The sequence below is a fragment of the Chenopodium album genome, chromosome 9 (genome assembly GCF_948465745.1).
Source record: "Chenopodium album chromosome 9, dcCheAlbu1.1, whole genome shotgun sequence".
Lineage (NCBI taxonomy): Eukaryota > Viridiplantae > Streptophyta > Magnoliopsida > Caryophyllales > Amaranthaceae > Chenopodium > Chenopodium album.
The window spans coordinates 48,397,377-48,466,517 of NC_137842.1; the positions used below are offsets into that span (position 1 = coordinate 48,397,377).

The 69,141-nt window shown below is 36.5% G+C and overlaps 4 protein-coding genes across 6 annotated transcripts; 3 read left to right on the forward strand and 1 right to left on the reverse strand.

Moving 5' to 3' along the window:
* Window positions 1-26,610: 26,610 nt before the first annotated feature.
* LOC145557685 (uncharacterized) lies at window positions 26,611-30,469 on the forward strand. Its single transcript, XM_081618862.1, has 2 exons — window positions 26,611-29,784; window positions 30,362-30,469. Exons 1-2 carry the CDS (start codon window positions 26,611-26,613, stop codon window positions 30,467-30,469), a joined length of 3,282 nt encoding a protein of 1,093 aa, XP_081474988.1.
* A 16-nt stretch (window positions 30,470-30,485) lies between these two features.
* LOC145559821 (uncharacterized) lies at window positions 30,486-35,015 on the forward strand. 2 transcript variants are annotated; one of them, XR_014092976.1, is made up of 11 exons: window positions 30,486-30,652; window positions 30,781-30,826; window positions 31,056-31,148; window positions 31,428-31,556; window positions 31,736-32,089; window positions 32,243-32,503; window positions 32,600-32,662; window positions 32,787-32,870; window positions 33,023-33,339; window positions 33,665-34,253; window positions 34,557-35,015. XR_014092976.1 is itself a non-coding variant. In XM_081621115.1 (10 exons), exons 3-10 carry the CDS (start codon window positions 31,146-31,148, stop codon window positions 33,942-33,944), a joined length of 1,491 nt encoding a protein of 496 aa, XP_081477241.1. In that variant the 5' UTR covers window positions 30,486-30,652; window positions 30,781-30,826; window positions 31,056-31,145; the 3' UTR covers window positions 33,945-35,015. The 2 variants fall into 2 exon arrangements, 1 of the variants encoding a protein (XP_081477241.1); XM_081621115.1 differs by having other exon boundaries at window positions 33,665-35,015.
* A 4,540-nt stretch (window positions 35,016-39,555) lies between these two features.
* On the forward strand, window positions 39,556-48,735 carry LOC145558543 (aspartic proteinase A1-like). Of its 2 annotated transcripts, none has more exons than XM_081619817.1 (14): window positions 39,556-39,701; window positions 40,603-40,957; window positions 41,068-41,128; window positions 41,835-41,929; window positions 42,017-42,129; window positions 42,388-42,556; window positions 42,650-42,689; window positions 42,781-42,845; window positions 46,458-46,571; window positions 46,671-46,735; window positions 46,888-47,044; window positions 47,123-47,242; window positions 47,670-47,758; window positions 48,335-48,735. In XM_081619817.1, the coding sequence occupies exons 2-14, from the start codon at window positions 40,604-40,606 to the stop codon at window positions 48,417-48,419; spliced, it is 1,527 nt and encodes a 508-aa protein (XP_081475943.1). In that variant the 5' UTR covers window positions 39,556-39,701; window position 40,603; the 3' UTR covers window positions 48,420-48,735. The 2 variants fall into 2 exon arrangements, with proteins under 2 accessions (XP_081475943.1, XP_081475942.1); XM_081619816.1 differs by having other exon boundaries at window positions 39,585-39,752.
* Window positions 48,736-50,790: 2,055 nt separating this feature from the next.
* On the reverse strand, window positions 50,791-53,570 carry LOC145557686 (F-box/LRR-repeat protein At3g03360-like). The gene is made up of 3 exons (XM_081618863.1): window positions 52,629-53,570; window positions 51,224-51,412; window positions 50,791-51,129 (listed from the first exon to the last, which is right to left on the reverse strand). The coding sequence occupies exons 1-3, from the start codon at window positions 53,568-53,570 to the stop codon at window positions 50,791-50,793; spliced, it is 1,470 nt and encodes a 489-aa protein (XP_081474989.1).
* Between the last annotated feature and the right edge of the window lie 15,571 nt (window positions 53,571-69,141).

Genomic DNA, 69,141 nt, shown 5'->3' on the forward strand with positions numbered 1-69,141 from the left:
TTTCCCATTTCAATTCTCTTCTAATTGGGTTTTTTTTAATCGATTTTCATTTTTGATTTTGGATCTCTTGGTTTATTTTATTTTCGATTTCGTTTTTGTTTTTCGATCTCTGGGTTTATTTATTTATTTTTTCAGATTTCAATTTTTTTTCGATTTTATTTTTTTTGTTTTCTGGGTTTTTTTCGAATACACTGGGTTTTTTTTAATTTATTTTCTGGATTTTATTTTTTTTATATTTATTTTCTGGGGTTTTTTTAATCGAGTTTAATTTTATTTATTTTCTGTGTTTTTTTTTTATGATTTTCTATTTTGATTTTTATTTTATTCGATTTTTTTTTCTGGGTTTTATTTTTATATTTTTATTTTTTGATTTTATTTTTCGATTTTTCGCAGCTTAATTAAATCATTTTAATCAATTTATTTTGGTTGTTTTAATTGGTGCAGGTGCTTAGATCTTAAATTGAAGAATCAAGATGCAAGTATATTGATTTAGATGTTGTATGGGTTTTTTTTTATTGTAAAGTTGTAAATTTTTATTTTGATTTATATTGTATTTTTTTTTGATTCATATGTTGTAATTTTTTTATTTTTATTTATATGTTGTAATTTTTTTTATTGATCTATACTGTAAATTTTTTTTGATTATATATATATTGAACAGATTTGATTTATATGTTGTGATGTTTGATTTATATTTTGTATTCTCATTTCATTTTAGTTTGTTTAATTTTTAAGAAAAAAAAAATTAATTTTTTTGGCAGTGTTGGCACCGGTTAACCGGTGCCAAAAGTTGTGAATTAAAATTTTTTGGTACTTTTTGGCACTGGTTAACCGGTGCCTATTTCAAGTTTTGGCACCGGTTTGAACCGGTGCCTTTTTAAACCCCTTTTTGGCACCCCCCACATTGGCACCGGTTCAAACCGGGCCCTTAGGCCGGGTTTGAACCGGTGCCAAATTCATTTTTTCACGTAGTGTTAGACAAAGGATATCCAAGACCAGATTCCGGAGGTCCTTTGGGGCTTGCCTCGGGCTCTTTAAGGCTTCAACACTAAGCTTGCTATCTGTTCTAATTTTCAGTTGGTTGAAATACTGGGTCGCATTGATGATTCCTTCCCCTATGGCCAACAACTCACATTGGAGTGCCGAAGTGCCTACCACTCGCCTGACCCCTTCCTAAATTACCATCTCCTCTTTCGTAAGGACCCATCCTATTGCTGCTGAGTCCAGACCGCCGCTCGTTTTCTTCCATACCCCATCCACCGTTATAATCGCTACCTCCTCCGACGCATGTACACCTCTATGCCAGAAGTTAGAACCCTGTCTTTCCTGCTCTAATTTAAACTGTTTTCCTAATTAAATACGAATGAAAATTTAATTCTTAACAACTATGCTTGTCATGTGATATATGCTTGTGATGTGATGTATGACTTGTCAAGCTCTTTTGCTAGTTGGTGAATTTTGCACCCTTGTACAAACTAAGATGGATCGTTTGCTAAAGTAGTAAAATTTTAAGATTAATTAATCCCTACCCTATGAAAAGTAGAAAATTACTTTTAGGATTAGTGTGTTACCAAGTATACTCTCAAAAATATATACATAAATGTGTACAAAAATGTGTATATATTTTTTTACCCTAATTAATATGTGTATTCTCATTAATATATTCATTTTTTGTAATCATTAAACATATCATCAATTAATTTATAGTTTTTTTTGGCAAAAAACTTGTACAATAATTTTTTTTTTTTAATAAAAAAATTCTAATGCTTTACTCTTCACATGTTATTATATTATTATTTAAAAAAAAAAAAAAAAAAAAGTCTTTATGTACAAAGAGACTGTTTATTTTTACTCCTTCGTAGTTGCTCTTCTTATTTACAATCTTGCCGTCCTTTAATTACAATTATTGTTAAGCCTTATTAGTTTTTGAAATTTACATTATTTGATGGTGCTCATAACCAATGTTATAGAATTTGAATGGGATTCATATTAAAAACTGATATTTGAGCAAATGTTATCGAGAAGTATAAAGAACTTAAAAATCCTAAAATCAAGGGAAGTCGATAAAAAATAAAAAAAACTGCACTAGGTGAAAATAGTTCTTTGGTAGCGGTTCAAACCCGGTCTAAGGCACCTGTTTGAACCGCTGCCTATGTGGGGGGTGCCAAAAACCCCCCTTTTAGCACCGGTTCAAAACCGGTGCCATATACACAATTGGGCACCGGTTAATTGATGCCTTTGACTGCTCTCCCGCCATTTTTTTTGGGTGGTAGCTATTTTAGGCACCGGTTAACCGGTGCCTATTCATCCAATAAATTTTTTTTTCCAATTTTCGTGCAATAATATTTTAAAAAAAAACCTGTTTCCAGCAATAATAATAACCTGTAATTCCAGCAATTATATTAAATAAAATAATTAATAATATTATTATTATAATTACTAATAATAATATTATTATTAATTATTACAATAAGATACAAAAATAATATTAAAAACAAGAATTCAATTATATATATAGATATAAATATTCCCAAACGCAATACAATAAAAAAAAATTTGCTTACATATACAAATAATAGTAAGTAAATATATAATGAATAATAAGTTATATAGTTCAAAAGTTAACATAAATAATTTACAATTACAATGCCATTTACATGTTGAAGGTGATAAAAGACGCCAACATGTCACGAACTTCATTAAGCTCCTTGATTGTCAACGGACCATCCTTTTGGACCTTGCAAAACTTGAAATACAAAAACATTATGTTAAAATTAATTAATTAGGCAAAACAATATGTATTTTGTCAAATATTACCTATATGACTTTTATGTAGCCCATTTCCTACATTACTTATCAAATGAACTATTTCTTTCTCATAACATGTCAATTTTGGGAAGTTGTATGTGTGTAAGCCCTAAAATTGTATAGGAGAGCATTTTATTAAGGTTTATGACGCTTTTTACTCAAAATGGCCCGAATATGGCCTATATGACTTTACTTTGCCCATTTCCTACATTTCTTATTAAATGAACTTTATTTATCTCATAACATGTCAATATTATCTAGTTATATGTGTATAAGAAAAGAAATCACATCAAAAGAGCATATTAACACAAAATGGCCCTAATATGGCCCATATGACTTCTATTCAGCCCATTTTCTACCTTTCTTGTCAAATGGCCTTTTTGTTTCTCATAACATGTCATTATTGGGTAATAATAGGTGTCTAAGGCTAGAAATCACATCAATATAGCATTTCAATAAGTTTAACAACGCATTTTACTCAACATGGCCCAAATAGGGCCTATATGACTTCTATGTAGCCCATTTCCTACATTACTTATCAAATGAACTATTTCTTTCTCATAACATGTCAATGTTGGGTAGTTGTATGTATGTAAGCCCTAAAATTGTATAGGAGAGCATTTTATTAAGGTTTATGACGCTTTTTACTGAAAATGGCTCGAATATGGCCTATATGACTTTACTTTGCCCATTTCCTACATTTCTTATTAAATGAACTTTATTTATCTCATAACATGTCAATATTATCTAGTTATAGGTGTATAAGGAAAGAAATCACATCAAAAGAGCATATTAACACAAAATGGCCCTAATATGGCCCATATGACTTCTATTCAGCCCATTTTCTACCTTTCTTGTCAAATCACCTTTTTAATTCTCATAACATGTCAGTGTTGGGTAATATTAGGTGTCTAAGGCTAAAAATCACATTAATATAGAATTTCATTAAGTTTTAGGACTTACCTCATCAAGCTGCTGAGTGTCCATACAATGAGTCACAATGTCAAGCATGAATCTCATCACATACAAAGCACAATCAAGTCCATTCTCTTGTTGTGCGCACTAGCATATGACAAACAAATCACATCAGTGAAACATGCAAAGGAAATGAGCAAATATTTACTAACATAGATTTTTAAGATAATCACAATATCATGTAAATTACCAACGATGACTTCCATGTTGGACCCTTTGGAGCACGACAATGTAGCTTCTTCATAACACTGTAGTAAAAAAAGTACATTCAAATTTGATTAGTCGTATGACTACTAAATTAGTTATTATTAGCAATAATCATCACTAGGTAGCTATATATATTTACTTTTGCAATATAGACTTCACGAGCCACTTCTCCGATGATCGAGCTGAATCAAGGTGATAAATTGTGTTATTGGAATTACAAATCACCATGAGGCTCCAATGCTCCCTACATAAGTTCACAATAGACAAGCAAATTAATATTTAGGAGTCAACATATAATGAGGCCAAATCGATTGAATTTGACATGGTTAGACTTACTCTCTATAACATGGGGCGAATATGAACTTGTCTCCCGCATGCACTGATTCCCTGATACTCTGTTCAACATAGTACAACACGTCATGAGGGTTGCCTATGATTCTAGTAGTGGATAACTGCTCGGGGCATAACCACCCAACTTTACAAGGAGAATCAGTTTCAGTTAAGTGCTCCTGTAGTGCTCTGCGTGCATGAACATTGAATAATTAATCAGATGTAGGATAATCACCATCAATTTGAATAACTTGGAAAAAAGTGTAGATTATGTGGGCATTGAAGTACCTCATGAATTTTTGAATGAGGGAAATGTTAAGCTTTGCACCACGTAGAAATTCCTTCACATCTTCTTTGCTGATCCATGCAACTGCATCCTCATCATAGTGGAACATTGCCTTAGGAAGTGCAACTTCCATGGGATTGACCAAATGACAAGCACGGTTGTGAAGAAAGGTCATGTCAGCAGAGAGCGATTGAAGAACAATGTCTTCAACAAGTGGAGTAGGTTGCATGGGTGAACCTTTCGAAGAGTTCAACTTCGACGTTTGTTCACTCTTGGACAGTTGTTCACTTAGCTTCTTCTTATGTTGATCAATTCTTTTAGGCTTCTCCACCCTGATGAGTGACATTTATGTCACTCTTAGGGAGTAGTTTTAGAGTCATTTTCGTATTTATTTTATCTTATTTTCATTTCTTTCTCTTGTTTTCTCTTTAATAAAGTTTCTTGTTTATTTTGGTAATTTTGTCGTGTTTTAGTTCTTTTCGTAGTTTTTATTAGAATTAGTTTATTTTCGTATTTTATTTGCTTTTGATTTGTTATATTTCGTTCTTTATTTTTCCCTTGAAAGTATTCTAATTTACTTTCATTTATTTTAATTAGTTTTGAGTCTATTTTATTTCACTTTCTTTACTTGTATAGTTTTATTTAATTTTTATTAGTTTAGTGTTATTTATCTTATTTTATTTTACTTTATTTTACCTTTAATTTATTTTATTTTATTTTATCTCTTAGTAATCCCCTCGTGTTTTTGGTTATAGGTGTTTCGGGTTTTATGTCAAGTGGGTTCGGGTTCCAAGTTGAGTCAAACGCCAAACAAAGCTGCTGCCCAACCTTATCCATCACCGCACCCTTCATTATCCTACACCACACCAAAACACAACACTCTTCCCCTGCTCCCTCACGCAACCACGCACATCACCATCATCCACCTTTCCCCTGCTCACTCACCCTCACCACCAAAATCACCTCTCACGCAACCACAGCAGCCCCACAGCCGTACTCACCTGCCACCAACACCACCACACAGCAACAACCAAACACCGTAACACCACCGCGCAACAACCAGAACCACCTGACCACCAATTTAACCCCTGAACGCAACTCCCCTGCTGCCTCCATAATACACCTCCACTGCCGCAACCAATACACCACCATTCAACCAACCTAACCAACCCGCAACCCCAACTGCAGCAGCAACAACAGCCGCACCTCAACCACGACGCCTACCACCACCGCAATAAACCTCTTTTAGCCACCCAAAACGGCAGCCCTTCACCACACCTGACCCGCAACTACTCAAACCACCAATCAAGCATTTCGGCCCTCAATTAAGCAAAAATCAGGTTAAAATTTGATTTTAATCAAGTTCGAGCATACCGTTTGTGGTTCGGTCGAAGTTCGAGTCAGAGACTTTGTGGGTTTCGTTAATCGAAGAGGAGTGGTCGAACATACCCATGGTTCGACCGAACCAACCCCATAGTTCGACCGAACCAACCCATGGTTCGACCGAACCGCTTCACGAGCTATGCACGCGAGTTTTAAAGAAAATTGGACGGCCACGATCTTAGATGCTTGATGAAGATGATGATGATAAGCGGTGATGATTGATTACTTTGATGCGTGGTGATGGTGATCAATGGAGATAGAGCAGCCAAGAAGAAGAAGGAAATCGTGGCTGATTGTTTTGGGTGGGGAATTGATGGGTTTTGGTTTTCTTTTTCTTTTTCTTTTATTTTTATTTCCTTTCCTTTTCCTTTTCTTATTTCTTTTCTCTTTTATTTCTTTTCTATTTTATTTTTCTTTTTATTTTCCTTTTCTTTCTCTATTTTATTTTTCCTTCTTTTATTTTTCTTACTTTGGCTAGCTTAGTATAAATACCCAATTTTTAGGGTAATTAAAAGAACATTCAATAACTATCTATTCCTCTCTCTAGTTAGTTTTAGTTTTAGGTTAGGTTAGGATTAGTTTTCTTTGGTAGAGAGAGAAAGTGAGGTTTTCTTCATTAATGAACTTGGATTTTGAAGAAGGAGCTTGTTCAATCCTTTGTAGACCTTTATCTTCAATTAATGAGCAATTTCTTACTCTCTCTCCTCTATTTTTATTTGTTTATTTTGATTATTATTTTAGTTGTTGGTATTGCTTGTTGATCATGTTGATTCTTGATTATTTGTTAATTAATCTTGTTATTATCATGATTAGTGAGTAATTTCCCCATTAAGGGGATGGTTGTGGTGTAGTTGGACCTTGAGCATGTTCTAGGGTTTAGAATTGATTTATTTGTGATTAAAGTCTTTATATGCTTGATATTCTTTAATCTTCTTGCAAGTGCACATTGTTGGTTGATTAAAGGTGAATCTTTGCTAACAAGAAACGGAAGTTGACTTAGTTAAGGTTCATTAGTATCGATTGTTATTTAATAGTACCTCCTAGTATATGGTTCTAATGTGGAAGCATAGAGGCTATGTTAGGAGAAGCCAATTGACCCCGGAAGGCGGCTAGATTGGATTCTTAATTTCGATATTCGAGCATGTTTAGTTCATAATTAATTCAATTTCTATGCCTTTGTTTATGTTCAAGTGAATGCTATACCTAAACCATTTCCCTTAACGTTTTATTTCTTGTTTTAGCATTTTTAGACTTTAGTTCATTTATAGGGTAAAGAAGAAAGATCTTCATATGGTCTTTATTGATTTAGAGAAGGCATATGACAAGGTGCCAAGAGAGATACTTTGGTGGGCAATGTTGAAGAAAGGTATCCCACGAAGGTATGTAGACCTAGTTAAGGATATGTATCGGGATGTGTCAACAAATGTGAGGACATGCGGAGGGTTGACAAAAGATTTCCCTATTACAATCGGATTGCATCAAGGGTCTGCATTAAGCCCTTTTCTTTTTGCAACGGTTCTAGACGAATTAACTAGACCAATTCAAGATGAGGTTCCATGGTGTATGCTGTTCGCAGATGATATCGTTTTGGTGGATGAGACTAAGGATGGGGTTAATGTCAAGTTGGAGCAATGGAGGCAAAGGTTGGAATCTAGAGGGTTTAAGCTAAGTCGGAGTAAGACTGAATATTTGGTATGTCGTTTTGGCACTCAGAGGGGGACAAGCAATGAAGTGGTGAGTTTGGATGGAAAGGATTTGACCATGAGTGAATGTTTTAAGTACCTAGGGTCGATCATCCAGAAGAATGGTGACATTGATCAAGACGTGACCCACAGGATTAAGTCAGGGTGGCTTAAATGGAGAGCGGCCACGGGAGTGCTATGCGACCGCAGCATTCCCTTAAAGTTGAAGGGAAAATTCTACAGGACTGCCATAAGACCAGTGTTGCTCTATGGTACAGAATGTTGGGCTTCTAAGAAAGAGCATATTAAAAAGATAGAGGTTACGGAAATGCGCATGTTAAGGTGGATGTGTGGAAACACTTTAAGAGATAGAATCAGAAATGAGGTTATTCGCAAGAAAGTAGGTGTGGCGGGCATTGTAGATAAATTAAGGGAAAATCGTCTGCGTTGGTTTGGACATGTAAGACGGAGACCCGAGGGTGCACCGGTGCGAAGAGTGGAAGAGTGGGACCATGGAGGGATTAAACGAGGAAGAGGGAGACCAAAGATGACTTGGTTGGAAGGAGTGAGGAAGGATATGAAGTGCATGGATTTACGTGAGGATGAAGTTTTGGATCGTAAGGGATGGAGGAGAAAGATTTATGTTGATGACTACACGGAATAATCAAATTTGGTTCATGTTAGCCGACCCCACTTTTGGGATTAAGGCTTTGATTGATTGATTGAGTTCATTTATCCCCTATTTCGGACTAGCTTAATTGTTGATAACATTTGGTGGTGTTTACCGTTCTCTGTGGTTCGACCCCTATGCTTGCCTTATACTCGTATTAGGTTTGTTTAGGTTGTATAAATTGTATTTGATCTAGGGATAGACAATTGACGACGCGTTTATTCCCCTGTCAAATTGGCGCCGTTGCCGGGGAACGGCTTCCATTACCGTCATGTTATCTTATTGAGACTAGTCCGTTGTTTATATTTTCTTTTGATTTGTTTTTGTTCTCTTTGTTTTGTTTGAGAAAAAAATGGCTTATATTTCTATTCATGGTTAGCTAGGGATAATTATGATTGGGAGAGGGCCAATCATGAGACTTATGTTCGGGATTCTCATGCTTTTAATGTTGATGCTAATTGTCATGATTTGTCTAATATGAATTCCCATGATGTGCTTGATGCTCCCCATAGTGACCATGTAATGCATGATTTCAACTCCCCTCTCTCTATAGCTCAATGTAATGAGGTACATTCTAATGATGATGAAGTGCATGCTCTTTCTCATTTTGCATCCGATTTTTGCATGAATTCTAAAGGTGTGCCCCATAGTCCCCTAGATGATTCCAATGAGCAAGCTTTTGACTCGTCTATCCATGATGATTTGGACTCATTTGAGATTATGGCCCAAATATTTCTTGAGTTTCAAACGGTAGCCCATAACCTTATGAGTGAGTTCATTGATAAGGCTTCATTAGAAAGAGATGAGTTTGAGAGAAATTTGCCCCCATTCACTCTTGATTTTGAGATAGTAGAAGGAAAGGATGTTTATTGTGTTGAAAAGGAGGATAAGGTTGATTACCTTGGAGTTTTTGAGCTTGAGGGAGATGTAGAACATGAGGGTTCTTCATTTGAGGATTCCATGATTGATTTTCATTCCCTCATTAGTGATGTGAAATCTTGTGATGAGGGATTAGCTACCCCTTTTTGCCTTTCTCATACACCTTTTTCCCAAAGGTTTAACCATATCTCCTACTATCCTATGTTCCTCCCTTCTTTTCTCAAAGAACCTCTTAGGGATCCTCTTCCTTTTCATGCTTCCGAAGCCCCAAACTCTTTCATTGTTGATGAGGAAAAGAGTTATAATGCCAACCAAAAAGATTTTTGTGAGGATTTTTCTTTTTCTTCTTCTACTTTTTCTTCTTATTTTCTTGTTTTTTCTTTTGATTCTTTTACTTTTTCTTTTCTCCCTTCTCTCAAGCATAAAGTCCCCTTGTACTTTATGCTTGCTTGTCATATGAGCATCGCGTATGCTCTATTTCTTGATATGTTTGCCGGTGCATATGACAAGCTATTGCGTTCTTTGTCGGGTTATTTACTAGATTGGTCATGCTTGGACGTTAAGCAAGCCTTTGCGGGAAGTAACCCGTGTTTTATTGCTTTCTTTTTCTTTCTTTTGTGTTTCTCATTCTTGTTTACTCTCTTGTCTATGTGTATAGGTACTCGATGCATATACTCATGTGCAAGGATTTTGGATTGAGCTCCTTGAGAAGAAGCACACCAATGATTGCTTGCATTTGGAAAAGCAACAAAGACGAGGAATTAGATGAAATTGTGGACAATGTGCTCAATTGCGGGTTTCAACACCCACCTCACATTTGGTTTACTCTTTCCTTCTTCCCTCATCTTGGATTCGCTTTCTTAATTGCATTTGGATTGAATGATTATGAATTGTTGTGTGAATGAGTTTTCTTCCTTCCCCTCCCACCCACCCTTTGTGCCTTTATTTTGAGCATTGAGGACAATGCTCCATTCTAGCTTGGGGGAGTAGCTATTCGCTAGCTTGGGGGGGTTATCTATATCTCTTGGTGGTTTCTTAATCCATAGTCTCATGATTGCTTGATTTATTTCTCTCATACTTGCCAAAGTCTATTATTGAGATTGGTTTTCTATGTTTGGATGGCCATGAGCGCCTTATTGAGTTGACTTTTGGTATATGTAGTTTTGATTGATCATGCTTTCATATTGCACTATTGTATATGCATTCTTGAGTATTGTTGGTTTTGTGAATATTTGTGTGTATAGTGTCTTTCCATGGCATTCAAGGCAAGTTTCAAAATGTTTTGTTTTAAACTTGGACATAATTGGGCTTTAGCACCTAGAATACCCTCTTTGCTAGTTGTTAGAGGTTTTTGTGCACTTGAATGTCGAGGTTGGTTCACCCATATAACATTGCCAAGGTAGTAGAACTTAAGGGCTATGAGACCTTAGCTCACTTGGTTTGTGGTAAGATGGTTGTCGCTCTCTAGCTAGTTGAAGCTTTAAAGGTGATTTTTGCTACTCCACTACCGTCATTTTTGTGAGGATGTGTCTATTTTGTTCTAGCCTTCTACATTTCTTGCATGTGTGGCGTTTGGATCCTTGGCATTTCTAGCTTATATCGAGAATTTGGCTTAATCTACCCAAGATCGAGACCGAACCAACCTAGGGGAAGACGAAGGCAATTAGGATTTTTGTTTTGTTTTATTATTTTCTATTCTTTTATTTTTCTTTTGCATTTGCTCATTTAGTAACCCAATTTGAGCCATTTTCCCTTCTTTGGCATAACCACATTACAAACCAATGGACCTTTGCTTTATTTTCACCTTTATTAGTTTTTGTGAAGCATTCTTGGGACTTGATTTGTATTTTTGGTTAATGAAAGTGAGAAAAAGAATGAAAAAGAAGTGAAAAACTCAAATTTTGGTACTTGAGATTATTTTTGTTATGTTGAATGGTTTGAGTAAATGAAAAGAAAATAAAGGAAATGAAAGAAAAAGCCGCTCAAAGTAAAAGAGGCGAGAGCAAAGAATAAAAAGAAATGAAAAAAAAAGAAGAAAATATTGAGAAAATACAAAAATATTTGTTGTTTGGTTGAAAAAGAATAAGCTTGGGGGAGGAGTTGCTAGAATTTTTTATTTGAAAGTTGGTAGTTTATTGAGTTTGAATTGAGGAATGATCAACCTTGCTTCACTTCTAAGTTTACCACCAATTTCCAAATTTATTTCCACACCCTTTACCCTAGCCTAAACGTTTTAACCCTTTTAAGACCTTTGGACCTTAGTAAGGTTTAGTTACTACCGATGGAGGGTAATCAAGCCAAGCCTATTGAGCGAGCTATCAATGCCAAGATGTCGGGTAGCCTAAATGTTTTTCATTGATTATTTCTTCCGATTCCTTCGAGGAATCTCGAGATATCACCTTAAAAGTGGATGCAAAACTAGTGAGGATGCGGAAGTTCGGTTGGAGATAAGGAGGAGTGTAAGTCCCTCTAAGTTCTCTACCCTTTGCATGCTTTATGTGTGCATCAACCTTAGCTATTCTTTTGCTTGGCTACCTTTAATGTCTAGAAAGGATTGTATTCTTGTGCATTTAGCCCATTGTTTGTGTTTGGTTTGAAATATCAAAACTTGAGTTTTCTTGACTTCACCTTTGCCTTGAATGTTATGTTTTGTCGAGAGTTGTGGGTTAAACCTCTTAGGAAACCCTCACGAGACCTCACTCGTCCTCATAGGCGACTTTGGGGTTTTAAGGGCTTGTTGTAGCTAAAAACAACCGTGATTCCTACGACAGTGAGTTAGTGTACATTCTTTCTCTTTGTTTCTATTTTGTTTTTTGCTTTCAATAATTCCATCTTGTTCTCTTTTGCCTTAGCTTTGCTCGAGGACGAGCAAAGGTTTAGCTTGGGGGAATTTGATGAGTGACATTTATGTCACTCTTAGGGAGGAGTTTTAGAGTCATTTTCGTATTTATTTTATCTTATTTTCATTTCTTTCTCTTGTTTTCTCTTTAATAAAGTTTCTTGTTTATTTTGGTAATTTTGTCGTGTTTTAGTTCTTTTCGTAGTTTTTATTAGAATTAGTTTATTTTCGTATTTTATTTGCTTTTGATTTGTTATATTTTGTTCTTTATTTTTCCCTTGAAAGTATTCTAATTTACTTTCATTTATTTTAATTAGTTTTGAGTCTATTTTATTTCACTTTCTTTACTTGTATAGTTTTATTTAATTTTTATTAGTTTAGTGTTATTTATCTTATTTTATTTTACTTTATTTTACCTTTATTTTATTTTATTTTATTTTATCTCTTAGTAATCCCCTCATGTTTTTGGTTATAGGTGTTTCGGGTTTTATGTCAAGTGGGTTCGGGTTCCAAGTTGAGTCAAACGCCAAACAAAGCTGCTGCCCAACCTTATCCATCACCGCACCCTTCATTATCCTACACCACACCAAAACACACCACTCTTCCCCTGCTCCCTCACGCAACCACGCACATCACCATCATCCACCTTTCCCCTGCTCACTCACCCTCACCACCAAAATCACCTCTCACGCAACCACAGCAGCCCCACAGCCGTACTCACCTGCCACCAACACCACCACACAGCAACAACCAAACACCGCAACACCACCGCGCAACAACCAGAACCACCTGACCACCAATTTAACCCCTGAACGCAACTCCCCTGCTGCCTCCATAATACACCTCCACTGCCGCAACCAATACACCACCATTCAACCAACCTAACCAACCCGCAACCCCAACTGCAGCAGCAACAGCAGCCGCACCTCAACCACGACGCCTACCACCACCGCAATAAACCTCTTTTAGCCACCCAAAACGGCAGCCCTTCACCACACCTGACCCGCAACTACTCAAGCCACCAATCAAGCATTTCGGCCCTCAATTAAGCAAAAATCAGGTTAAAATTTGATTTTAATCAAGTTCGAGCATACCGTTTGTGGTTCGGTCGAAGTTCGAGTCAGAGACTTTGTGGGTTTCGTTAATCGAAGAGGAGTGGTCGAACATACCCATGGTTCGACCGAACCAACCCCGTAGTTCGACCGAACCAACCCATGGTTCGACCGAACCGCTTCACGAGCTATGCACGCGAGTTTTAAAGAAAATTGGACGGCCACGATCTTAGATGCTTGATGAAGATGATGATGATAAGCGGTGATGATTGATTACTTTGATGCGTGGTGATGGTGATCAATGGAGATAGAGCAGCCAAGAAGAAGAAGGAAATCGTGGCTGATTGTTTTGGGTGGGGAATTGATGGGTTTTGGTTTTCTTTTTCTTTTTCTTTTATTTTTATTTCCTTTCCTTTTCCTTTTCTTATTTCTTTTCTCTTTTATTTCTTTTCTATTTTATTTTTCTTTTTATTTTCCTTTTCTTTCTCTATTTTATTTTTCCTTCTTTTATTTTTCTTACTTTGGCTAGCTTAGTATAAATACCCAATTTTTAGGGTAATTAAAAGAACATTCAATAACTATCTATTCCTCTCTCTAGTTAGTTTTAGTTTTAGGTTAGGTTAGGATTAGTCTTCTTTGGTAGAGAGAGAAAGTGAGGTTTTCTTCATTAATGAACTTGGATTTTGAAGAAGGAGCTTGTTCAATCCTTTGTAGACCTTCATCTTCAATTAATGAGCAATTTCTTACTCTCTCTCCTCTATTTTTATTTGTTTATTTTGATTATTATTTTAGTTGTTGGTATTGCTTGTTGATCATGTTGATTCTTGATTATTTGTTGACTAATCTTGTTATTATCATGATTAGTGAGTAATTTCCCCATTAAGGGGATGGTTGTGGTGTAGTTGGACCTTGAGCATGTTCTAGGGTTTAGAATTGATTTATTTGTGATTAAAGTCTTTATATGCTTGATATTCTTTAATCTTCTTGCAAGTGCACATTGTTGGTTGATTAAAGGTGAATCTTTGCTAACAAGAAACGGAAGTTGACTTAGTTAAGGTTCATTAGTATCGATTGTTATTTAATAGTACCTCCTAGTATATGGTTCTAATGTGGAAGCATAGAGTCTATGTTAGGAGAAGCCAATTGACCCCGGAAGGCGGCTAGATTGGATTCTTAATTTCGATATTCGAGCATGTTTAGTTCATAATTAATTCAATTTCTATGCCTTTGTTTATGTTCAAGTGAATGCTATACCTAAACCATTTCCCTTAACGTTTTATTTCTTGCTTGAGCATTTTTAGACTTTAGTTCATTTATCCCCTATTCCGGACTAGCTTAATTGTTGATAACATTTGGTGGTGTTTACCGTTCTCTGTGGTTCGACCCCTATGCTTGCCTTATACTCGTATTAGGTTTGTTTAGGTTGTATAAATTGTATTTGATCTAGGGATAGACAATTGACGACGCGTTTATTCCCCTGTCACACCCTCTTTCTCTTTGAATTTTTTCTTCCATGCGAAATCTGAAATAGTTTGAGAAAGAATAAGTTTATAAGTTGAGAAATGAAGAAAATGGCTTTATTTTGATGAAATACGCCCAAAAACTTTAGAACTTTGCTTCTTTTATGTAATTTCAACACACAATCACTTATAAATATGTAATTATGATATGGTTTGAGAATGTATAAGTTTATAAGTTGAGAAATGAAGAAAATAGGCAAGTGAGTAGCCATTTCGACTCAAAATGGTTTTATTTTGATGAAATGCGCCAAAAAACTTAGAACTTTGCTTCTTTTATTCAATTTCAACACACACTCACTTATACATATGTAATTATGAGATGTTTTGTTATGCAAGGAGTTTATAAGTTCAGAACTGAAGAAAATAGGCATGCGAAAAGCCATTCCGCAGAGTTTATTTTTTTTAAAAAAAATAATATTGCTCAATTTTTTTTTAAAAAAAATATGCAAGTTCCGCCAAACGGAACACCCGAGGGAGCCGCCCCCGCTGCCGGAACAGCGAAGGCAGCCCGCGCTAAGGCCACAGCAGCCCCGGCAGCCGCATGCCAAGGCTGTAGTAGCCTCGGCAGGCTACTGCCGAGGCTGCAGCAGCCATGGCAGCCGCCTGCCGAGGCTGCAGCAGCCCAGACATGGGCTGCCGGGGCTGTTGCAGCCTAGGCAGCCGGCTGTCGGGGCTGCTTCAGCCACTACATCCGCTCCCGGGGCTGCGTGATTCCAATGCCGGAGCAGCCCCGGCAGCGGCTCCCGAGGTCTGAGATGCCCGGGCAGCCGCTCTGGATGCCGGAGCAGCGCAGGGAGCACCAGCCGAGGCCGTCGCTGTCTCGGCATCGGAGATGGGGGCCGGGGAGTCGTGCTATTTTGGCGGTTTTATTTTTAGAGTTCCTAACGGTTTAACACTTACAAAAATTAAGAAATAAATATTTTACCTCCTTATTAATCAACTTGACCCATGCACGTGGCCAATCAACGAAGCTACCTACAGCTTGCCAAAGCTTTGTTATCTCAACCTCCTCTATTAGTACGGGTAGTGGGATGTCTTCGAACCTCGCAACCACTGAATCGATCCTAACCGAGTAATGATGTGGCCCCGCCATAGCACCCGTCGTCAGTTGGGCACTACCATACGCCACCCAACTCAACGCCGTACTATTTGCATGCCCCGGGGCTATAAGTGCCCACCGAGTGTCTTCCTACACAAGTATATATATAAAAAGAAGATAGTTAAATAGGAATTTTACAACAGCATAGATAATATAACAAAATTCATTAAGGTAGAGGGTTACAAATCACCTGTAACTCTGGAAATTCATGCGGTGTTGGATTTTCAAGCTCCCTCGAGTCCGCATGTGTAGGAGTAGGAACCTGCAACAATACATTAATCATCATACCTCAAATCTCAATTAACTCAGTATTTTAAAACTTTTAATAACCCAATTGATTTTACCTCAGGTGGCACATCTTCACCACGTATCTCATCTCCTCCATGTCTATCTCCTTCTCCTTGTCCTTTTGGTTGAGAACATGAGTCAATAGGGGTACTCGTGAGGAACGGCAAAGTCGGTAAGTTCATCAGCTTCGCCCAAGCATTCAATTCACCAACTAACTCGTTGCGTACTTGTTCCTTAATTGATGCCACCTTGGCATCCAACTCCCCCGGTGAGTTAACACTGGCTCGAGATCTACCCAATTTTGTGTATTCATGACCCATCACCTTTTGCCATCCAAGCAATGACCCTCCCGAACCTACTACTCGTCCTAGATGGTATGGCCTTCCCAAAACCATGGTGAAAGGGTCATTCTCCACACTTGGTTCAAATTTGCCCTCCACCAGCTCTTGAGTGTGCTCAAGCTATAGCATAAGGAAAAATGAGGTCAGTAAAATAGTTAATGGTTTGTACAGTGATTTAGATGCAAAAGTGACTTAAATTCAACAATTCATAGGTAACTTACAAGCTTATCTGCCAGTTTTTTGGCTTCCGGACCCTTGATGACCCATTTTCCGGTTTCCTTATCAAACGTATGGAGAGAACAAAAGAAATCACCGGCACGAGTCACCAATGTAGTGATCGTGGAACTAGAGGGTTCCTTCGATGCCACTAAAAGCGATTTAGGGTATAAACCCGTATCGACCCACTCAGGTCTCTTTTCACCAAAAGTCTTAGGACCCATACGATGGATGTATTCCTTCTTTTCTGCATTCTTTTTATTTTGCTCTCGAAGTTCCTACAAAACTAAAAATGTTAGTATCATTGCTACAAAAAGAGTCAAGCTATTATTCAATTGAGATCAGATTTACACAAACTTGCAATGGCTTTCTTTTGAGTCTTCATTCTAACGAACTCCCAATCATCTTTTGACACGGTCGGCCATATTTGCCACGGGAGAAGGTCATCCTCATCAGCTTTCTTCTTCTTTGATTTCTTCTTCTTCTTGTAGATCCACCCATTAGTCAAGTTGGTCTTAAAGCTTCTGAATCTTTCCGCTAATAAAGATTCAAACACCCTTCTCTTCTCGGGATCATTAGGAATAGAAAACAGCCTCTGCAAGCACAAATTAAAACCGATTATTAGTTTCTATTTAGTAACAACCATAAGGTAAAGGTATCTTAAATTGTCTAAATGTGCCAAAAACACACTTAACCCTTGTATCATCCCAAAATGTTTGAATCAAACCCGGAGGTACTTGCCGCATTACAAGTGTAATGGGGATTTTCCGCGCACACATGCCAACTTGATTAGCATATTGTCGACGCCATTTGGGCCCAGGTTGGCCGTTGTTGTCATACTCCAAGACCATGGGACCGTCCGGTTTCTTAAAGCTTCTCGTCGGACCCCTTATTTTTCTTTGAGCCGGTGCCTTTCCCCCCCCCCCCCCTCTGCCACCAGTCCGCATGTTTTGATCTTGTCCTTGGCCATGAGTTTCAGGAGTCGGGCTCTCACCAACAATCTCACGTGCTGTATTTTCAATAGGCGGTGCACGTTCAGCTGAAATTTCAAAATCATCAAGCCTACGCTCGAACTCATCTTGAGCCTGATCCTCTGGCTCACCCAAGTCATCCTCCTTATTCACATCATAAGGCTCATCATCATTGTCCTCGTCCTCGCCCTCATCCTCGTACTCGTCCTCATACTCATCATCGTCAATGTCCTCTACTCAATGAGGATCATGATCGTCCACCATGAGATATAAGCACCTGTCAAAGCAATCATAAAACAATATTAGTGTATAGTAAAGTATATGCATGATAGTTCATACACAAAACAAAAGGAGTTGGGTTAAGTAGAAGCCATTTAAGCCATTTTCACCTACTTATTATGGTCCTATAACCTTGTATATGCATGATAATGAGTACAAAATGGCAATTTCAAACTACAAACATGTTAAATATAATGAATATAGGTTGTTAGAATGAATAAATGTTAGTTCATACACAAAACAAAAGAGTTGGGTTAAGTAGAAGCTATTTAAGCCATTTTCACCTACTTTTGGTCCTATAACCTTGTATATGCATGATAATGAGTACACTTAGGCAATTTCAGACTACAAACATGTTAAATATATTGAATATAGTTTGTTAGAATGAATAAATGTTAGTTCATACACAAAACAAAAGAATTGGGTTAAGTAGAAGCTATTTAAGCCATTTTCACCTACTTATGGTCTTATAACCTTGTATATGCATGATAATGAGTACACTTAGGCAATTTCAAACTATAAATATGTCATTTTCGCCTATTTATGCTCCTATATACATGATAACTAAACTATATTTGCAATGAAACCATTACTAACTTTTAATCAAACTACCTCAATCTAAAATTCCTTCGTTGTGGTCTGATCGCATATAACCTGCTTCGTTGTCTATGTCATTTAGTACAACAGGTCTAGGAACAGTGAAAGGTGCTTAATCATCAAACGAATCATATTCTTCCTCATCCTCAACATCTCCAATGCCTAGGATTCTTCTTTTGCCGGCTAGCACTATATACCATTTTGAATCCATTGGGTCAGTTACGTAGAACATTTGCTTAGCTTGAGAAGCAAGGATAAATGGTTCCGCACTATCATTCAAGTGGCCAAGATCTACAAGAGTAAAGTCCTCATATTTGACGTTACGCCTGATATTATCAACCCACTTACACTTGAAAAGAGCAACCGTGAAGTCACAATAATCAAGCTCCCATATTTCTTGAATTCGACCATAGTATGACAACTCTTCATCGACAGGTGATTTATCCTTAGAACTTGCAAACTCCCTTGACGATGCCACAAGAGTTACACCACTGTTTTGGGTGGAGGAATATTTCAAATCACGACCCTCGGTCCAAAAAGTGTACCCATTGATGTCATATCCCTCAAATGAACGGACATCATCCCTAAGACCGTACGCAAGCCACCGTACTGTATCGGTCACATTAGTATCATTCAATCCACTCATTACTCGATCACGAAACCAATTAACAAACCTCTTATTATGCAACTGCATAAGTGCCCTTTCACCTTTGGATGGAAATTCGTCACGCAAACTATCCATGTGCTCGTCTAAATATGGGTGCACATCTGAAACATGGTGCAACACATAAAGGTGTGCTTATAAGAACTGATCTCGGTCTGGTGACATTCGTTTCGACCCAATTGTGCCATGACCATCAAGTCTACCTTCATGTCGAGAAGTAGGAAGACCAATAGGTTCCGCAACGGCTATGTAGTCCGCCACAAAGTTACCTATCTCCTCACCCACGGTCCCTTGCATTATACTTCCTTCAGGGTGAGCCCGGTTCCGTACTTTATCTTGTAATGTACCCATGTGTCTTTCAAAAGGGTAGCACCACCTCATGAACACTGGACCGCACAACTTAATCTCACGCACCAAATGAAGAACCAGATGAACCATTATGTCAAAAAATGAGGGTGGGAAATACATCTCAAATTTGCACAAAGTCACAACCACATCTGCTTGCAAATCATCTAGTGTACAAGGATCAAGAACTTTGCTACAAATTGTATTGAAAAACGAACAAAGGCTTGTAATCGCTTCCCTCACCTGTTTCGGTAGAATACCACGGATTGCAATCGGTAGGAATACTTGCATCATAATGTGACAATCATGGGATTTCATAATTGTCAGCTTTAATTCTCCATTTAAGGTTACAAATCTTTTCATGTTAGATGAGTACCCTGATGGAACCTTAATGCCGTACAGACATGCACAAAACATACGTTGTATAGCAAGCCGGGGGTAAATAATTCTTTTCATCCTTCCCTTTACCCTTAACTTTCTTCTTTGACGCATCTTTGGCCTTTCCCTTTCCCTTGCTCTTCTCCTTCCCTTTTTTCGAAACATTTTCATCTTCTATTCTCGGCTCCTTCCCCTTTCGAACCTTTACTTGAGGCCACAATTCTGGACGAATCCCCATCTCTTTCAAATCTAACCGTGCACCCTTTCCGTCCTTTGTTTTGCCTGGGATATTCATAAGCGTCCCCAAAAGAGCATCACACACATTCTTCTCTATATGCATCACATCAAGACAATGCCTAACGTCATGTTCTCTCCAGTACGGAAGCTTCCAAAAGATTGATTCTTTCTTAAACAGAGCAGCTGAGACCACAGTTTTTTCTGATTTTCCAAACACCGTTCGTATCCCTTTCACCCGAGCACTAATCTCAGCACCAGTCAATGGTCTAGGCGCAGTATCCTTTTCCACGGTTCCATCGAAAGCCTTTTTCTGCCTACGGTACGGGTGATCACTCCTAAGGAACCTTCGAGTCCGTAGGTAGACATCTTTGTGAGAATGAGTCAGGTATACGCTTGATGTATCATCAATACATATGGGGCATGCTTTTTTCACCTACTTTTGGTCCTATAACCTTGTATATGCATGATAATGAGTACACTTAGGCAATTTCAAACTACAAACATGTTAAATATATTTAATATAGGTTGTTAGAATGAATAAATGTTAGTTCATACACAAAACAAAAGAATTGGGTTAAGTAGAAGCTATTTAAGCCATTTTCACCTACTTATGGTCCTATAACCTTGTATCTGCATGATAATGAGTACACTTAGGCAATTTCAAACTATAAATATGTCATTTTTGCCTACTTATGCTCCTATATACATGATAACTAAACTATATTTGCAATGAAACCATTACTAACTTTTAATCAAACTACCTCAATCTGAAATTCCTTCGTTGTGGTCTGATCGCATATAACCTGCTTCGTTGTCTATGTCATTTAGTACAACAGGTCTAGGAACAGTGAAAGGTGCTGAATCATCAAACGCATCATATTCTTCCTCATCCTCAACATCTCCAATGCCTAGGATTCTTCTTTTGCCAGCTAGCACTATAGACCATTTTGAATCCATTGGGTCAGTTACGTAGAATACTTGCTTAGCTTGAGATGCAAGGATAAATGGTTCCGCACTATCATTCAAGTGGCCAAGATCTACAAGAGTAAAGTCCTCATATTAGACGTTACGCCTGATATTATCAACCCACTTACACTTGAAAAGAGCAACCGTGAAGTCACAATAATCAAGCTCCCATATTTCTTGAATTCGACCATAGTATGACAACTCTTCATCGACAGGTGATTTATCCTTAGAACTTGCAAACTCCCTTGACGATGCCACAAGAGTTACACCACTGTTTTGGGTGGAGGAAGATTTCAAATCACGACCCTCGGTCCAAAAAGTGTACCCATTGATGTCATATCCCTCAAATGAACGGACATCATCCCTAAGATCGTACGTAAGCCACCGTACTGTATCGGTCACATTAGTATCATTCAATCAACTCATTACTCGATCACGAAACCAATTAACAAACCTCTCATTATGCAACTGCATAAGTGCCCTTTCACCTTTGGATGGAAATTCGTCACGCAAACTAGCCATGTGCTCGTCTAAATATGGGTGAACATTTGCAACATGATGCAACACATAAAGGTGTGCTTGTATGAACTGATTTCGGTCAGGTGACATTCGTTTCGACCCAATTATGCCATGACCTTCAAGTCTCCCTTCATGTTGAGAAGAAGGATGACCAATAGGTTCAGCAACGGCTATATAGTTGGCCACAAAATTACCAATCTCCTCACTCACGGTCCCTGGAATCATACTTCCTTCCGGGTGAGCCGGATTCCTTACTTTATCTTGCAAGGTACCCATGTGTCTTTCAAAAGGATAGCACCACCTCAGGAACACTGGACCGCACATCTTAATCTCACGCACCAAATGAAGAATGAGATGAACCATTATGTCAAAAAAAGAGGGTGGGAAATACATCAATTTGCACAAAGTCACAATCACATCTGTTTGCAAAGCATCAAGTGAAGAAGGATCAAGCACTTTGATGCATATTACATTGATAAACGAACAAAGTCTTGCAATAGCTTCATTCCCTCACGTGCTTCGGTAAAATACCACGCATTGCGATCATATAAATACTTGCATCAGAATGTGACAATCATGGGATTTCATAATTGTAAGCTTCAATTCTCTATTTAAGGATACAAATCTTTTCATGTTAGACGCTTACCCCAATGGAACCTTAATGCCGTACAGACATGCACAAAACATCCGCTTTTCTACCCTTGACAATGTATAGCAAGCCGGTGGTAAATAAGTCTTCTCAACCTTGCCTTTACCCTCATCTCTCTTCTTTAAAGCATCCGTGGCCTTTCCCTTTCCCTTTCCCTTTCCCTTGCTCTTCCCCATTCCTATTTTCGAAACATTTACATTTTCCTCGTCCGGTTCCTTTCCCTTTCTAACCCTGTTCCGAGGCCACAATTTCGGGCAAATCCCCAACTCTTGCAAATCTAACCGTGCACCCTTTCCATTTTATGTTTTGCCTTGAATATTCATTAGCGTTACCATAAGAGCATCACACACATTCTTCTCTATATGCAACACTTCAAGACAGTGCCTAACATCGTGTTCTTTCTAGTACGGAAGCTTCCAAAAGATTGATTCTTTTTTAAAAAGAGCATTTTCGACAAGACCTTTTTCAGATTTTCTAAACACCGTTCGTATACCCTTAACTCGAGCATAAACCTCCTCACCGATCAATGGCCTAGGCGCAGTCTCCTCTTCCACCGTCCCATCAAAAGCCTTTTTCTGCCTACGGTACGGGTGCTCACGCCTAAGGAACCTTCGAGTCCGCACGAACACATCTTTGTGAGAATTCTTAAGGTATATGCTTGATGTCTCATCAATGCATATGGGGCATGCTTTTTTTCCTTTGACCTTGTACTCAGACAAGTTTCCATATGCAGGGAAGTCATTCATGGTCCACATAAGGGCTGCACGCAATGTGAACATCTCGTTCTGATGAGCATCGAAAACGGAAACCCCTTCGTCCCACATCTTTCTCAAGTCGTCAATAAGTGGCGCAAGGTAAACATCTATGTCGTTTCCAGGTTGCTTAGGACCAGTTATTAGCAGTGAAAGCATTACATACTTACGTTTTATGCACAGCCAAGGAGGCAAATTATAAATCACTAAAAGTACCGGCCATGTGCTGTGTTGGGTACTAAGAATGCCAAAAGGATTCATCCCGTCTGTGCACAACCCAAGCCTTAAATTTCTGACTTCATTACCAAATTCCTCAAACTTCAAATCAATGTTCTTCCACTATGGAGAGTCAGCTGGATGCTTCAGCATTCTGTTTTTCTTTCTTCCCTCTGCATGCCACCTCAAGTTTTTAGCGTCTTTTGGTATTGAGAACAGACGCTTAAACCTTGGAATAATGGGAAGATACCACAACACCTTAGCAGGAGGTCCCTCCGTGCCAAGATTGCAACTCATGCGCTTGTACCGCGACCGCTTGCATCGTGGACACTCCTACAGTTGTTCATACTTATTTTGATACAAAATACAGTCATTAGGACATGCATGTATCTTCTTATACTCCAAACCAAAGGGAAACATGAGCTTCTTTGCGTAATAGTAAGACTTAGGAATTTCATTCCCATCAGGCAACAAGCGGTCAACAAAGAAGTAAAACTGATGTCCGTCCACCCATGCTTCGACTTAATGTTGAAAAGTGTTAGCACGGCCGATAGTTTGGAGTATTTTTTGCACCCGGGATACAAAGGCTTTTTGGAAGCCTCCGATAATAACTCAAACACTCCACCTTCAACACCATGCAACATCTCATCCACTTGTTCATCCTCGACCTCATCCGCCTGATCATCATCGGCTCCATCCTCACCATTATCAACAATAAAGTCATCATTCTCGTATTCCTCGTCCACATGAATCTCATTACTTCTAACACGCACATTATTCCGATCAAGATCCCCACTGTACTCTCCACTTTCTCCGTGCCAAATCCACACATGTTATAAATGCCTAAACCCACGACATAATACATGATCTCTAATGATTTCAACATTATCGACCACATTCACATTATTACAATCAACACAAGGACAATAAAGGCCTTTTCCATGCAGTTTGCGTTGCACTACTACAATTGTTGCAAAATCCAACGATCTTAACAACAACGTGTCAACAAGAAACCGTTATATTAAGTAGCTTTAAAAATATACTATAATGTATGACAACTCTCCTTCTTGAACCATTGTTATAAGTTGATATCTTTAACAACGAATTATGAATCAGACAACATATTATATTTAACCGGTGTTAAAGGAATACAATTTTAATAACAGGCCTTTGGTAAACGTTGTTGAAGGGTCTTAGTATCTTCTACTGTAGTAAAATTCCAATAAACTTTTTCTTCTTAAAAAATAGTAATAAAAAAATAAAATAAAATAATACCAATAAACCCCCGAAATTTATCCCCAAAAAAGCATCAGCTTCTAGTCCCTCTATAACTCTATCCCACTCTCCCACAAAACCCACTCACAATAGAATTTGGCGGGCTGTGAAACTCTACTTCTCCGCTTCCACTCTCCATAAACGTGATGGAACTGCTACTATTCCACTCTCATTGTTTCTGTAATGGTCATATATATAAGGGGAAAAAATCAAATCTCACTTTTCTCTTTCCTCGTTCTGGTTTGCAAGACATCTTTCTGTACGGTATTCTATCAATTCATCTTAATTTCTTAGGGTTCGTTGCTTGAATTAAACTGATTTGAGTCTAATTTGATGTAATTAGGGAGGCTGAGGTTACAATTTGTAGAGTACATATCAGACAACTTATTTGCGGACTTCGATAAGTAATTCATCTACTCCGTATTACTAATTTTTAGCTTTTTTATGTTTAATTTGTTTAATTTAAATTGCATGTGGCTTCATTGGCAAGAATCTGGGTAAATTGTTTCATGAAATTAGATGTATGGTTGAAATTAGATGTATGGTGAATCAATTTTGGTCGGTTTACCATGATTAAGAGGACATGTATATATTATAGCTAACACACAATTAATTTAACTTGTATTATCTTTGGTATGTAGCTAATTCAAATTTGTTTCTTTCCCCATATTGATATTTTGTTTGTTGGATTGGTATGTTGGTTTCTTTCCAATTATAAAAAGAAAATACAATTCCATATTGATTTATTGGGATGATGTTGGCAACGGGTGGGATTTAGTGAATTTTTTTGATTGGAGCTTGTATTATTTTACTTGGCTATGAATAATTACACAATTTCATGTGCATTTAGAATGATATATATTTCGTATTTAGATTAATAATTTCTTCTGGTTGGTAAACATAGTTTAACAGCTACAATGTAAGGTTATATTATAGTTTTTTTGCTTCCGAATGAGGTAAAAGTACTTGACATCCATAATTAGACTTGTAGGCCTAATACACAATAACACTAGAACTTTGTGTGTATTACATATCAACAAGAAAGACCCATTTATAAAATAGTGCTATCATGCTTATGGAAATGCAAAAAAGTACTATTCCAAACCTCTAGCTATGTGAAGATGACCAACCTCTATAATAGATTTAATCACTATGCCAATAAATTGAGTTTCACTCACATATTTTTTGTTGTAAGAAACACAAAACTAATAAAGGGATTCAAATTACTCCATCAAATTTACGCCCACTCTCGAATATATATCATGCAGTATTACTTTGTTCATATAATCTATATATAATTCATTTGTAAGATAATTTAAAAGACTACAAAAAAAAAAAGCTCATTTATCATTTCCTTTTGTATCATTCAAACGAGGTAATTGGGTTTCTTTTGAAAATCAAGCTTAGACTTAAATTATTGGAAAGTTGCATTTTAAGGTGGGGCTCCAAAGCAAAAGTCTGTTGTTACTTTAGAAATAATAAAAAAAAATCTCTTGAAAATCAATTACTTATTTTATACCCTACTCTAATTGGATATGAAAACATGGATCATGCTCGATATATAATTCATCTTATATATCAGCCTTAGTACTTTCACTCCTCTCATTCTTGCTTAAAAAGCTTAACCTCTGTAAGTATCTCTTTCAAACAAAGCTATATGAACATCAATAATTTTTTATTATTATTTTTTTTAAGCAAAATAATCATTTCAATACAAAGATGCTAAAGTCACTAAGCCTTTAAATTTAATAGCCAAAAAATAAATGATGAAAGATATTAGGAATAGATATATTTTAGTTGGTTGTCATGTAAAAGCAAAATTTGAATTGAACAGAATAAATCACCAAATGCATTAGTTTAAGTTAAAATTATCATAGTCAAATATATGAAGTCAGTACAAAGTTAGAGTCGTAGACACATTCAGAAACAAAGACTACTTGTATTACAATTGTATTACAAGAAATCTGATGAGGCATGCCATGTGGTAGCAGCAGCTGATGTGGCAGCGTGACTAATTCTGAAAACAAAAAAAAATTGATAGAAGTATTAAATTAATAGTGTTTGATAATAATGAAAGAATATTGGACAAAATCAAATTAATCAAATTTTTTTTTAGATTGATTAAAATTTATTAACTCTTCAATAACACTGACCGTTATGAAAATGTCCTCTTCGTGATTAGTCATAATGGATCGAAAATGGATGTCAAAAGATCGTACCAGAGGAGAATATGAGAAAGGAATGGAGGAGTTCATTGCTTTTGCGATTAAACATTCTAAACATCCGAATAGAATAATATGTCCATGTGTTGAATGTTGCTTTCAAACCCGACTTAGTGCTGAAGAACTAAGAGATCATTTGACCATTTATGGAATAGATGAAAACTACACGAATTGGGTTCGACATGTAGAGGTTGGAGATGTTTCTCTTGATTGGGGTGGTGCTCACGATGAGCCAAATGAAGACAACACCTGGGAAGGAGGAGATCACTTAGAGGAGTTGACGCGTGTGATTGAGGAAGAATTACAAGATTGCCCAGAAATGCTTGATAACATAACTAATGATGCAAAAACACCCTTATATTCCGGTTGTACAAAACACACAAGATTGTCAACTATCTTAAAATTGTACAACATGAAAGCTGGCAACGGGTGGAGTGATAAAAGCTTCACAACGTTACTTGAATTTTTAAAAGATGTGTTGCCTGAGGACAATACAATTCCGAGTAGTTCATATGAGGCCCAAAAGATGTTGCATTCAATGGGCATGAGCTATGAGAGGATACACGCATGTCCTAATGATTGCATTTTATATCGAAAGGAGTATGCATCTTTAACAAAGTGTCCTGAGTGCAACGTGTCTCGATACAAGAAGAAAGATAAGGTTCCTGCCAAAGTGTTATGGTACTTTCCCATTGTACCAAGATTTCGACGTTTGTTTAGTAGTCTAGAGGCTGCAAAGAACCTGACTTGGCATGCAAATGGGAGGATTAAGGATGATGGTATGCTTAGACACCCTACCGATTCTCCACAATGGATCAAAATTGATAAAGAATTTCCTAAATTTGCTCGTGAAGATAGAAATCTTCGTCTTGCACTCGCCACCGATGGCATGAACCCATTTGGCTGTCAAAGTAGCTCATATAGTGTATGGCCTGTTATTCTGGTTATATATAACTTATCTCCAGAGTTGTGCATGAAAAGAAAATATATGATGCTATCTATGTTAATCTCAGGGCCAAAACAACCCGGGAATGACATAGATGTTTATCTTGCGCCCCTTATTGAAGACTTGAAGATGTTGTGGGACACAGGTGTTGAAGTGTTTGATGAATCTCATAACGAGAATTTTAATTTAAGGGCTATGCTTTTTGGGACAATAAATGATTTTCCTGCGTATGGAAATCTCTCTAGATATAGTAACAAAGGATATAAGGCATGTCCTATATGTGATGATGGTATGTGTGACATGTATTTAAATCACAGTAACAAAGTTATTTATCCTGGTTATCGTCAATTTCTTCCATCAGACCATCACTATCGTAGATTAAAAAAAGCTTTCAATGGTAAGACAGAAGAGGGTAAAGCACCTAAGCCACTAAATGGTGATCAAGTTTTTGAAAAGGTAAAAGGGTTGGAAGTCAAATTTGGAAAACAAAATGCAGATCTTCTTCCCAGCACTGGTTATAAGAAGAAGTCAATATTTTTTGACCTTCCATATTTGAGCTCTTTGTATGTGCAACATTTTCTTGATGTCATGCACATTGAAAAAAATGTGTGTGATAGTCTTATTGGAACTTTGCTTAATGTTCGTGGAAAGACCAAAGATGGTAAAAAGTCAAGATTAGATCTCGTTGACTTAGGCATTAGAGAAGAACTAAAACCTCAGACTAAGAATAGGCGTACATATTTACCTCCAGCCTATCATACGTTATCAAAGAAAGAGAAGGTTGCTTTTTGTGAATTCTTAAGGGGAGTTAAAGTTCCAGAGGGTTATTCTTCAAATATTAGTAGTCTTGTGTCTATGAAATACTTAAAACTAATAGGTTTAAAGTCTCATGATTGTCATATTCTACTAGAGCATATCTTGCCAGTTGCTTTGAGGTCTATTTTACCAGAACGTGTTCGACGAGCCATCACAAGACTTTGCTTTTTTTTTGCTGAAATATGTCGCAAAGTTATCGACCCTCAAAAACTAACCAATTTGCAAAAAGAACTTGTTGTCACTTTGTGTGAGCTTGAGATGTTTTTTCCACCATCTTTTTTTGATATTATGGTTCATATAACTGTTCATTTAGTTAGAGAAACACAATTGTGTGGGCCGGCATATTTGAGATGGATGTACCCAATTGAGCGCTTTATGAAGATCTTAAAAGGGTATGTGATGAATCGAAGTCGTCCAGAAGGTTGCATGGTTCAACGATCCCTAGCTGAAGAAGCTGTTGATTTTTGTAGTGAATATCTCTTTAATGTTGACCCAATTGGTCTACCAAAGTCGCGAAGCATCACATCAACGGGTAAGGGAATTGTGGGAAATGTAGTGATATCCATATCTCGTGATGAATGGCGTCAAGCACACCTTTATGTTCTTCACAACAACTCTGAAGTTGAGCCTTATGTAGATGAACACATGGCTTTCTTAAGGGACTTGAATCCTACTAGAAACCAAGCATGGTTAGCTTTTGAACACAATCAAACTTTTGTTAATTGGCTACAAACAAAGGTTGCTGAAGATTTGAACAGGAGACCAGATTCTGTTTTTGAAAGACTGAAAGCTTTGTTTCGAGGTCCCCGTATGGAAGTCATATCTTATTCTGCATATCAGATAAACGGATTTACTTTCTATACAAAGGAACGAGATAATCAAAGTACTATGCAAAACAGTGGTGTGGCTCTTGAGGTTGAGGCTATGCATATTTCTAGTGCAAAAGACAAAAATCCTATTTTTGCTAGCACGTCATATTATGGGTTTATTGTGAGCATGTGGGAGTTAGATTACAATATGTTTAGGTTACCCGTCTTCAAATGTATGTGGGTTGAGAATAAAGGCATCCAAATTGATAATATGAAGTTCACCCGAGTTGATTTTCGAAGGGCTAGCTATACTAAGGAGCCATTTATATTAGCATCTCAAGCAAGACAAATTTTCTTTGTTACTGACCCAAAGGATAAGAATTGGAGCATTGTCTTATCAACAAATAGAAAAAATGCTAGTGCTGACCAAGTTGAAGATGATATGGGAAATGAATTTGAAGAGCACCCATTCCCTGAATCATTACAATCATTTGATGATGATACTAACGAAGATGATTTAATTTGTATAAGCGAGCTGATCATTCTGAAGGGATATGGATTAGACCTAGTAAGAGACGTCGAGGTGGGCCATTAAAGAAGAATTGGATGCAATCCCTTCGAAAGAAGCGCAAGATCTAAAATGATGGAAGAGACAACGAGTAGTTGGAAACTTTAATTTTTTGCTAGATTTTTTCAATAGTACAATGAGACATTAGAGTTTTAGTTACATTTGCACATTTGTGAAACTGATGAATAAACTAATGTTATGGATTTAAAATTTAGTGTGATACTATGTTTTTTATTTCCATATATTTGCTTCCTTTATGGACACCAGTAACCTATTCTGTATTTTTTTTTATTACCTATTATCATCAGGTTTCTCCTTTCTGCATTTACTAGTGTGTGTGTGTGTGTTTTAATCTGTAGTGCCTTTATGGTCTTTTAGTTTAGGTATATTTAGTTTTTGTTACAACTGATGAATTATACAGCTTTGCCAAGTATATGTTTATAATCTTTAATTTTCTCAGCAATGTATTATTCATTGTATGTATCCACCTATTAGTAGCTACTACTAAATGTTACAGTATTCTGTTGCATTATTCGTAGTCTCCTCTCACTGCTATTTTTCCACTTAAATTTTATAGGTAATGGGATCCAGTCAGCAGGATGCTGATGGTACAAATGCTTCTTTTAAAAGAAATAGACCAACAACAACTAAGCGAGGTGCAACAGGCATGAAGAAGGTTGTTTGAGCCAGGAATAGAAAAATGGTTTTTCCAGTACAGTGGAACTCAAAAGGCCAACCTATTGGAAATAATAGTGTGATCATGTCAAGTTATTTGGGAGCCACAACACGAAGCACAATTCCTATCAAATATGAAGAATGGGATCGAGTTCCTTATGCTTTGAAAAATGCAATTTGGGAAGATGTCTCGGTAATAATGTTCTCTTATATTATGATTTTGCATTATTAATCAGTTCTTTACTTTTTATTTAAATTAGTTTGATTTAGTGATTTTTGTTTTTTTTTTTCTTTTATGATAGAAAACATTTAACATTCCAGAACAAAAGAAAAAATGGATCATTTCTAAAGCAGCAGACAAGATGAGGTATTTTAGGTGCTTTTTAACAAGAAATTGGATCTACGATAACCATGGGAATGTACGTGATGAGCCACCTAAGTTATATCCATTTATTGAGAAATCTGATTGGGAGTCCTTTGTAAGCAGTCGATTGTCTGATGAATTTAAGGTAAATTGCTCAACCTAGATTATAATTATTATTTTTAGCATATACATCCTATAGACTGCACTTACTTATCAGAATCATATTGGACAGAAAACTAGCGAGGATAATCGACAAAGAGAAAAGAAAAACAAATATCCTCAAAAGTGTTCCCGTAGAGGATGTGCTCGCTTAGAGCAGGATATGGTAAGTTGTAAACCCAAAGTGTTTTTTAAATCTCTATTTCCACCAGAAGATCATTTCCTTTGCATTAGTTTCACCTTTGTCTTTTCAGTGTTGAGATTTTAGCTATAAATCATGCCTTCTCTTTATAGCTAGCATATTTGCCTATTCTAGAGTGAGTAATTTAGTGTAGGATGGTTAGTCATGGAGATTTTCAAGCTATATTGTATAATACATTTCATGCACTCTAGTTTTGCTCAAATGTAATACCGTGAAATGGAGATCATCACTTTTTTCATGCAGTTAGCTGAGTTGGCTTCTACTGATAATCCAATGACTTCTATACCACGAGCATCTATGTGGAAGGCTATACGAAGTGATAAGAGAACCAGGAAAGTTTATGAGAAAGCTCAAGAAGTTGCGGAGAAAATTGTGAGTGTTTTCACGCCTCTTTTAATTATTTACTATTAAAACCCAAATTTTGTTCCTCCTACAACTAGCCTAAGAAACTATGCTGAACTCTTGAAATACAGGAATGTCTTATATACACAAGAAATTTGAAATGTTTTATATTTTTCTAATTATGTTGTTTTTAATCGATTGTTATGTAGGATATGCTAGAAAACCTTGCTGCTAATGGCGAGTTTCCAGATTCCGGGCGCGAGGATGTGCTCTTCAAGGCTTTAGGAAATAAGGCAGAGCATGGAGGTCGTATAAGGGGTGTTGGTTCTGGTGTTAATATCACAGATTATTTTGGAAGCTTAAAAAATCCTAAAGAGTCACAAGATGAGGTAAAGGATTTAAAATCAATGGTGATGGCTATGTCAAACGAGTTAAGGGAGTTGAGATCGTTAGTAAATTCGGGAACTCAGTCCAAGAAGACAACTATTTGTGATACTATCATTGCCGAAGAGAATGAGGAGGAGCTCACTCCAAGTTGCAATAGTCCTATCGAATTTCTAGAGGTATATTGTGAACTCATCTATATACTGATGAACATACAGGATAATATAGTATGCTGAAATTTGTGTATTGAATCCCCCTTTTCCTTTAATAGATTATAAAGATTATTTGTCATGTGTCTGATTACATTGAAATTGAAATCTCTGATGATATAGGGCTTGACTGCGTGTGAACTAGCACTCTCAGAGCCAAGTTATCGCATTGTGGCTACAGGCAAGGTGCATAACATCCCAAATGTTGCACGTGTTGTACATGGTGTACCACTATTGTCCAACCAAGTTAGAGTGTCGATTGAGTACATTTATGAGAAACAAGCTCTACTGCCGGTACCTCTTAAAGATGAAGCTTATACTCTAAATGAAGCTCTAGGCACACATGTTGCTTGGCCTTGCCATTTAGTAATTATTGCCGGAAAGGTTTGTCAATCATGTAACCCATCTATGTACCAACTTTGCAGAATATAAACTATAAAAACTATCTAATTTATTTTGATACAAACTTGTAAAATGCAGATCCCAACACAGCCTACATCAAAAGCAAATCAAACTAATTGCACCAAGGGTTCAAAAAACGATGTACACTGATTCACATTATTTTATTTTACACATTCTTAATTTTATAAAAATATACTATCAGATGAGCATAGGAATGGTTAAACTATTAACCTATTACTGAAATTGTATGTATATATTCTTACAGAACCAAGTTACTGCCTTTCCAAGCTTGCAGACTACATCAAATGCATTAAAGACAAGATCATTTCCTGGGCAAACCAATGCAAAGGTTAGTTATCTTTGATGTTATTCAATTACTATATAAACACACATACTTTGCTTAGTCATTTGCCTTCAGCTTGGATAATGTACAATTTTCATGAGATTGTCTAAGATGAGTGTTTTTGTTAACATATTTAATTGTTGGGGAGAATGATATAGATTCCAATAACACCAAAAGTCAAAGAAAAAGAAGTTGCTCAATCTTGGCAAGCAAAAAAACCTGAAGAGCAGACAACATCAAAGACTAAGCTTTCAACAGTTGACATGGAAGTGGTTATTAATGTTGATGTCCTACCTCATGAATTAAGATTGACATTTATGTATGCTAAAAGAATGAAAAAAGACGAGCAGATAATGATTCCTATGGAAGAAGCAATAGTGAATCAATCTCAACAAATTTATATGGGCAAGGAGGAGATTTTTCAATTAATTGCCCAAGAAAAAATAGGTGCTTGCCACATGTCTGCATATATCATGTAAATTACCGTGATCTTTCTTTTCTTCCTTTTATTTTTTTTTTTAATTTTTTATATTATTGCCTCTACCAACTGTTATATTTTTTAAAAAAATATTGCCTTTTTTCATTTTGTTAGACTGTTACAAAATAGTAATTTATAAATCATTAAATGAAGGAAAAATAAGGTGATATGAGATGATAATGATCATCGGACTTAAATTGTTTTTTTTAAAAAAAAAATTGAAATCAAAGCTTTAGATATGTTTAATTTATTAATAATATTATGTGTAATAATGTGTTTAGGTATTTAAACTAAATCCTTTTTTTTTTTTTTTTTCTATCAGGTTAATGTATCGCAATTGTCAAGCAACGGGGAAGAGCAAATTTGGGTTTTTATGTCCGTCCTCAATATCTTTAGTGGTGCAAAGTAGACATGAAGAAAAGATTCAGGAGAACCGTGTAGAACGAGCACGTTATATTGTTAATGCACTTCAGGGGACTACAAGGAAAGATAAAGTTTATTTGGCACCATACAATGCTGGGTTAGTGCAATCTTATATATATTGCATGTCAATTTTTAAATTAATGCATATATTGGTTACTATATATGACTTACAATCATGAACTCAATGTGTAGGCGCCATTGGATATTATGTGTGATTGATCCGGAAGCTGATGTTGTCTATTATTTGGACCCCTTACGAAAGGAAAATTGTCCTATTGGAGATGATTTACGTAGCGTTGTAGAGACGTAAGCTTGATTATTAAAATACTATTAAGATTTTTTTTATCCATACATTTGACAATATTTATATTTTACTTTTCTTAAGTTTGAAAAATATTTAACCATTTGATAGGGCATTACTTATATATCAAAATCAAGTTGTAGGAAGTAAGAAGGTGAAGAAAATTACAACTTGGTCCAAAATTCAGGTACTTATTTGCATATCACTTTCATGTCGATAAACTTGTAATATCTAGCTTTTAGATTGCATTTTTTTGTGTTTGTTTAAGATTATGTGATATCTATAATTAAAAATTTAATAAAAAAAAAAGGAAACAAATGATGAATCTAAATTTTATTTAGAAAAGATAGTCATTAGTGCCTAAGTGCCTTACTCCGTAGGATACTAATTAATCTAACCCAAATTTCTTATAGCTAGCTTGTCTTTTATAAGTAAGTTGGAATCATTGTTATGTCTTTCCGCTCTATTTATTTTACTTATTTTTATGCAGTGTCCTCGTCAGACTAATGGTGTAGATTGTGGTTACTATGTCCTAAGGTTCATGCGAGATATCATTGCTCATAACCAACCACAAATTCCGGAAATGTTAAATTTATTGTAATGTTTTGTTTGTATTAAAAATTAACTATTGCTTTGATTATTGATTAGAATTTTTTTCAATATGTGCAGTACTTTTCAGATTGTTTATGGCCCAACTATAGCACACAGCAAATTGATGAAGTGAAAACTGAGTTGGCACGCCACATTCTCTACTTTGCTAGTTGATTTAGGAAGTAAAAACTAATTGGTGGAAAAATCATTATGTTTAGATTTCTTATTAGTTTAATGTTTCTCAAATTGTTAAAGTTAATATTATGAATGCTTCGTATTTTTTTTTTCTATTACAATGGACACCGTGAAACTTATTAGTTTTTATTTTATATATATACAATCCATTTGGTTGTGTAAATTTAGTTGTGTTTGTATAGATAGTCAAATAATTAAGTTCTTAGTTAATTAACAGCAACGATTCAAGATCTTTACTTTAACAACAAACAAACTATTCACATCAACAACGGTTAGAATATCAATATTGACAGTGGTTAAATGGGTAGTCTAATGTTGTTAACACCATACATTTAACAACGGTTAGAGTAATCGTTGTTACATGATACCACCCTCTACAACAACGATTTCATCTACAACGGTTGTTGACTGTTATCTATTGCTATTTTGAACCGTTGTTAATTAGCAATATTGTGGTAGTGTTGATAATCTAATACACTCTCGCAAAACTCTTGAACCCCATTCCAAAATTCCAATGTATCGCGTCTACCATACATCCAACCACGATCCTTCTCCATTTAGTAAATTGTCTCTAAACATATATAGCAACATATAATGAATATTGTGTAATTGCTACATATTTTATGTAAAACAAATTCAAGTACAAAACGTGAATATACCATTCATATAGTGAAAAAATGCATGTTTCCAAAGGGTCCTTATCTCTCCAACCTAACCCATCCTTGAATGTCTACTCTCACTAGTGAATGTATGTCAACTTTCCAATTTTAAGGAAAATCCGGCAGCATTTCCCCCTAGTTCTCCAAGTACACGATGTAGATAATTAATTACCCACATATGTACCCAGAGAACATAGTGAGGAAATGGTAAGCCAAAATGTTCCTTAAAATCGAAAAGAAAACATACATTCACCACCTAAGTGAGAGTACACATTCAAGAACAGTCCCAACCGGGGACTATTCAAGACTTTCTCCTAATGAGAAAGCCTTGAACGGGTATCTAGGCATATGATGATGCAAGTATTCTATATATTGTTGTATTTATTTGCAATTAAACAATACACAAGTTGAAATTTCATGAATAAACTTTTATTAAATGGATAAATAGAACGAAATATAGCTAAGTAAAGTTTATAAGTCATACCAATATAGCAACTACCACTTGAGCTCAATATGTAGTCCTTAAGCTAAACTCGTGCTTCAATTCACATATGAATCTATATATTAAAAAACAAAAAACAAAAAACAAAAATTAGATTAAATATTATGTATGTACTTCTCATAACATGTCAATTCACTAATTTATTTCTAAGCTAAAACACATCATTCATCGAACTAACAATTGCTAAACTATGTATTCACTACTTTAATTTGTTCAAAATTCATTTTTTTATTCAAAATTGCTAAACTAAAAAGGTTACTAATCTCTAATTTTTTTCATTTTATTTATTCAAAATTGCTAAACTAAAAAGGTTACTAATCTCTAACCATTATACCAAACCAAAATTCAACTAATTAAGTAACAAGGCTAATATTCTCTACTTTATTCAAAATTACACATCAAAACAAATTAAATTAACCATTAAAACATACTAATATCCAACTAAATGAGTAACAAGGTTACTAATTTCTAATATTTTCACAATTTCCCAATAAAAAAAACCAATTATTGAAACAAATTGAAGTAAAATTATATTATAACCTAAATTTTAATTTGCCTAACAATTCTTCAACATGCAAAACAAATTAATATAAGTTCATAAATGGGAAATTATTGAGAATAAATAAAAAAAATTATTCCTAAAACACTCAAATTCGGAGAGTTTAATGTAGCTTGAAGGGAAGAGAGATGGAGTAGCTTCCGTGGTCAGTGGTGCGGCGACGACCTTCATGGCAGTGGCGCAGGAAACGAAGAGATGAGGTCGGCGTGGAGGGGGTTGAGTTGAGGGGAGAAACACCACGGCAGGGGAGAAAGAGAATGACAGGGGAGAAAGAGAAGGCCAGGGGTGGCGGCGGTGATGGTGGCCGGCGACTGTTGCGGCAAGAGTGCAGGTGAGGTGAGGGGTTTCACAGGTGAGGTGAGGGGTTTCGGGAATGGAACAGTGAAGAGAACGAATAGAACAGTGAATTGAAGCAGCGAAAATGAATGAAAGAGAAAGAGAAGGAAGAAGGAAAGAGGCGGGGTTTTTTTTTTGAATTAGGCACCGGTTCATTTGGCACCGGTTCAAACCGGTGTCTTTTACATTTTTGGCACCGGTTTAGGCCAAACCGATGCCTTTTCTCTTGTTCTAAAATCCCGCCCATTTCTAGATCGGTTTTGGCCACCAGTTTGGCCTGAACCGGTGCCATATGGGGGCTGCCTATTGCAATTTTTCTACTAGTGCTGGTATTAATTATGGAGAGAATTTAAGAGAAAAAATATAACTAATTGATTATTGCTTTAGTATTAGATATAGATATAGATGTTAGATGGTCGTAGCTAGAACATTAAATTACTTACATTATTAAGTTTTTAGCTACAACGAACATTTTACATATTATTGCTGCATTTTATTAAAGCTAACAAAGAATTCATTTGAAGAAAAACACACTAGGTATTATTGAAACATGCAAATTGATTAAGAGTTTCGATTTAACAATGGTTTAAGATATGAAGCTAAGGAATAATGCAAATCAGTTAAATATTATTTAATAATAATAATAATTTTGATTTAACACTGTTAAATTTTGATGGTTTTAAAAAATAATTATCATAAAGGATTTTGGTGGCTTTCTTTGACTTCTACAAAGCCACCACATAGGCACATAACCCAAATAATACATATTAAAACTACTAGATTTACCACCTTAACCAAAGGTGTAAATACACGCCAATACAATTTATATGCAAGAGCTAGCCCCTCTACGCGCACGTAGCCCACCCTAGTTTAATTAAAAAGTCATAACGAAATCTAAGAATTGAACAAATACTTAAGATATTTAATCATTTAAATATTTACGTCATACAACTATGATTGTCAAGTAAATCAATCTTTCCCTTCCGCTAATGTTTATACTTTATATATAAGTAAAAAGTAATAGGGATAAGCAAAAATTTAGGGTACCCTAACCTAAAATCGGAATCTATTTGAAATCGCAGGTTCCAAACCTGGAACTTATAGATAGGCTTAGATTTTGGGTAATAAAATTGGGAACCTGTTGCAACAGGTTCCGGTTTCGGGTAATAAAATTTTAAACCCGAAACTTGTAGAGTGCCTGTACCATGTTAGTAAATGTTCCCTGTACGGTACACAAAACTGGAACCTATCATTTAACCCCAAATATAAAGCCCTATATCAAAGTTGTATAAAAGTCGTCACCTACCTCTCACCTCCCCTCTTATTCATTTTTCAACGTACTCTTTTTCTCCGTGAAGATTCAAATAAGTACCCACATGAACAACAAAAGCTACTAAAGTACAATTTGTGTATTGCATGATGTCAAAAATCAAAAGTCAAAATGTGTCAACTACTCTGTAAAAAAAGAGGAATTTAAAAACGTTCCAATAATCATTTATACAAATGATACTTTAATGTATAATAATTTCCACAATCAGCACTACACAACTATGTTTAGTACACATAAATTGACTTTCACCTTCTGCTTTTAACTTTCACCTTCTGCTTTTAACTTTCACTAACAATAATTAAGTGAAGAAAAATAAGTCGACAACAAATCCTATCCGTAAAATATTGTATTATCAAAGTTAATTTCGATAAAATATCAAATCTCTATATAATTTATAGTCCTCTGTACCTAAATTACATTCCTACTTCTACCATTTATTCCTCACATAATAGAGGGAAGTAGGAATGTAATTTAGGGACGGAGGGAGTACTAAGTATCATTGCCTATTTACATTAAAATTATATCAGATTAAATTAGCTAAAATTACCCTAAAATGGTTTATGTTGACATGTTTAGTACACATAAATTGATTTTTACTTTCACTAAAAATAATTAGAGGTGAGCATGGGACGGGTTTCCGTATCGTTAGTACTAACGGTTCGGGTACCCGATAACCAAAATCCCTAAAAGTGATATCCATAACCCGAACCGATAAGTTCGGACACCCTGCCTTTGGATACCCGGATTTTCGGATCGGTTATCGGATACCCAATAAAATATCCAATAATGATAATTGAACTGAATTATGTAGTTATTATGATATAATTTACCACTAATTAACAACAATATCATATGATTTTGACCAAATTATTAATAATATTACAAATCATTGGTATTATAAAGTAATTATAAAGTAAAGTAAGAGTTTAGATTTTAAAAAAATAGATTTAAGTAGGGAAAAAAAAAGCAAAAAAATGTTTATCAGAACGGATCGGATAACCGTTAATTTTAAAATGATATCCAATAATCGTACCTGATAACAAATTATCGAAACGGGTACCCAAACTGTTATAATTATCATATCGATACACTAATTTTCAGAATGAATACAGATTGATTTTTCGGGTTATTTTGCTAAGCCCTAGAAATAATAAGTGAAAAAAGTAAGTCGGCACCAAATCCTATCCGCAAAATATTGTAGACGTGGGACAAAAACCTTGGACTAGTATTTTAAATTTGTAATTAAAAAATTTAATTAATTAATCTCACTTTCATTAACTTTTCATGATACTATTTCAATCCATTCACATCACGCCACGAACTACCATTCCAAAATTAAACCACCATCGACACGCAATCTCCTCCTAAAATCAAGAGCATATATTTCTCCGTTTTTCTCAAGTCTTCACTAGAACAGCCCAAAAACGCTTGCATCACTTTCATAATTACACATTTTCTAAACTGTAAGCGCCTTTCTCCTCGTTTTCTCTCTCCATTTTACCTAATTTTTCCCTGTAAGTTTTTCCCTCTTTCAATCAATTCATCATTCTTGTTGATTAATCTTGTATGTCTCGAATTTTTTATGATTTTTGTTGCTGACTTGCTTTATTTTGATTTAATTTGGTTTTTTAAGTTTTATTTGATGATTATGCTGTTTTGCTTTGATTTTAGTTGTACTTGAGTTTGATATCATGAATTTGATCATATATTGTGACTTAGGGTTTCGGTTTTTTTCAATGTGAAGTTGAAACTGTAATTTCGTTGTCATTAACTTTTTTTTTTATTTTTTGTTTTTTCCTGTATTTTAGTGGAGAGAAATTGTTATTCGTGACTTCTTGAATTGTAGGCTTATTAAGAGTTTTTGATTGTGATTTTAATTTACAATGATTTATTTTTGGAGTTGACCAAATTTTTGGGAGAAGTGTTGCGACTTTTGAACGCTTACTTTTTAGTTTGGGTTTTTTTGGACTTACTATGAAGGTTGACTGTACATGCTTTTGAGTATGGTATTTTTGACATGCCTGTTGCAACTTGCTGTTGACTTATGTGTTGAGTGATAGATGCGTGAATCTCATTCAAGGTGATAGGATTGAGTCATCTGATTGAGTATGATAGGGTATATATTGTACATTTGCGTGAATTCGTGTAATTAGTGTATTAATTGAAGCGAATAAGTCCTAATTAGTTTTAACTATGAGGTCATGTAAGATGTAACAGATGTTAGATAAAATGGTTGAAGCATGCTAGTAACTTGGTGGCTGCATATTTGATGCTGATCGGTCTATGGCCTTGTGGAAATTGAGCTCTCGGTGAAAACATATGTGAAGTAGTTTTCTTATGTATTGTGTGTGTTGTGATTTGCAGGATGGGAACTGCTTTTAAGAACATGCTTTCTACTTTTTTCTTTGTGCTTCTTTTGTCACCCTTGGTATTGTCTGCATCAAATGATGGCTTGGTTAGGGTTGGTTTGAAGAAGAAGAAGTTTGACCAGGTCAATCGTTTAACCACTAAGGCTGAAGAGTCAATGAAGATGCCCCGGTATGGTCTTTCCAGTAATCTGGCTGGTAATGGTGATGCGGATATTGTCCCTCTGAAGAACTACTTGGATGCTCAATACTTTGGTGAGATTGGTATTGGTACTCCTCCACAGAAATTCACTGTCATATTTGACACAGGAAGTTCTAACCTTTGGGTTCCTTCTTCCAAATGTTATTTTTCTGTAAGTGTCAAATTTTTTTTTTTTTTTTTTTTTTTTTAAAGTTCAAAGAATTGTGAATGTCATGAGATAGTGTTTGTTCATTAATGAATTCTTATCTTATTATTCCACAGATTGCCTGCCTTCTCCATTCTAAGTACAATGCTAGGAAATCAAGTTCATACTGTAAAAATGGTTTGTCTTGCTCCTTGTCCTTTTTTTTTTTTTTTGGGTGACACAAATTATTGTTTTTGTTTCTTTTCTTTCGTTTTCTTCCCCACTTTCAAAGTCTGAAGTTTTTACACGGGAAATGATATGTTAATGTATTTAATTTTGACCTTCATGCTTATTGCTTTGTAATAGTTAACATAACATTAGTCAATGAAGTTCACTAAACATCAAGTGAGGCTTGAAGATGTAAGCCTTCAAATGCAGATGTTAAGACAATTCATATCTAAATATAGTTAACAATTTGAGATGGCTGGAATGTTGATGGAAATTTAATAGATGTAAACCTGTAATGCTTTTGATATGATGTGCTATATTAGTCGCTTGACTTGAAAATATGGGATATTATTGATGGTTTGTTTGGCAAAATATATTCTCATACTTTGTGAAGGGTGAATTGGAGTTGCTGGTGCTAGCATTCTATTTCTGTCTTTCTTTATATCTAATAAAATAGATGTTGATACATAAGCTGCTGTTGTTGAAGCCGTCAACATGTTAACTATTAATTGTCCTACATTGTTATGGCAGGAACTTTTTTGCATGGGCTAGACTTGTATGTTGCTTCACAATTTTGTAGGATTATGTGCATCATAAAGTGAAATAGGCGCTCTCTGTTGTTTTTGCTTGCATAGGTATTTTGTGTCTGAATTCCTGATCGTGACACTTGATACAGGGAAGAAGGCTGAGATCCATTACGGTACTGGAGCCATTTCAGGGTACTTTAGTACAGATCATGTTACTTTGGGAGATCTTGTGGTTGAGAATCAAGTAAGTTTAGCTAGAGGATTCTGTTTATTATGCCTTTTTATATTGTCATTCAATTATTAACCCTTTTCTTTTTTTAATTGTTGACAGGATTTTATTGAAGCAACAAGAGAGCCTAGTCTCACATTTGTCGCTGCTAAGTTTGATGGTATACTTGGGCTTGGGTTCCAAGAAATATCTGTTGGCAAAGCTGTTCCAGTCTGGTATGATAGTTGTTGACTGTTCTTTTTGGACATTTGGCTTCAAATAAGATATTTCTGACTTTTTTTTGTATTGAAAATTCGGTTTCATATTTTTTTTTTTAATTTTTTTTATTATTATTTTTTAATTTTTAAAAAACCACTCATGATAAAAGTATCTGTGAGACTGTAACCCAGTGTTTTATCCCCTAATTATACTGTAAAATCCATTATCTATTTTTACAAGCTTTTCCCTTGACAGAGTGCTTTGTCTTTACCTAGGTATAATATGGTGAACCAGGGTCTTGTAAAGGAACCTGTATTCTCCTTCTGGCTGAACCGAAACACTGATGAGGAAGAGGGGGGTGAAATTGTGTTTGGTGGGGTTGATCCTGACCATTACATTGGGAAACACACATGGGTTCCTGTGTCTCAGAAAGGCTACTGGCAGGTTGCTATTCTCAGGCTTTGTTAGTGCCACAATAACTTATTTTCACCTCTTTATATGATCTGATTTTTTAAGCATGAACATTTAACATTGCAGTTTGATATGGATGAGGTGTTGGTTGCTGGCAAGTCAACTGGTAATTTATAGCTGTTGAAGTTCTTGATTTCCTATTGTGCAATCATATCATGCTGTATTCTAAATGCTGTTTTAAATTGTCACCTTTTCAGGCTTTTGTGCTGATGGTTGTTCTGCAATTGCTGATTCTGGGACGTCTTTGTTGGCTGGCCCAATGGTATTTCTTCATTCCCAAATATGCTTTATCTATTCAAATATGACCATGAGATCCACTTGAGCAAGTTTGCTTGTAGTTTTTCTATAGGGCATCTTGGTCTATCTTCGTTGGCCTCCCTCTTTTATTTTAGTGCATGCGTCATGCCATCTTATTTGTGATGATGAAATGTTGTTTCCCTTTCATTGCAGTTTTAATAGTCAAAATTAAATCCCCCCCCCCCCCCCCCCCCCCAAAAAAAAAAGTACTCTTGAGTGTATAATATTTTGGAAAGTACAAGTATATTATATGGAAAAGTAAATATATTAATAACATCATCTAACGAAGCTTTAGATGTAAGGGTATTTTATATGGAAAAAATAAAATAAGTTGTGACATGACATAACATGACCCACAATGATTGAGGGTAATACTAGGATGGGTGACATCCGGGGAAGTCCTCATGTTGGTTCATGTAGCTGATCCCACTTATAGGATTAAGGCTTTCAAGCAAGCAAAGGTAAAAAAAGGTTGTGTATTATAGTGATTATGTTAAATAAAAAACGAAAAATTAGAAATAGGCACAACAATTTGGGAATGAAATATTAGGCACTATATTTTGGGATAGAGTATATAATATCTATGATTTAAAATTAGGAAAAATTGCTCAGATTAATCCCAACTTTGCTCCGTCCGCTGAAATTAATCCCAACTTTAATTTATTTTTTATTAATCCCAACTTTATACTACATTCGCCAAAAACACACCCAACCGGTCAACTAACCTAGTATTACAAGTTACCAGACACTTGTCGGCTCATGATTGGTAAAAACAGAATTATATAAAAAAAAAGGCAGCCATTGCACGCGACAACCCCTGCCGCCCAACCTTCCCTTCCCCGGATTCCGGCTACCTTTCAGCCGGCCAAACAACAATTCAAGCAGCCTCATCGTCATAACTTCAGCAACTCACAAGCACCACACCGCACCTCACCTGCACTCACCGCAACACCAAGCAGCGAACTCCACCAGCAGTCACCCCCACGAGCACCACCTGCGAGATCAGCCATCACCAACCGCTGCTCCCTAACTGCCACACAACCAGCCACCATCTCGCCACCTGTGGCGACCCATTTATCGCAATTTCACAGTCGCGAGCTTCAAATTTAGCCCCAATTCGTTTTGAAATTTGAATTCAGAATTTACCCTTCCCCTCCCCCGATTCCGGCCACCACAACCTTCTCCTTCCTCGATTCCGACCACCTAAGCTCAAATCCGGCCACCCCCTCCCTTCCCTTCCCTTCCCCGATTCCGGCAAACCCCTTCATTCCCCTCCTCGAATTCGACCACACTCACATTTCTCCTTCCCGAATTTGGCCACCACTTTCTCCCCCTTCTTGAAAACCGGCCACCCACTCCCATCCCCTCCCCGATTCCGGCTGCCATTTTAGGGTGGCTGCTGTTTTGGGTGGCTGCCAATTTTCTTTTTTAAAAAATTTTGGTTAGTTATTTTTTTAATTAAATATTGGACCTATCACACAGTGACACATGTGCAAAAAAATCCAACTCACAAATGTTAACTTGCTTAGCAGGTTGCAAGTCCCTTGGGAGTGTTTTGGGCGGACATGGTATGAAGTTGGGATTAATTAAAAATAAACGAAAGTTGGGATTAATTTCAGCGGACGAAGCAAAGTTGGGATTAATTATGACAATTTTTTCAAAAAAATATAGTTTGTGTGGTCTTTACTGGTCACTCATTTACCTACTAATGGGAGCAATAGGTTACATTGTCCCCACTTAGAGTAACATGTTCCACCACCAAGTCTAACAGATCATTTCAACATCCAACTATTCACCTTCTTCTTTTCCTAGCCACTAATATTAATTGCTTCTTATTGTATCATTTTTTTTGGTTTTTGCAAAAGTTGAGAAAATGATGTATCATTTTGAGTTTCACGTGTAACAATAACCTTGACCAATTATATCTTCAGTTATCAATTAGTAAAAATTTATAGGGAAATTTTCTTTGGTAACACCTAACTTTTTATATTTCTCTTTGGTGAATTGGAAAAAAAGTTTATTATCTTTGATAATCATGAATTATTTATACTAAGTTAACCATATCAATAATGATAATATTTATTAAATCTTTAACTATAGTTAGGTTTTTTTATTTGTTATTTTTTTTATTTTTTTATTTTATATATACGTATATATAATTTTTTTTAAACATTTGAAGTATTTTAGAAATAATTTTTTTTAAAAAATTTTACCTCCTCCCCCAGCAACCTCTCCCTCATTGGCTTGTCGGCCCCTCAACCCCCCACCCCTTTCGTTGCCCCTCCCTCCCCCTTGAAACCCACAACTTGACCTTCAAGCTCCGGTACTCTCTTATCTTTAGTGACTTGATCTCAGCTTGCAATTTGCCAATTTTAGCCTTCAATTTTGAATTTTCTCTCTCCAAATTGGATAATTCCTTCTTCAAAGCTTTGGTTTCTAGGGTTATTGAAAGCAGCGAGGGAAAGAAGAGGGGGGGAGGGGGGGAAGGGGGTGGGATGTCGAAAGGGAGGGGCTGGGGTGTGGGCTGGCTGGCTGCTGGGGTGGAGTCTTTTGGGGGGGGGGGGGCTGTCGGCAGGTGGGGGAGTGGTTGGTTGGTGGAGGGAGTGGTTTAATTTTTGTAAAAAAATTATTTAGATGTTAAAAAACTATTTATAAAACCAACCATGGTTGAGGATTTTAATTAAAATATTTATATTCTTTGATAATCAATATTACAAGATCACCAAAGATGATTTTTTTTTTTTTTTTTTTTTGTTTTTTTTTTCCCCCAATTTACCAAAGAGAACTTGTGCCTCAGAGAAGTATTTTTTTCCAATTCACCAAAGAGAAAACCTCTTGTGCCTCAGTGGGTGTATAGGAAGGTTCTGCAGTGCATATTAGTTTTCATTCAGCAACTAAGATGCCTTGCTAACCCAAATAGACAAAACTACCCCCCCTTTTTTTTTACAAGAAATTGGATTAAATTGTCATTGATGGAGGAATTGTTTATGACTACACACCATAAACGTTCAGCATTTGATGTTAGACTTCAACTTATACTACTTGTGCCTTAGAGAAGTATTTTTTTTTATTTTTAAATGCTGTCTCCCGCTTTTCTCTTAACTTTTTCTTGTACAAAGAATTTCAATCTGTTTTACGTCTTACCTCATTTGCCTGTTCTCTTCTCCCACTTTTCTCTTCTGCCAACTACATGAGGGATAGCTTCTACACAATAAGTTATCTCTTTTTCCATAGATTTCTGGTTATCTGTTCATATGTAATGATGAATGTTTGGCTTGGTGTGTCAAATGTAATCCAGTGCAGTAATCCATAGATTTTTTTGTTGTTGTCTCAACCAATGCTGTTGCTGAACTTAAGAGACTTTTGTTGTCACAATCAATGACTTTGTTCTTTTGTAGTTGGTGAAGTAATTGCCGTTATAGTTTTCACGTGTTTTTACCCTTTTTTTATTAAAATTTTATTTTATCCGTGTTACTTCTCATGAAATGTTCTCTCTAATTTGCATATGGGTGACATACAATTATAGCAACATAGGTTTTGACTCTGTTTTGATACACTTATTTTTGCCATAAATCAGGCTGTGGTTGCTCAAATTAATCATGCAATTGGTGCTGCTGGGGTAGTTAGTGTAGAATGCAAGACAGTGGTTGAACAATACGGGAAACAGATTCTGGAGTTGCTATTATCAGAGGTATGCTGTTGTACTGTTTCTTTATAAATGCTAATGTTTGTGTATAGTTGGTTATCAATATTTCCAATAAGCTGATGCCTTTTCATCTCAATGTTACAGACTCAACCAAAAAGAGTGTGTTCCAAAATTGGTTTATGTAACTTCGATGGCAAGCAAGATGTTAGGTCAGTTCTTCCTGCTTCACCCCCTCCCATAATTTGGTGTATAAATGAACTGCTATTTGGTGTTATTTTATAATTAATTCACATCTCTCTTTTTGTTAACCTGTTTGTGTTTGTGAGATTTATTAGTTATTACGTTGTTTTCCTCTCTGCAGTATGGGCATTGAAAGTGTGGTTGATGTCAATGTGGACAAGTCTTCTGGTGGTATTCATGATGCCATGTGCGGTGCTTGTGAAATGGCTGTAGTATGGATGCAAAATCAACTAAAACAAAATCAGACTGAAGAACTAATTTTGGATTATGCCAATCAGGTAAAGTAGCTTAAAGCCTATGATTGGTTCAAATGGTTCAAATTCATCTCGTGTGCTTAGGCATGTACTTCATTGCAGCTTTGCGATCGCCTTCCTAGTCCAATGGGGGAGTCTGCTGTTGACTGTAGCAATCTTTCGACAATGCCATCTGTTTCATTCACTATTGCTGGAAAAACATTTGATCTCAGTCCTGAGGAGGTAATATATGATTTCTATTCTCTTCACTTGATAAATATTATATATTCAATTTCTGGTAGACACCGTAGACTTGGGTAAGAATAGTGTATGTAAACATAATGGACGATTCAGCCGATATGAATATGCCCTAGTTAGCGAAAAAATTCTTTAGTTTATTTTAAGGTTTGCAGATGTGATTACTTTTTTGCTATTGTCACCTTCCCAGACAAGGGAATGTAAAAAAAAATAAAAAATGGGAGTTTACCATTTGACAAGGTTGATTTTGCTAACTAGATTCTGGTAAGGTAGATTTTAGTAGTCATATGGCTTAAACATTTTCTAAATTCGTGATTATTTTGAAAGATATATGCAGAATCCTGAAACTTATATTTTGTGATTGAGGCATCTTTTCTGAATTTGACTCTAAATGTTTGAAAATACTTGACAGTACATCCTGAAAGTGGGTGAGGGAGCTGCAGCCCAATGCATCAGTGGATTCACCGCTCTAGATGTGCCCCCACCTCGTGGACCTCTCTGGTATTTTCTTTTTTCCCTTTTCGACTAACTGCTTCTAGTTCATGTCTTCCTATTCTTGTTGCTTATGGTTAGTATCAAGGCCACATTCTTTCTTGTTGACAAATCAGTTGTTGATCTAGTGATTTCAGGATTTGTTTTAGTAGGTTTAATTCAAGACTAGGTTTTGTTCAGGGTAAATTAATTATTAGATGTTATGTATTAGTTCAGCATTAGCTCACTTTAGAGTTGAAGTAAAATTCTGATAAGCTTACATAAGTTCACTTGGCACGAGGCACCGTATGCTGCACAGAAGAAGCTCTGTGCTAAAACTGATGATTAAATATTTGTAGTTCAGAGCTCCAATGAGCTCAATTGAGAAAAATGTAAGAGTTTCCTGGCATAAAGAACAAGTTGTGGCATTTTGTTTCACCTTTTCATTGCTGTTGAACCTTGCTTATGCTCTTCATGCATAGATGAAATTAATACCACACCATCTTAAAGACTTGAAAGGAGATTATTTTAGTGAATGGTATCTGTTTGATTAACGTTTCCTGTAGTCATGTCCAAAGTTAACTTGTGTCAACATAATGTATGCAGGATCTTGGGAGATATTTTCATGGGTCGATACCACACTGTGTTTGACTATGGGAACCTGAGAGTCGGATTTGCTGAAGCTGCTTAAAACCTTTTAGGATACAACTACACGTGTACAACTTCTAACCTTTTTATAGGGTCACATGTGTTGAAGTTCTGTGAATGTTTGCTAAAATGACGTTGCCTGTATATATCGAAGGATCACTGTAACTTTTAAATTCCAGAGATGGATGATGCCAGTACGAAATCAGACTAAAGAAACGATGATGACACTTAGGTCACTGTAACTTTTCCGATTTCTGCGTTAGATTCAGTGCTTGCCCAATACCAAATGATCTCTTGGTGTCTGGATTTGTTTGTTGTCCGTTAATCATGGAAATAGTCAAGTGTGTTTAGTTTGCATATACTTCCACTGTTTGTTAAATATTGCAATAATTCTGAAATCTCAAGATAGTTTCACATATATTGCATGGTCTCTTTTCAAGGAAATGCAATATCTTTCAAATGCAATTGTTGAATCAGTTGATTTGCATAGTATGTACTTGCAGAGTTATGACATTTTACATGTCAATAAGTATTTCCATGTTCCCTTTTAAGGAAATTCAATTTCTCTTCTAATAATTAAAATATATAATCTCTCTCTTTTCATGTACTTTGGCCGTTCCATTTTAATTGTAATGTATGGAAGTTCCAATGGTTAGCTATTAGCTAGTTTTCTTGGCCTAGCTAATTGTATTTTCAAGGTCCAATGGTCAAGTTAGTAGCTACTAGCTAGGAATTATTTATAGAATAACAAGCAAGTTCCTAGCTATAACCTGGCTAATTGCATTTTCTAGCTTCAATGGTTAAATTGTACTCTCGTACCATTGTTGAGGCTCTTAACACCTCCATAATATCAGTTTGCTTCCTCTCAAAGTTTCAAGAATTCCGTTTTATACAAATACCTCATTGAAGGCACCAGAATAGAATCCACCATTTATCTTATCTTTTTTTTGTTCCCCCAATCTTTATCACCCATCCAAAAAAGAACATTACAGTCTTCAAAGATCAGCCTTAATGGGGGGAAATAACACACCTTTTTTTACTCCTCACAAAAGAAAGCACCGTGCTCAGTCGTCTCAACACACAGGATATGTAGAATCAATTTGCACTCCTCTTTTGACAAGGTTTTGCGCACAGGTACACCTCCATAGCACAAGTTTTTAATTTTGGGAGGAACATTCGCATACCACAATTTCTTCCACACCTGTTATAAGACGAGCGGCCACGGAAAATTTTAAACAGCCTTGAGCTACATAGCTCTTGAGCTACATAAGCACTCCTACGTGAAGCGCCAACTCCAAGCATCAGGAGTGACAAATCTAGGAAGCGGAGTTTCGAGAATTGCAGCAGCACAAGATTCCTCAAGAAAATTAATCCTTAGCAAAATATTTTGCAGTAAATAATTTAGTTCAACGGCTGAGAAGTTTGGATATACGAGATATAGTTATATTATCAAGTCAAAGTGTCAGCTTCAAGTTTAGCGGGTTATCAATTCTGGTGAAATACTTCATTATAACCTCTTCACATTGAAAAGATGTATATCAAAGAAGTCTGATAACTTTTCAAAACCAATTCAGGCAAATAACACTATCAAAGAGAAAAAGGATTGATCCAACCTAATACAAGTGTAGGACTAGTCCTACTTAGCATTCCCAGATAGACAAATGACTAGAACAGTCAGAACATTTTTCCAGTTACAACTGATGAAAAAAAACAGACAATGAACATGAGAGACTAAAACTGAATCCATCTAAATGTTTTGTTATATTTCAAAGCAAAAGCAGCATGCTTCCTCCAAGATCGATATCCAACAGACATTTCCCGTGCCAAGATCAAACCGCACAGCCAGGGTAAAGCATCCAATTCCTTTTGTCTGTCAATATATATGAATCAAGTATCCTGAATTAAAAGTTCATCATTAAAAGTGCGTTCTTTCACCTGAATTGACTCATCCAACTAACTAACTATTAGAACATGCTTGATCTTTATCTATGTTTATCTGAATTCTGAACCAATATGAAGCAGATATTTTTAAGGTGAAGACAGCAAAGCCGAAACAAGGGATCTACAGAACAAGCGATGCTGAACTAACTGGAAAAAAAATGGATGGACCTATACAATCAATGAACACTATCCAAATAAACAATACAAACAATAATCAAGCAAACTCTAATTCCTGCACTGCAAATTCCCTTGATTAGACGATAATCATGTCATAGTTAGCCTCCCCTTTAAAAGATGATAACAATGATAAAAACTAGAAGTGAGGACAGTCATCAGAAAGGTGGCGAATAAGTTAAAGGGACAAAGCCACAAGCAATAGATTGTAAATTGAGCAAGTAAATGGACTTAAGTGGAAGTAAAAACATGGTAATTATTATCCTAAATAAACTTTGATTCTTGCTTTTTAACTTACTTTAGGCTTTTGCAGTGTCTGAATACAAAAGGTTAACCGATGCATGCTTTGAGACCCTTTGGAAAGCTTGCAACTTCTTTGAAATTTCAAACAATTCTCTGCCTGTAAATCCAATTGCTTCTTGAGATTGAGCATTACAATCTGCAAAAATGGTTAGCTTATCCAAAACTAACGCGTTTTTGAGAATAATTCTAGCAAGGTCAATCTGTGCATCACATGAACTCCAGAGCAAACCATTCATGGTAACATTTTTCAAACTTTGATTCAAGCACTGAAAACTCCACTTGTCCTCTTCATATGGTCTGTAATCACCATTCTCAAGCTCAACCAGTTCAACACACTGCAGATAAAAGAAAGGGTGAAAATCCTAACCTCGCAATATTAAGACTACATGACATTGACAAAGTAACACCTATAAACACTTCGAAACATACCTTCGTTGGATATCCCGATGGATCACTGATGTTAATGATGTAGATTATTAGTTCTTCAAGCCATGGTGAGTATCTTAGTAAACTACTAACTCCTTCGATAAAGGCCCTACTCAACCATGTGTGTAGTACGACACGTTTCCACTTGTTCCGTGGACACGGATGATTTTCCAGCACACGGTAAGTTAGCACCTGAAACATGAAGTCACTAGAACTTAATTTTCAGAATCAACCAGAACACATAATCATCCTAACAAATTTTAAATTTTCTCCTTCGCAAAATTTATCAAAAATTATGTTCATGTGTACGTTGAATCATAGGCATTGAACCTCTTATTTTCCTCTTCCAACCAGAAGCATTTAATTACATTGATCATAGACATGAAATTTCTTATGTACTTAATTGTTTATACCAAGCTCAAAGCAGTTACAGTTCGCAAATGCATAGTTTTGAGGCGGGATATCTAGACTGAATTTGAAGTATACAATTTTCTTCATTACTAACTACAAGTACTCTACTTTCCATGATAAAGCTGTGATTCTAATGGTTTGTTAAGTTCTACTACCTTTTGTTCCATGTTGTTCTATACACTTTCAGTACATTTTTGAAGAAATTTTTTGTTCACATGGTTACTTTTGCCACGCACTTGTGACATAGTAAGTTTTAAGGGTACGTTTAACATCGCCGTGGTTTTCTATTTTTGGGTTTTTGTTTTCATATATCATATGATGAATCAAATATTAATCAAACTTATTAAACTCATAATAATTTTAAAAGGTGACAACAAAAAAGTGGAAACACCTTTTTCTTGTTTCCTATTTTTTGTTTTTTTTTTTTTTGTTTTAAACAAAAGGAAAATTTGTCTGGATGGGATTCATATGTTCACTATTTTGTCTTGAAGGACCTCTTATATGCTGAAAGTTGTCTAAAAGGACCTTATAAGTATGTTTTGTTGTTTTGAAGGACCTTTTCATCGAAATTTGGCAAGTTGTCTAAAAGGACCTTATAAGTATGTTTTGTTGTTTGGAAGGACCTTGACATCGGAGTTTGGCGTTTGATTTTGATTCTCCGGCATTGACTCCCCACGTGCATGTCACATGGCATTAAAAACGGGAAAAAAACGGAGAGGGTAATTTTTAAATGTCACGTGACATGCACGTGGGGGGTCAACCCCGGAGAATCAAAGTTAAACACCGGATTCCGATGTCAAGGTCCTTATAAACAACAAAACATACTTAGGGCCTGAGCTGAAAAACGATGTCAAACAAGCCCTTAGCTTCGATTTTATTCGAGCATTAACTCTCACCATGTACAACAATTTATTATATAGGGCTAAAAGTGCATTCAAAATACAAACAAAATACAAAAGATTAGGAATATGCTAAAAATCGAGGAGAAATTACTTACTGTAAATGGCACACTGCCAAGCATCAAAATTTCAGCATGTTGAACTTGTTCCAAAACTCTTGTAAATTGACGAAGACCTTTGTACCAAAAGAATTTTACTATTAGGTCTAACTTGTGATCAAAGGATACCTTCTTCACCGAAAAAAGGTTGATCAATTCTATAAACTCCACACATCCTGAAAAGCAAAATGACCTTACATTTGGACAGTTAACAGTTAGCTTCCAGTGCCTATAATTCATACAAACTCGTAGATTTCTAATGTTAGGAGCAGTAAAACTCATCTCACTCAGCTCATTACAATCAGTTATTCCCAAATCTTGAAGCAAAGGACAACAACCTATAACCAAACAAAGCGACTCTTTGTTGATGCTTACCTTATTAAGTGTCAAAATCTTTAGTAAACTCGTGCAAACCTTGTTGGGAGGTTTTACTTTACAGTCTAACAGTCTTAGTTCAGCAAGAGAATCACTAGCCCAAACAAAATCAGGAATCTTAAACTTCCCTTCCACTTGTCGTAATACCCCGAAATTCAAATCAAGCACTTCAACCCCTCTAGTTAAGGCGAATTTGACCCACATTTCAACTTCGCTAACTAGTTTATAATCCATGCACTCATGGTATACAATAGAGTATCTTGCACTCAAATATTTTAGCGAGTACTTGGAACTCACCCTGAATTTTCGAATTTTAAAACACTTATGTAGCATAATACAATATCTAACAAAGCGAATGAACTTTAAAGTGACATAGCCTTCGTCTCTAGTACTTTCTTCATGGAAGGGATGATCGTCAAAATCTAGTAAATCGATTGTAGTCCATAGATTAGCAAACGTACGAAGCTGGACAGTTCTAATGGCGTCGCGAGTCGGCAAAAAAGATATAATCCGAGCAAGGATTGTATCAGGTAAGGTGTTCAACCATTTATAATCGACATTTGACATAATATTCGATAAACAACTTAATTTTCAATGAAAAATATGATAAAAGCACCAAAACCAATAAATGAATAAATGTTAACTTAGGAAATGTGGAAAAGGTAACAAACAATTGATTACGAGTACATATAATGAAAGAGGAGATGCTGATTATTATACTTGAATCTAATTTAATTATCTCATGCTCGTATTCTCTAAATCTTCTTGTTGTTTCTATCTTTTGTAAGGGATTGATATGAATTGACCTCCTTAATGTTTATAAATTTCTATCTTTTCAAGGGAAGTTAAATCTCCTATATCCTATATTCCTATTTTGCATTAAAAAAAAAACTCCTAATTATTATACCTTTTTAAAACGAATAGTTTTGACTGTTTATTTTTGATATTTAATCTTAACTATTAAATGTATATTTTTTTTCTTCAATAGTTCCTCCGTTTCTTTTTAGTTGACACGTTTTTTTAGTCATGTTTGCCAATGCACATATTCAATTGTCACTGTTTTTCCTCAAAAAAAAAAAAAAAAAAAAAAGAAAAGCAAAAATTATAAAAAGTTGATAATTTGTAAATATATATCATGAAGAATCTAACAAGACCCCACATGACTGAGTAAAGTATAATATTAGTCCTTTATGTTTTGGGTTTGTTTGGATTTAGTCCCTATAGTTTCAAATGGTTGAATTTAGTCCCTTAACCACCACTAAGGGTTGTCCAATTGCTGAATGGACCAAACTTGAGGGAAACGTTTGCTGATTTGGCAATTTATCATCAAACTTGAGGGAAACATTTAATGATTTGGATTTGAAACGTTAAACGTTAGGGATCTGCAAAAGATGAGTAGGCAAAACATAAAGGACCAGAAGTCATTTCTCTGATTTAATTGCTGAGTATACTTGAGTTGAGGGAGCTTTGATGATATCTTCACAAAAAAAAAAAAAAAAAGTTGTTAAAACATTAAGGACTTCAATAAATGCATTTTTAATAGCCAAAATAACTGAAATTCAATGTGTATTACAAAACTAGCCGTTACAGTTCAACATGGCTATATAATAGTCTTCATCTTCAACACAGTAAATGATTTGGACCATCACCAAAAATAATCATCTGCTGCTTCAAGTAGTTCCTTTGTAGAATTCTTGAACATTTAAGCCTTCAGGAAAAAAAAATCCAGTCAGTTTTGATAATGTCTAGTAACAGCAGGGGTATTCTTTTCGATAGAAATTCCGTCAGAATTTTCCGTCGTTAGAGGTTTTCCGGCACCGGCATATTCCGTCGGAAAATGATTTCAGGAAATTAAAAAAAATACGCCGCGCCACCACCGGTATGGCGTATCACCACCTCCAACCACCTAAAATGCCCCTCTCAACCCCACCTGCACCCCAATATAACCGAAACACCACACCAAAACCCCACCAAACCCACACTACCCACCCCTGACCGAATACACTAACAAAAACCGCACCAAACCCACACCACCCACCCCTAACCGAACACTAACCAAAACCCCACCAAACCCACACCACCCACCCCTGACCGAACCCTAACCAAAACCCTACCAACCCATACCCAAATCTACCCACCTAAAACACCTAAACCTAACCTAGAACCTGCCCGAACCTTACCAAACCCACCTAATCTAACCAAATTAACCCACCCCACCCTAACCCTTATCCCTGGCGCTACCCAAGACCATCGCCACTAAAAAACATAAAAAAAAAACGCCACCGCCACAACAATTCAACCACAATTCACCATAAAATTAAAAAAAATCTTAAATACTAAAAAAATAAGTAAGGATAAAGTACATACCTTGAATTTCACTAACAAAACCCCAAAATTGGCTCGAATTTAGGTTTTAAAGGTTAAATTCGACAATGAAAACTCTAGATCTAGAGTAGAGTTTTCATGGTCGACTTTTACATGAAAAACCTTACTTTTGTTCAAAACATTATATTTTTCGTGAATTTGACATGAATTCGATAAACGAAAAAGAAAAGGGAAAGGGAGAAAAAGAAACGAAAAAGAAAGGGGAAAGGGAGAAGAAGAAGGGGCGAAGAAAAAGAAGGGGCAGAAGAAGAAGGGGAGAAGGAGAAACCGAAGAAATTAAAGGATGAAGGAGAAGAATAGAGGAGGAGGGAGAAGGAGAACAGGAAGAAAGGAGAGAGAATTAGGGGAGGAGAGAGAAAGAGAGGAGTGAGAAATGAAGGGGTAAGGAAGTGGACGACAGTCATTAAATTAGGGTTTTGGAAACTTTTTACAAATTTTTTTAATCTAAATTCTATCGGGAACCCACTATTCCATCAGAAATTAATTTCGTCGAAAATTAAGTATTTTTCGACGGAATTAAATTCCGTCGGAAATTTCCGACGGATTTACGATGAAAATTCCAAATTCGTCGGAAATTTTCTACGGAGATTAAATCCGTCTGAAATTTTGTATTTTCCAACAGATTTTCGTTTCCGTCAGAACCGTTCTGTCGATAATGGACGGTTTTCTAGTAGTGACCCCTTGTCTTCTATTTTTTTAGGTATGTGGTTAACTTATTTTAAGGGGTGGTGCAGAGATTGTCTAATCTGAGATTGGGCCATTCTTGTGGGTCATTGAGTGGCTCTAAAAGTATTGGTATGCTAATGTATAGGTTGACTTTATGAAGTTATCATTCACATATGCTTCAAGCTGCTCAACTTTGTTCCATATGGCTACAATTATATGTTTGCATGGTATACCACTGAGTTGCCATGCATTGTAGCTGCAGGTCCTGTGGGCTAAGTTGACAACATACTTAGTTTGTGTTGCCCTTTCCCTAACACCATAACAGAAGCCACAATCCCAAAATGCAGTCCATCCTCTTGCCAAAACACTACTAGAAATTGGCTGATTTCCGACGGACTGGTTCCAACGGACACGAAATTCCGTCGGAAACATGGGGAATTCTGACAGATTTTTTTCCGTCGGTTATTTTCGACGGATTTTAGCAATCCATCGGAAATTTACGACGGAATATAACTCCGTCAGAAAAATGGGCTTTCTGACAGAATATTTCGTCGGAAAGTTAATTTTCCGTCGAATTTTCCGTCAGAACATAATTTTAAAAAAAAAGAAAAAAAAAATTGAAACCCTAAATCCCCTTTTTTTTTTATCCACCTACCTTCCCCCATTATCCTTCTCTCTCACCATCTTTCCTCTCTCATCTCCTCTATCTAATGCGCTCTCTCCTATCCTTCTCTCTCTGATGCGCTCTCTCCTCGTTCCTCTTCCCTCGCTTCTTTCCTCTTCTCTTTCTCACCTCTTTCTTATCCTCTCTTTCTCTCCCCTTTCTTTTCATTCTCTTCTCGTCGGTGGTCGATTTTGATGGTATTAAACAAATTAAGGGTTTTTTAAGGTCCAATTCGACCATAAAAACACCAATGGTGTTTTTATGGTTGAATTTTGCCTTATTAAACCAAATTCAAGGTTAAATTCGAAGCCAATTCAAGTTTTCAGGTATGTATTTGTTTATTTAATTTTTTTTGTTTTTTTTTTAATTTTAATTTTTGGGTTTCACGGTGGTGAATGTGGTGTGTTTAGTGTTGTATGTTTTCTTTATTTTTTCTTTTTTTGGTTTGCTAGCGATAAGGTGGAAGCCGTGGTGGTGGTGAGTGGGTGGGGATTTGGGTGTTGGAGTGTTTTCCTGGGCTACTGGGTTAGGGTTTGGGGTTGGATGGGGATCTGGGTGTGGGAGGATTTTTCAGGGCTACTGGGTTAGGGTTTGGGGTTGTTGGTGGGCTACTGGGTATTGCAGTTAGGTGGAAAAAGGCTGGGGTTTGGGAAGTGGCGATTGAACGTGGTGGTGAGTGGTGGTGTGGGTGGCTTTTTTGTTTTTTTGTTTTTTTTTTTGTAGAAGTTTCCACAGAAATTCCGTCGGAAATTTCCGACGGATTATATTTCGTTGTTATTTTCCAATGGACTTTCCTGGGCCGGAAAATCTCTTCCGACACACAAATTCCGTCGGAAAAGTGTTTCCGACGAAAAAAGTCATTTTTCCTACCAATGCTTTTCCGACGACAGTTTCCGACGAAATTTTGTCGGAAACACGTTTTCTGACGGATAACAGGGTGTTTCCGACGAAAAAATTCCGTCTAAAAACGCTTTTTTCTAGTAGTGAAATCTTGTTTTTCTTTAATTGTTGTTGAATTCTAGGATATAGTGACATGTCAGCTTCTTTATCATATCTCTCTTTTGGTAAAGTCTTTCCATTAAACTCGCTCTGATGTCTTCCAACATTGTTATGATTAGTTTGTGTCTGAATTTCAGTATGAATGCATTAAATACTTCGCTCATATTGTTGTCTACACTATCACAACAAGATAGCAGAGTGTAAAAAGCCCTGCACCACTTCCTGTAATTCCTCTTCATAAGGTCTTCAGCAGCATCATTTGACAGTTCTCTAATTCCCTCAATCCTTGAAAGGAAATTATTTTTTGTGTTGCTTTTGGCTATCATCCAGAACTGTTTCCTAAGCTTAAGACTTCCCCCAAACACACCTCTAAAATTGCAATACACATGTCTTGCACACACCCTTGTTTCTGCTTGAGGGAAAACTTCAGCCACTGCCCCAATTAATCTTTTTACTGATCAGACATAATTGTGTACCCTGCACCTTTAGCATTACCTAAGTTAGTTTTTAAAAGGCTCAGAAACTAGCTCCAAGTGTCTACACTCTCAACTCCCATCACTGCCCAAGCTATTGGGAACATTTGGTTGTTCCCATCTCTCCCAACTGCTACCAACAAGATATCCAGAATCACCTTCATCATCTGATTCCACAGGGCTATCAAGGTCACTAAATCCCTCAAAATCACTTCCAACATCAACAACACCTTTAGATGCAGCAACCTTTTTCAACATCTCTACCTCCTCTCCATAGGATTTTTCATATTGTATTTTATTGTTAGCAAGCTCAGCCCTGGCTTTCACAACTTCTTCATCCTCCTCATTAGTACCTTCTGTGTCATAGTATATATATGGTTCACTGTGCCTAGGACTATGGTAACCATCACTCAAGGATAAAAATCACACTCCCCTTGAAGTAACCCCATCAATCCACTCCTTTTCCCCATGTTACTAGTAGAAAATGCAAAAAACCACCGGTTCAAAACCCCCTTATGCCACCGGTTTTGAACCACTGGGCATTTGGGGGGTGGCAATACCTCCTTTAAAATCCACCCGTTCAAAACCGGTGGCAAAAACTATTATTCTCATCGGTTAACCGGTGGCATTATATATTATTGTCACTAGTTAACCGGTGGCAATACTCCCTTCCTGTTTTTTTTTTTTTTTTTTTTTTTTGATATTTAATATATAATTATCATTAAAATTTTATTGTACAATACCAAAAAAAAAAACAACATAAAAATAAAAAAAAAAAAAAAAATTACAACATCAAAATTAAAAAACAAAATTACAACATCAAAATCTTGATTCCAAAACTCAAAATTAACATCTTGATTCTTCTATGTGGAGTCATAAACTAATACCTGCATCAATTAAAACACCAAATTAAAATTAATAAAACTCACATTATAAGCTGCAAAAATTAAAAAAAAAAAAAAAAAAACGCCAGAACACTCATACATGTACCCAGAAATTAAACCCAGAAAAATCAAGATTATTCAATATTAACCAAAGATTATTCAATGTTGTCTACTTAACAAGGTCAAACCAAAAATCAAGCTCCAATATGATCTTCATTGCTCAATTAGATCCTCTGAAAGCCAATTTTTCCCAACTAAATCAATCCCAATAAATAAGTTTGCACAGAAACAAAATTCAACAACTTGTTCTAATTTCCATGGATGTGAGCATGTGACCAAATTTCACATACCAATTAATAAATTTGTTCCAAACAATTCAGCAACTTGATTTGTTCAATTATTTCTCAAAACCTAATTTAATTAATCAAAAATCTGTTTGATCCCAAAATAAAATCACAAGAGAAATACACTGATGGGTAAATTATGACAAAAAATAAGTAAAATAATGAAAGAATTAAACACCTGAGAAGAGAAGAACTTTGCGGAAATGGCAGCTAAGGCTGCGGTGAAGCCCGCTGCTACTGCCCATGCGTAACCTCTGCCCGTCACCCCACACCACCAGCTCCAACCCCAGCCCTCACCTCACGCCACCAGCCTCTAACCCAGATCCACCCACAGTAAAACCATCACCCAAACCCACCTAAACCCTGACCGAACCCACAACCAAACCAAAACCCTTCCCAACGCCCTACCCACAACCCACCACCCACAACCCATGAATTTGTTGGGGTTTGGTAAGTCCAACTTACCGCGAAAACGACCCCGACCCAAAGAACCACTCGCAATTAATAAAACCATAAAGCATAACAAATAAACAAAAAAGGATAAAATCGGAATTTACCTTTGATGCGTGCTTCGCCCGACCTAATGGGCTCTTACTTGAAAGCTTTAGCTCCAAAAATACCGAGCCTCCAACGGTATCCACCCACATAGGATGAACACCGACTTTTTAGGTCCGCTACCTTGGAGTTAGCAAGGTCTGACCAAAACCCGAGTGATTAAGTGAGTTCAAAGGTTTTCACAATGGTGATGCCTTTTTCAACTGTCACTTAAGTGATTTTCCCAATACCCCAACTTGGGTATTTATAGGGAAAATAAGAAAGTGAAAAGGCTCTCCCATAAATGTGGGAGAATTTGATTTTTCCATTTTATTTTAAAGCTAAAATAAAATAAATAATCAAACTAGTAATAAATCAACAAGTGGCAAGCTCATGAGAGAGGTTAGGTGAGGACCATTTGGAGAAAGGGGGACCAAACTTGCTCCCCACTCCCTCTCCAAAAACCGGCCAACTCAACTCTCAAGCTTCCTCTTACAATGCGCCACATGGCACCACACTTGGGCACTAAGGCATCCAAGGTGGGCTGCCATGTGCGGCTGCCAGCAGGCCTAGCACAAGCGTGCGGGCTGCTTGGCGCTGCTGGCCAGCAAGCCCAGCATGGCTTGTGCGGGCTGCTCGTGCACTAGGCCAGCAAGCCGTGCATCAAGGATGCGGGCTGATGCTGAATGCCGATGCTCCTCGCGCGCGTTGGCCAGCGCTGCTAGCATGCGATGCTAGCATTGGTGCGTTAACACACACCATCCAGCCTAGGCTCGGCTTGGTGCGCATGCTAGCCACCATGCTATACCAAATGCCCCTAGCACTCGGTTTGCTCGGGGCATTCCGATGCTAGGGGTATTTTGGTCTTGTTGATTTATCATTTTCGTGTCTCGTCTTTTATTATTTTGACTCGACTTCCAACGCTTGGTTTCGACACTCTAAGATCGAATTTCCGACGTCTAAATATTTAATACACGGGCGACGAATTAATTTCTTCAGAATTAATTCGCCGAGTCGGTTCGTATATTTGCTAGGGTGTGACCCGAAGGGTTCAGTCAAGATTAAGCTGTAATATTAATTATACATTAATATTACTGATCGGAAGCGGCCTCCACCCAGGCATTCCGATCACTTGACCTTGCTGAATATATTAGCTTTCTAATAATTCTGAACCAGCTATCAGAATAATACACTTGTTCCGGACAAGTGAGCATTTAGTGTATAGTCTTTTTCCTATGTCTCTTCATGTCTCTTCATGAACTATAAGGTAAGATTATTTCGTCATCCTTATTACGTCTAGAAGTGTTTCTTGATTCCAAGTCCGACTGTGAATAAATAGATGGTTTCTAAAATCCATCCGAGCACAACCATGCATTTTTACAGTCTTGTTCTACGAGAGGCCTTGTATACAACAAAGACATCTTCCCTATTTTATTAGGGGGACATTCCCAGTCTTGTAATGTAGCTCCTCTTACTGAGAGGACTTAGCCGTCTGAGTGTTGCCGTTATAATCCCCTATTACGGCAGACGTTTGACAACATCAAAACGGACTAGTACTCAAACAAGAGAACTCACAATACTCATGGTCAAGGAAATAGGTTCCGATAGCCATAATGAGAAGTATACTTCATGACAATCTTTAATCTCTCTAAAGTATTCTCATAGGTCGATCTAGTATGGTTCTAAACCAATACCTGTGCAAATGATTTATGCCAATCATGTCCTCGTAGCACAAGAAACAGTGCTAGAAATCAAACTACACACTAATCTTAATTGGTCATTAATCGTCCATCGTTTAAATGACCTCGATCAGGGACAATTTTCGATTATAATATTCAATGTTCACTTAATAGGTGTTTCCTTATCAAGACTGGTTTTGATACCCTATTTTGAATATTCTAAGAATCAAATGGACTCATTATTTAATCCTAAACCACAGTTAAATAGCAAACGGAGTAATAAAATATTACATGAAATTTATATTACTCCAAAACTTGAATGATTTTTCTTAGTGTCTTACATTAAATGTTCAAAATTTAATTAAAACACTAAACAGGGAAATCAAAGCCAGTCTCTTACATGCCTGATTCCCATTGCCTCAACGTGCTTGTTGTGCTTCACTTGAGGCAAAGGATTAGTAAGTGGATCGGCTACATTTTCATCCGTTCCAACTTTGCAAATTCTGATTTCACCTTCTGATTTCCGTTCTCGAATCATGTGAAACCGCCGTTTGACATGTTTGACTTTCTGATGTTCCCTCGGCTCTCTGGCCTGAGAAATAGCTCCATTGTTGTCACAATAGAGGGCTATTGGACCCTTTATGGAGGGTACAACATCAAGTTCACCAATGAACTTATGAATCCAAAAAGCCTCCTTAGCCGCTTCAGCAGCTGCTAAGTACTCGGCTTCAGTTGTATAATCTGCAGTTGTACTCTGCTTGGCACTCTTCCAACTGAACGCTTCTCCATTTAGACAGAACACATATCCAGATTGCGATTTGAAATCGTCTCTGTCTTTCTGGAAGCTTGTGTTGGTATAACCTTCAACAACTAATTCTTCTGAACCACCATATACTAGGAATTTATCCTTGTTCCTTTTCAGGTACTTTAGGATATTCTTGGCCGCAGTCTAATGGGCCTCTCCTGGATCTGATTGGTAACGGCTCGTAGCACTCAAGGCATATGATACATCTGGCCTAGTACATATCATGGCATACATGATTGATCCAATAAGCGAAGCATATGGAATCAGATTCATTCTTTTCCGTTCATCAGGTGTTTATGGACACTACTTCTTGCTCAGGGTTATGCCATGTGACATTGGCAGGTGACCTCTCTTGGCCCCTTCCATGCCAAATCAAGCAAGTACCTTATCAATATAAGTACTTTGGCTCAATCCAATCATCCTTTTTGATCTATCCCTATAGATCTTGATGCCTAGTATGTACTGAGCCTCTCCTAAGTCTTTCATTGAGAAACATTTTCCAAGCCAGGCCTTTACAAACACTAACAACGAAATGATGTTTCCAATGAGCAATATGTCATCGACATATAAGACTAAGAAGGTGATGTCACTCCCACTGACCTTCTTGTAAACACAAGATTCATCTGGATTCTTGATAAAACCAAACTTACCGATGGCTTCATTGAATCGCAGATTCCAACTTCTACTAGCTTGCTTTAGTCCATAAATGGACTTCTTAAGCTTATAAACCTTCCCAGCATTGTTTTGGTCGACAAACCCCTCAGGTTGTCTCATGTACACAATTTCTTCCAAAATACCATTTAATAAGGCGGTTTTGACGTCCATCTGCCATATTTCATAGTTATAATTTGCAGCAATCACTAGGAGGATCTGAACGGATTTAAGCATTGCGACTGGTGAAAAGGTTTCATCGTAATCAATATACCATGAACTTGTCTATAACCTTTTACCACCAATCTAGCTTTGTAAATGAATACATTTCCATCTTTGTCGGTTTTCATCTTGAAAATCCACTTACATCCGATAGGTGTGTAACCTTCGGGTAAGTCAACCAAGTCCCAGACTTGATTTTCAAACATGGAATCCATTTCAGATCTCATGGCCTCAGGCCATTTAGCAGAGTCGGTGCTTGCCATCACTTGCTTGAAGGTTGCCAGTTCATCTCCATCCGTAATCAGGACGTCCTCTGATATCTCGGTTAATACTAAACCAAGATATCTATTAGGTTGAGATCTCGGCCTTTGAGACCTACGTAGGGTAATGGATTGAGCATTTGCATTGTCGGTTTGACTTTGCACATTTTGATCATTTTGACCTGCGTCAACAGAAGCTGTTTGAGCACTTTGACTGTCATTCTGATTTTGTTGCTCATCCTCACGAACTTCGTCGAGTTCGATTTTCCTCCCACTTGTCATTTTGGAAAGGTGTTCCTTCTCCAAAAAGACACCATCGCGAGCAACAAACACTTTGTTGTCCGATTTGTTATAGAAGTAATACCCTTTGGTTTCTTTTGGGTAGCCCACAAAGTAAACCTTGTCAGATTTGGGATGAAGTTTGTTAGAAATCAATTTCTTGACATATGCTTCGCATCCCCATATCTTTAGAAAAGACAACCTAGGAGGTTTCTTTGTCCATAATTCATATGGAGTCTTTTCTATAGCTTTTAATGGTGCACGGTTCAGTGTTAGTGCCGCAGTTAGAAGTGCGAGTCCCCAGAAAGAGATAGGAAGATCACTAAGACCCATTGTTGATCGTACCATGTCCAACAAGGTTCGATTTCTCCTTTCGGATACTCCGTTCCATTGAGGAGTTCCTAGAGGTGTTAATTCTGAAAGTATACCTTTTTCTTTCAGATGGTCATCAAATTCTTGGCTCAAGTATTCACCACCTCGATCCGATCGAAGGGCTTTGATTTTCTTGCCAAGTTGATTTTCAACTTCACTATGAAATTCTTTGAACTTTTCAAACGATTCAGATTTATGTGGCATTAGGTAGACATAACCATATCTACTATAGTCATCTGTGAAGGTGATAAAATATCGGTGTCCATTTCTTGTGGTTGAGCTCATTGGTCCACATACATCAGTGTGTATTAGACCTAATAAGTCTCCTGCCCTTTCTCCTAGCTTGGAGAATGGCTGCTTAATCATCTTGCCTAATAAACATCCCTCACAATTCTCAAACGATTCTAAATTGAAAGAGTCAAGAACACGTTCTTGTAGAAGTCTCTTGATGCGTTTGATGTTAATGTGGCCAAGACGACAATGCCACATGTAAGTTTGATTTGACTCCATGGTCTTAGCTCTTTTGGTATTATCATAAACAATTTTGTCTAAACACACAAAAGGTGTGATTTCCATAAATATAAACAAGACTTTTAAACAAAAGGTCTTGTGATCAAGATTTAAAATGACGTCCAACGTCGCAAGATCAAAGTATGGTAGATAAAACTTAACAAGTTTTAGACAAAATACATGAGATTACAAGATTTCTTTGGATATACTTTCTTCATCTTCCACTTGTGTACACATGACCACTTGAAAAACATCGCTCATTTAGTTCCTGAAATAAGAGCATAAAATGAGTCAATTTTCCGATATCTAATACCTTGTAAATTGCTTATTTTCAAGTGTGTGGATGATACCTGAGAGTGAGGTTATCTTTCCTCTTGCCTTATCTTCTAGATACTCGCTACATTCTATTTTGTAGTGGCCTTGATTACTACAATAGAAGCAGCGCATCTTTGCCTTGTTTTTGAACTCCTTTCGCTTGAGCCTCAGAGCAAACGTAGCCGCCTTGCAAGAATAGGTTTTCTGGAGCTCTTGGACAACTTCCTTGTAGGACAGTTTGTTCCGATTGTTGGTAAGTCACATCTTAATTGCAACATACCCCGAGTGGAGTGAGCTTAGAAGCATATGAGCCGCTTGCTCATCCTCCACCGGTTTACCAATTAGTTCCAGATGGTTAAATAACCTTGTAATCTTTTTCACATGGGCTTGAAGTGGCATCCCAGGTCTAAGTCTTGCACTATAGACCCTAGCCCATACTTCTTGCCTTTCTTTGCTAAAACATCCATCTTGCGGTGGCTTGATCCTCATGTTAGACAATGACCTAGTCACTTCTTCCACGAGTCCATCATAGTTGCCCTTGTCGCTCTTTGTTACCCTCAAATTGATCACATCTTCTAGAGCCTTGAGAAGTACATCCGAAAGGTAGTTGGAGAATTTATTCTTCCACTGTTCCGGAATGGAGTTTGCCATGAGTCGAGAGACTCTCTTGCAATCATAACTCCACTCCTCATGAGCCATATCGCTTATAATCCCTTTTGAGTAGAAACTCGAGATGGGAGTATCCAAGATATGCTCTAGGTAGCAATTGTGGAGGGTCAAACGGAGTTCCTCTTCCCATTCCTTGAAGTTTACCATGTTCAAGCTAAATGATAACTTCTCGGGAAGTTCTGGGAACATAAGACTGTTGTCGATAGTTGAAGAGATGATTCTACATTTGAAAGAATTTTTGAAATGAAAAACCATTCATGAAATTTAAATAAGATTGAATTCATGCATTTTTATCAAACTTATTTAAAACGTCTTATTCACACATTTAAAGTTGTCCCCAATTTGGTGAGAATAAGTCGATTCCAAGATCCGAAGAAACAAAGAGTGGTTAAGCATGCTTTGGCTTGTCTTAACACTCAATCTCCTAAGGTAAGCAACGCTTTGCTAATGGCTCCAAGCCACTCTTGGTTAAATAAATCGTCGCATCTAATGCTCTCTCAACAATTTATTCACTTTGCCACGACATGTTAGGACTCCATCACTCATATCGTTGAGTACAACCAAAACCAACTTGCATACCCGGTATGCCTTACTTCCTAGGAGAGGTAGTGATGCCTCGCTTTTGCGTAGCCCACCACTACCCTTGTTCGGTCGGTAAGTGTTGTTTTGGAATGACAAGTTTTTACTCAATATTTAGGGACCTAGAGTTTCTATGTTGGTTGATTTAAGTGAACTTAATTAATCATCTCAACATTCGAAATCCTAAACATGAATCTAACATATAATTCATATACATAAACATATATATGTATTGTAAAACATAAATATAGATGCATTTTGCAACTAGCATGACCCCTTGAGATCTTCAAATATTCAAAAGGTATTCATTTGCAACTTCATGGCTACGTCTTCCAAGAACCTCCATCTTCAAGACTTGACCATAATTAAATGCAACTACTAGTATCTACGATTAGGACTAATCTAAATATTAAGGTACAAAAACAGTCAACGGTTCGCAGACCGTATTTAGATTTACAAAAATACATCACGGATCGCAGTCCGTATTTTCTATCCTAATCGGGCCCCACTAGTTGCCATTTCATAAAACCTGTGAGAGAATATACATTCCATTCATCCATTCACTATTTGTGAATGGCCCATGCATTTTACAACGATAAACAAGTAACAATGCATAAACACGCGTGAACTAGTAACTAATCTAGGTGGTTAATCCAATTAACATGCCTAATTAAAACTAGTCAATGTTGTTTTAACCGGTTATGTAAATAAGCGCAATTTAACATTTGAAGCTCCCACTAAATTTCGCATCCAACTTAATTGATCCAATTAATTAAGCCGGTAATTCCCAAAATTTGTCAAAATAAAAAATTTTGCCAATGCCGCTCAAAACCGAGGCCTAGCCTCCAAAATTTATTAAAATAATTAAAATAAATTAGATCAATAAAATAATTAAAACGACAATTATTAAGCAAAAAATACGTAGTCCAAAATGTCTAAGTGCCTAGAACTAAGACACGGAGTGCACACAATTCGCTCAACCTTTAGATGCTCAATGAACGTGGGAGTGGGCCCGATGTCGCTAAGCGTTACACCGCCTACACCAGCGAACTTTCACACATCAAAAAAACGTGGCCCTTGATGGCCCATGTTGAACGAATTCATTGCACTACATTGCCTCGCAAGCAACGTCTACGCATTCCCCTAATTACACGATGCATGCACCAAGTCCAAACGATTCACCATGTGCTCGTGCCCCACATCACCGCGCCACAACAGCCCCAAGTACACGCAACACAAAACACACGCACGCACATGGCAGCGTGCTGCTGCTGTGCTACGTCGCTTGTGCTGCTGCTACTTGCGGCCGTGCGCACCAGCCACGCAATGGCTGCACGCACAGGGCATGGCAGCCCCTTTGGCAGCCACATGCGAGCTCCTATATATGCATCTCGGCTAGCAAAGGGCGCTCATGCCTTTTTTTGCGTGCCAATAGCCTCGGGATTAATTTTAGAACTAATTTAATTAGCAAAATTAAAATTTAAACAAGTCTAACTCAAATAAAATTTTAAAAGTGCATGCAACCAAAATAATTTCTAAGAAACATTCTTTAATTAAATTGGTTTAACTTGGTGTAACAAAAATAATAGGGCAAATACTCACTATTAATTTAATTAATTTAAATTAACTTTGAGTTTTTTGACAAAATAAGAGGAAGTTGGAAAAATGAACATAAATTCAATAACGATTCCAACTGTAATACTTGTGAATCCTTGAAAAATTATATCTTCCAATATGAAGATAAACAATTTTTCTATCACAAAGTTTCAAACTTTATGATTCCAATCAACTAAAAAATGATTAAATTAATAAAGTTTAACAAAAATTCATGGAATTTAGTAATATAAAGTTTCAATCACTTAACATAATTAAAGATTGAATCTTTAATACTTGCAAGCCTCAAAGAACAACAATTTCACACTTATTGCAATTAGTTTGCAATTATGTGAAAAATAAAACCAAGCATTCAAGCACAAATTACTACAAAGTAACCATGCCTAAAGAGGTTTAAAATTGCATATAAAATATGTATTGAACCAATTACATAACCACCATAAATATGCAATTAATTTTCAAGGTTAGAAAGACTTAATTTTTCGTAAAAACGAAAAAACCCTCAAAAATAGCATTTCTGGTCGTTTTTTTTTTTGGCTAAAAACCATTTTCTAGAAGGATAAACCATTTCCAGAACACATTTTCCACCCAAAATTCACTATTTTTGGGTCGAAATCTGGGTTCGGGACTGAAGGTAGCTTAAATACGAGGTTAAAATAGAAAATACGAGCTACTAATCTAATTAGCAACTTAAACCAGAAAAATTAAGCCATAAAAATCACCTTGAAAAATATTATGATTTTAAAAATAAACGAGCGTGGCTCCGATACTGCTGTTGGGGTTTGGTAAGTCCAACTTACCGCGGAAACGACCCCGACCCAAAGAACCACTCGCAATTAATAAAACCATAAAGCATAACAAATAAACATAAAAAGATAAAATCGGATTACCTTTGACGCGTGCTTCGCCCGACCTAATGGGCTCTTACTTGAAAGCTTTAGCTCCGAAAATACCGAGCCTCCAACGGTTCCACCCACATAGGACGAACACCGACTTTTTAGGTCCGCTACCTTGGAGTTAGCAAGGTCCGACCAAAACCCGAGTGACTAAATGAGTTCAAAGGTTTTCACAATGGTGATGCCTTTTTCAACTCTCACTCAAGTGATTTTCCCAATAACCCAACTTGGGTATTTATAGGGAAAACGAGAGAGTGAAAAGGCTCTCCCATCAATGTGGGAGAATTTAATTTTTCCATTTTATTTTAAAGCTAAAATAAAATAAATAATCAAAATAG

Bases quoted from the DNA above. Each gene is read 5' to 3' on its own strand.
- LOC145557685 (XM_081618862.1), top strand. From the start codon at position 26,611: ATGGATCGAAAATGGATGTCAAAAGATCGTACCAGAGGAGAATATGAG. The intron at 29,785-30,361 runs GTAAGAGACGTC...TAAATTTTATAG, and splicing joins AGGGATATGGATTAGACCTA to GTAATGGGATCCAGTCAGCA.
- LOC145559821 (XM_081621115.1), top strand. The intron at 32,090-32,242 runs GTATATTGTGAA...CTGATGATATAG, and splicing joins GTCCTATCGAATTTCTAGAG to GGCTTGACTGCGTGTGAACT. The intron at 33,340-33,664 runs GTAAATTACCGT...TTTTTCTATCAG, and splicing joins CACATGTCTGCATATATCAT to GTTAATGTATCGCAATTGTC.
- LOC145558543 (XM_081619817.1), top strand. From the start codon at position 40,604: ATGGGAACTGCTTTTAAGAACATGCTTTCTACTTTTTTCTTTGTGCTT. The intron at 40,958-41,067 runs GTAAGTGTCAAA...ATTATTCCACAG, and splicing joins CTTCCAAATGTTATTTTTCT to ATTGCCTGCCTTCTCCATTC. The intron at 47,243-47,669 runs GTAATATATGAT...AATACTTGACAG, and splicing joins TTGATCTCAGTCCTGAGGAG to TACATCCTGAAAGTGGGTGA.
- LOC145557686 (XM_081618863.1), bottom strand. From the start codon at position 53,570: ATGTCAAATGTCGATTATAAATGGTTGAACACCTTACCTGATACAATC. The intron at 51,413-52,628 runs GTAAGTAATTTC...TTCATGTTTCAG, and splicing joins TTGGCAGTGTGCCATTTACA to GTGCTAACTTACCGTGTGCT. The intron at 51,130-51,223 runs GTATGTTTCGAA...TTTTATCTGCAG, and splicing joins CATCGGGATATCCAACGAAG to TGTGTTGAACTGGTTGAGCT.